Consider the following 72,089-nt stretch of genomic DNA (forward strand, 5'->3'; position numbering starts at 1 on the left):
GGAGAGAGCATTGCCAAACCTCCACCTAGGGGATCTCCTCCATTCTTGCCTTCCTCCAATACAGTCTCCACATTGCCAGGGCCAATCCAAAGTTCAAAATAGGAATCTTCTCCCTGGCTTGAAACTCCACCCATGCCACGGGCCCACAGTCCTCAGTGCCCACAGTGTGCAAGGCCATCCCCACCTGTCCTCTCCTTCCCAGGTTCCAGCTGCATTTCTTTCTGCTCCCTTCTCACTTTCTGCTCTCAAGATGCCACTTACCATTTCCTGAAGTGGTTTTCTTCCCATGTTTTCTCACACACCGTTTCCACAGAAATTCCTGTATTCCTCTCACGTAATTCCTTGTAATTTCTCCTGTGTGAGAGAACCCACCCCACTCCATATACAAACAAGCTGGGAAAGACCGAGAAGTGCTGGGATCTCAAGTCACCTTGCCAGCTGGGGGACAGGTTCTCCAGTTGTGCGTGCGCCACTGGGGAGGCTCGAGAGGGTGGTGTTCTGGCCCCTGGTGGGGCTCATGATGGGCATTTGGGAAGGCAGTGGAAATGGTGGCGTGATGGGAATGAGTGGGTGAAGAAAAAGAGAGTTCTTGTGGACAGCCTGAGTCTCCTGTGTTCATGCTAAGAATCCTGAATGTTTCGTGAGTCTGGAGTAAGTCGCCGAAATCTGCCAGGAGCCTGTAGCAGCCCCTGACATCAAGGGGGGCCCCGAGCCCCCCTTGATGAGGATATAACAAGGAGGAAGCACTAGAGCAGGGCTCCTCAACCACAGCCCTGTTGATGTTCTGGATGGATAGGTTTTTGTTGCAGGGAATTGTCCCGAGTGTTCCAGGATGTTGAGGTGCATTCCTGACCTTCACCCACTAGATGCCAGCAGCACTGTGCCCTCAGCGGGGACAACTAAAATGTCTCCAGATAACACTAGATGTCTCCTGGTGGAACTGTCGTCCTCTGCTGAAACTGAAACACTGGAATTGGTAACTGTGGGGTGGGGGAAGGGAAAAAGATTGGCTGGGGAGCACTGAACAGAAAAGGAATCCTATGCATCTTGAATTTGACTGAAAAATCACAGGGCTGGAATGAACAGTTAGGAAGGGTTAAATGGGTTCTAGGACAAATGCAGCTCAGGAGGGAAAAGGTTGTTTGGTTATAAAATGGTTTCATTGGTGCTGATTTAACCATGAGATATCAGAAGGCTCATTCTTTGTTCTCAGGTTTTTGCTGAGCCACACCACTTCCAACATTCTTTTATGCACTCTTTTTAAAACCTAAACATCTTATTTTCTTCTGTAATATCACTTGGCCCCACTACAAACTCGACAGTAGTTCCAAGTGGCCAGAGAATGACACTTTCGATTTATCCATTCTATAAGATCTAGATAATTTTTGTCTTAAAATGGGCAAATGGTCTGAGGTGCCTGACATCCAGGCATTCTTTACACATCTGTCCTTCCCTAATCTGTGCTCCCAGGGCAACTTGTCCCAAATCCTTCTCCTTTCTCTCCTGTCTGTCCCTTCAGTCTCCACCCCAAGCTCTCAGTCCTTTGAATCCTCCTTTGCTACGGACCCATCTGACCTCTCCCCTCCTCCCCAGGCTGCTCCTCGCCAGGCCGAGCCAGGTCCCAGTTCTTCCTCAGCCTCTGCTCCCCCACCCTATAATCCTTCTATCACCTCCCCTCCTCACACCCGGTCTGGCTTACAGTTTCATTCCGCGACTAGCCCTCCCCTACCTGCCCAACACTTTCCTCTTAGAGAGGTGGCTGGAGCTGAAGGCACAGTTAAGGTTAATGCTCCTTTTTCTTTAGCCGACCTCTCCCAAATCAGTTAGCGTTTAGGCTCTTTTTCATCAAATATGAAAACCCAGCTGGGTCCATGGCCTGTTTGACAACAACCCTTAGATGCTTTACCACCCTAGACCCGGAGGGGCCAGAAGGCCGTCTTATTCTCAATATGCATTTTATTACCCAATCCACTCCTGACATTAGAAAAAGCTTTAAAAATTAGATTCCAGCCCTCAAGCCCCACAACAGGATTTAATTAACCTCGCCTTCAAGGTGTACAATAATAGAAAAGGGGCAGCCAAGTGGCAACGTATTTCTGAGTTGCAATTACTTGCCTACGCTGTAAGAGAAACTCCAGCCACATCTCCAGCATATGAGAACTTCAAAATACCTAAACCGCAGCGGCGGGGTGTTCCTCCAGGACCACTTCCCCCAGGATCTTCCTTCAATTGCCGGAAATCTGGCCCTTGGGCCAAGGAATGCCCCCAGCCCAGGATTCCTCCTAAGCCATGTTCCATCTGTGAGAGACCCCACTCAAAACGGACTATTTAACTTGCCCAGCAGCCACTCCCAGAGCCCCTGGAACTCTGGCCCAAGGCTCTCTGACTGACTCCTTGCCAGATCTTCTTAGCTTAGCAGTTAAAGACTGATACTGCTCAATCTACTGGGAAGCTTCCTGGACCATCACAGAAACTTCAGGTAACTCTTACAGTGGAGGGTAAGTCTGTCTTCTTCTTAATGGATGCAGAGGCTACCCACTCCACATTACCTTCTTTTCAAGGGCCTGTTTCTCTTGCCTCCATAACTGTTGTGGGTATTGACGGCCAGGCTTCTAAACCCCTTAAAACTTCCTCACTCTGGTGCCATCTTGGACCACATTCTTTTAAGCACTCTTTTTTAGTTATCCCCACTTCCCCAGTTCCCTTATTAGGCTGAGACATTTTAACAAATTATCTGCTTCCCTGACCATTCCTGGGCTGCAGCCACATCTCATTGCTGCACTTTTACCCAACTCAAGACCTCTTTCACATCCTCCCCTTGTATCTCCCCACCTTAATCCACAAGTATAAGATACCTTTACTCCTACCTTGGTGACCGATCATGCACTCTTTATCATCCCGTTAAAATGTAATCACCCTTACCCCACTCAATGCCAATATCCCATCCCACAGCAGGCTTTAAAAGGGTTAAAGCCTTTATCACCTGCTTGTTACAACATGGCCTCTTAAAGCCTACAAATTCTCCTTACAAATCCCCTCTCCTACGCGTCCAGAAAATGGACAAGTCTTACAAGTTGGTTCAGGATCTTCACCTTGTTGATCAAATCATCCTTCCCACCCATCCTATAGTGCCAAACCCGTACACCCTCCTATCTTCAATACCCCCTTCCACAACTCTATTCTGTTATTGACCTCAAAGACGCCTTCTTTACTGTCCCCTTGCATCCCTCCTCCCAGCCTATTTTCACCTTTACTTGGACTGACTCTGACACCCACCAGTCCCAACAACTCGCCTGGGTTGTTGTGCCCCAAGGCTTCAGGGACAGCCACACTACCTTGGCCAGGCCCTTTCTCATGATCTGCTTTCTTTTTGCCCATCTGCCTCCCACCTTATTCAATATTTTGGCGATCTTCTTCTTTGCAGCCCCTCTTACCAATCTTCCCAGCAGGACACTATCCTGCTTCTTCAACATCTCTACTCAAAGGAGTACCAAGTATCCCCCTCCAAGGCACACATTTCTTACCCTAGCTTTACCTATCTTGGTGTAATGCTGCATCAACATACACACAGCCTTCCTGCAGACTGTATTCAGTTAATCTCCCAGATCCCAACCCCCATCACCAAGCAACAACTCCTTTCCTTCTTAGGCATTGTTGGATACATCCAACTCTGGATACCAGGCTTTGCTATCCTAACCAAACCACTTTACAAGCTCACAAAGGGTGACTTAACTAATCCCATAGACTGTAATTCTTTTCCCCATTCTTCCTTTCACTCTCTCAAAAAGGCCCTGGAGACAACTCCCACACTAGCACTCCCTGACTCATCCCATCCTTTTTCCTTACACACAGCTGAAATATAAGGCTGTGCTGCTGGCGTCCTCGCACAGGAGCCAGGCCCACGACCTGTTGCCTTTATCTTCCAGTCCTCCAGCAGGCTAGACGGGAAATTCTCCAGGCTGCTAATCTTCTCTTGCCTCCTCCAAACTCCCAGCCATATGAAGATACCTTGGTTGGACAATCAGTCCTTCTCAAGTCTGACCCCTCAGACTCTACAGCTTTGATGGACTGGACCCTACCTGGTCATTTATAGCACCCCAACTGCCATCCATCTGCAGGACCCTCCCCATTGGGTTCACCATTCCAGAATAAAGCTGTAACCATCAGACAGCCAGACTGATCTCTCCTCTTCCTCCTGGAAGTCACAAGTACTCTCCCCTACTTCCCTTAAACTCGCTTGCATTTCTGAAGAACAGTAATAACCCTTATGAGCCTAATACATCCCTTCATTCTATTAAGTCTATTCATCCTTACCTTACTTTTTGCAACAGAGCTCTACACAGTCACCCCCACTACTTGGACTGTGCCCCCAAAATTTGTCATCTCTACTATCTTCTGTCTAGTCATACTCCTATTCACCATTCTCAACTACTCATAAATGCCCTGCCCCTGTTTGCACTGCCGGTTTACACTTTTTCTCCAAACCATCATAGTGGATATCTCCTGGTACTATCCCCAGTCCGCCACTCTTGACTCCCTCTTGGAGTGGATAGATGATCTTTGCTGACAGGGCACCCTCTAATGCTTTCACCCTGATGAAGTCCTATTCTTTACTTTTATACTTTTTAACAAACAATTGCTGGCTTTGCATTTCTCTCTCCTCCGAAACCACTGAGGCCTCGACTAACTCAGTGCTGAGAAAGGAGAACTCTGTATATTTTTAAATGAAGAGTGTTGTTTTTACCTAAATCAATCTGGCCTGGTATATGACAGTGTAAAAAAACTCAAGGATAGCGACAAAAAACTCACCAATCAAGCAAATAATTTTGCTGAACCCCCTTGGGCACTCTCTAATTGGATGTCCTGTGTCCTCCCAATTCTTAGTCCTTTAATGCCTGTTTTTGTCCTTCTCTTACTCAGACCTTGTGCCTTCCGTTTAGTTTCTCAATTCAAACAAAACCACATCCAGGCCATCACCAATCATTCCATACAACAAATGCTCCTTCTAACAACCCCACAATATCACCCCTTACCACAAAATCTTTCTTCAGGTTAATCTCTCCCACTCTAGGTTCCCACGCTGCCCCAATCCTGCTTGAAGCAGCCCTGAGAACATCGCCCATTATCTCTCCATACCACCCCCAAAATTTTTCGCTGCCCCAACATTTCACCACTATTTTGTTTTGTTTTTCTTATTAATATAAGAAGACAGGAATGTCAGGCCTCTGAGCCCGAGCTAAGCCATCATATCCCCTGTGACCTGCACGTATGCATCCAGATGGCCTGAAGCAACTGAAGAACCACAAAAGAAGTGAAAATACCCAGTTTCTGCCTTAACAGATGACATTCCACCATTGTAATTTGTTACTGCCCTACCCTAACTGAGCGATTAACGTTGTGACATTCCTTCTCCTGGACATGAATCTCAGGAGCTTCCCACCGAGCACCTTGTGACCTCTGCCCCTCCCTGCAAGAGGACAACACCCTTTAACTATAATTTTCCACTACCTACCCAAATCCTATAAAACTGCCCCACTCCTATCTCCCTTTGTTGACTCCTTTTCCGGACTCAGTCTGCCTGCACCCAAGTGATTAAAATGCTTTGTTGCTCACACAAAGCCTGTTTGGTGGTCTCTTCACATGAATGCATGTAACACAACCACCTTCAGGGCTCAATAAATCCTCCTGCTCTGCCTCCTGAGTAGCTGGGACTACAGGTGCACACCACCATCCCTGGTTACTTTTTGTATTTTTTGTAGAGATGGGGTTTTGCCATGTTGCTCAGGCTGGTCTTGAACTCGAGCTCAAGCAATCCACTTGCCTCTAGCACCTAAAGTGTGGAGGGAGAACTATTTCATTCTGAGAATGTGGAAGAAGTGGGCACTTTGTGTCCATGTTAGTTCAGGCACAAGTTGCAAGAAGCAGAGGATGGCTCAAGTTTGCCTAGCAATACAGGCCAGTGCTGGAAGATTGGTGGCATTGGTCACAGGAAAGAAGGAACTACTGGACATGTGGACTTGGAAAACACATGACCCAGGGCAGTTCTGTGATGGGACATCTTCCTAGGATGGTCATGGGTCTATTCTCCAGGGCACTGCCTCTGTGGGGTTGCATCATGCTCACCATTTCTGGAAGCAAGAATCCGACGGACTCATCTTGGGTAGTACACACCTAGAATTCATGGTAGGAAGGTGGTCTTTTTCATTTGTGTCCACCGCAATGGTCCTTGACGGAAAGCTCTTTTTCCTCCACTTCCCTCATCTCTTCTCTCTTCTCTTCTTTTCTCTTTTCTCTCTTTATCTCTCTCTCAATTTTGTTATGAAAATATTCCAATATTACATGGGCAGAAAATAGTATTAATATGTTAAATCTCCATATTCCCACCACTCAGTTTCAACAATTACAAACATATGGCCAAAATTGTTTCATCTATGCTCCTCTCCCCTCTCTCTCTCACCCCACTGGATTATTTTCCACTAGTATTTTAGAGTGTGTCCTTAAGAGATAGGACTTTTTAGAAATAGCTACAAAAGCATTATTGTACCCCATATTAAAGCATAATTAACATAGTATTATATCTAGTCAGTGTTCAAATTTCTCCAGTAGTCTCATAGATGTGCTTTCTCATTGGTTTGTTCTAACCTGGATACAGACAAGGCCAGTGCATTGCATTGCACTGTTAATGTGCAACAATTCCTTTCCCCCTGTTCCACCTTGGCCCCACCTTTTCCCGTAGAACTTTCTATATTCTGGATTTGGCTGGCTGCATACTCTAGCTTTCTCACCATCTCACTGCCTCTGCTATAGTCCAGGCCTTGTCAGGCAGGGAGCTTGTGACTCCTCCTGCTCCTTCTCTGAGTCACTTCCCTTTGTCCTATGGACAGAAAGCTTTTTCTGAAAAAGCAAATCTGATCATGCTGATACCGGTGGATTAGGGGAGGTCCCTAAACACTGGTGAGACGTTGACTCCAGCTGGTGTCCAGGCTCTTGACATTGTCACAAGAAGGAATTTAAGGACAAGTCAGAAAAGTGAAAGTAGAGAGACTTATTGCAAAGCAAAATGCACGCACTCAAGAAAGCGGAGTGTGACCAGGCGGGGTGGCTCATTCCTGTAATCCCAGCACTTTGGAAGGTGGAGGCAGGCTGATCACCTGAGTCCAGGAGTTCGAGACCAGCCTGGGGAACATGGCAAGAGCCCGTCTCTACAAAAAAATACAAAAAATTAGCCAGGCATGGTGGTGCACGCCTGTTCTCCCATTCAGGGGGCTGTTTGGGGGGCTGAGGTTGGAGGATTGCTTGAGCCCGGGAGGCAGAGGTTGCAGTGAGCCAACAAAGCGAGACCCTGTCTCAAAAATAAAATAAAATACAGTGAAACCCCGTCTCTACTGAAAATACAAAAAATTAGCCAGGCGTGGTGGTGGGTGGCTGTAGTCTCCACTGCTCCAGAGGCTGAGGCAGGAAAATGGCCTGAACCCTGGAGGCAGAGCTTGCAGTGAGCCGAGATCGCACCACTGCACTCCAGCCTGGGCGACAGAGCGAGACTCCGTCTCAAAAATAAATAAATAAATAAAATAAGAAAGGGAAGTACAGGCATACTCAAGAGAAAGTTGTGCCCAGTAGGGTTTGGGGTTTCTACATTATGAGTTTCTTTAGCCAAGGGGTGGAATATTCATGAAGTTTCCTGAAAAAGGTAAAGATTTTCTCAGAGCTGTGGTGCCAGCCACTTTTACACCAAACATGGGTGTTCCAGGAAATGAAATGGCCCTGGTGGGTGTGTGATTTGGTATTGAGCATATAATGAGGTTCTAGGCAAAACCTAGGACAAACCCAGAACCATGTTGGATCCAGTGAGTTTTAACCAGCCTTGACTCACACCCTGGTTTTCAGGTTCTTATTGACTCCCTGATTATGCAGCTATTTCAACAGTTTCCTTTTTACTAGTCGAACTGCTGCCTAGAATTTTCCATTCTCCTGTGACTGCACTTATTATTCCTGTCTCAATGCTACTCTCTTTTTTAACACTGTCAGGGGGTGCCTGTGGCCTGTAGAATAAAAACTACACTTGACAGCTTGGCATAGACATTGCAAACAGTAAGCATTTAATAAATGCGGAATTAACACGTCAATGGGGACTGTGGAGTGATAAATAACTAATGCATTCAGGTACTGGGCTGGCAAGAATCCTTGTTCTCCTTCACCATATGCTTTGCTTCTGCTCCAGTGGAGGGCAGTGCAGAGGGGAGGGCTGGAGGGAGTACCTCCCCATCTTCTTGTCACTCCATACTGCCCACTGTTCCTGAGCTCCCGCAGGAGGAATGCATGTACACAGTCAGACACACACACCAACACTCACACCAGTGTCTGTCTGTCTATCTATCTATCTATCTATCTATCTATCTATCTATCTATCTATCTATCTATCTATCCTATCTGTCTATCTACCTATCTATCATCTATCTCAAGTCTGCTGTGCTACTTTAGGCACCTGGACTATACCTTGCTTTATTTCACCTCTGCATATTTGTGTAAGAGTTCCTACTCCTATGCTCCACTCAGTAGCTTCTAACTAATCCTTATTCAACTGCAGCAATGCTCTCTGGGATTTCTTCCTCCAGACCCCCATCCTTGGATTGGATAACTCATCCTCCTCTGTCTCTCAGAGCCTTATCTTGACACTGTTCACAGTAACATAGGTGTTAAAAAGAAATGGTTTAGGGAGATAGTGAGGGTAGGAAGTCCTTGGTAAGGTTTTCCTTTTAATGAAAAGCAGCCCCCAAATCATTTCTTTTCTAACAAAGAGCAACCTGTAAAATCGGGCTGCAGACGTAGATAAGCAATCTGGAAGCTTGCACAGGTGAATGCAGGCAGCTGTGCCAATAGGAAAAGGCTATCTGGGGGCCAGTCATGTTCAACATGGATTCTTCATCTTCCCTTTTCTTTGTCAACCATGTGTACAGTAAGGAACAGACAACATGGCACTGGCCAGGTATAGACCTCATCTGTATAATGAAAGATTAGAGTGGGACGGCCAGCTTCTTTGCGTGCTGTGTAAACATCACACCTGGTCTGACCAATCTCTCGGGTCCTAAGTAAATCAGACACCACTTCCTCAAGCTTGTTTATAAAATGCCTTGTGTTTCACCGTGAAACAGGAAAACCCACTCAGGTGTCCCTCTCTCTGTGCAGGCAAGAGAGCTATTCTCTCTTCCCTTTCTTTTGCCTGTTAAACCTCTGCTCTTAAACTCACTTCTTGTGTGTCTGCATCCTCGATTCCCTTAGCGTGAGACCACAAACCTCAGGCATTCACCCCAGGCAATGAGGCCACTTCAATGGTACGTTTCAAACTTTGCCTTTTTGCTTGCTTTTCTCTCTAAATAGTGAATTTCATAAGGACAGTGAATGAATGCTGAATGTTGAGCTGCAGATGGTGAGTGCACAACTGAAGAGTGCTGGGAAGAACCCCCTTACTTCCCCTCTCCTCAGGTTTCTGTTTCTGCTTGAAGGAGGACAGAAGCTCTGCCCAGTTTCCTCTCCCTCTCAGAGGAGGGCTGGAGGAAACACTTCCCATCCCTTTCTTACCTCTGGCCATCCCTGGCCTCCACGGGAGGAGAGTGGAGGTGGGGTTATTTGTTGCTCCCCTTTGCATAGGCACAGCTGAGGATGAGGGCCACAGATGTAGACTGAGGCGGGTGGTATGAAATCCTACTTCTTTCCTGTGTCTAAGCCACATCTGCCCATGGGGCTTTGCCAGAACTTCTCATTGGGTTTTGCTTATCTAGCTCTTAATGAATTAATTCCTACTTGCTCTTCCTTGAGTGTAAGCTTCTGTCAGAGTCCAGAAGGAAGGGGTGGGGAATTGGCCTGCTGCCCTCACTCTCTCAGTTTGCTTTGAGCTATGGAGTCTACATCTGACCAGAATTATTGATAGCTGGTTGACTCCGGTCAGCCAGTGCTTCTGTTTCACCACAGAGAGTTAGCTAAACTGCCGCTATGTCTAAGAGCACTGTTTGGGAGAGCACATCCTAATCTGAAGAAGAAATAGCCATTATTAGCAAATTATTAAAGTAGCTAACAGTTACCAGAGCTTTTATGTGCCAGGCACTGTGTTAAGCCCTTAACATGCAATTTCTCATTTATCCTCTGAACGAACCTGTAAGGCAGGTATTATTATTAGCCCCAATTACAGATTAGAAAACCGAGGCTTAGAAACAGTAAGCAACTTGCGTAGTAACTCAAATCTAGGAAACACTGATGCCAAAGTTCAAATTATATTAATATTTATTGAGTATTTTTAATATGCCAGACTCACACTGTCTCCTATAGTAGCCATTGGCCACATTTAAATTAAATCGTGGAAAACATCCAGTTCCTCAGTCACACTGGCCACATTTCGCTCTGGTCTGGTGGCTACCATTTTGGATGATGCAGATACAAAGCGTTCCTGTCATTACAAAAAAATTCTATTGCATCTCTCTGGTCTAATTTATACCCCAACACAACCCTGTCAGATTGCTGTTAATAACGAAGCAGCATCATTTGTGTGGGGGTAATAAACAAGGTTTGTTGCCTTGTGCCAAGGAAATCAAGGATGCTAACACAGGAGGAGTGAGTTTAAGAGAGGAAGTGTAATAGGCAAAAGAGAAAAGCTCTCTCGTGCAGAAAGAAGGGGTTCCAAGTGGATCTCCCAGATCCATGGTAAAATGCATGGGGTTTTATAGACTAACTTGAGGAGACAGTGTCTGATTTACATAGGGCCCAAAAGATTGGTTGGACCAGGTATGCCATTTACATAGCATGGGAAGAAGCTGGCCATCTCACCCTAATCTTTTATTATGCAGAGGGGTTCTCTACCTGGCCGGTGCCATGTTGCCTGTTGCTTTACTCTACACGTGGTTGACAAAGAAGAGGGAAGATGGAGAATCCATGTTGAACATGCCTGGCCCCCAAATAGCCTTTTCCTATTGGCACAGCTGCTGGCATTCACCCGTTCAAGCTTCCAGCTTGCTTATCTATGTCTGCAGCCCGATTTTACAGGCTTTTCTTTGTTAGCAAACAAATAATTTTGGGGCTGCTTTTTCTTAAAAGCAAATCTTACTGAGGACTCTCTGACCCTCACTAACCACCTAAATAATTCCTTTTTAGCTCCCGTATCGGTAACACCCCAAATTACTACTGCAAATCCTTGTAGATCCTGAGAGCCAGAGATGTTAAGTCACTTGCCCAAGCTCCCACAGCCTCAAGGCTGGAACTCAAGTCAGTCTGACTTTCAAGTCCCTGCCCTCTTCTCTGCCAGGGTCTGCTTTTTGCCACAGGAAGACTGAGTTAGCCAATCAACAGAGTCCTTATTTGACTGTATGTCAGAAAACCATTAGGATTCTCCTAAAAAGGATTTTGGAATAGTCTTTGGTAATGGCAATAAACCTAAGTAGAGGAATTTTAAAGTGAACATAGACAATATTGAAATTCTCCCATTAGTTTTTTTTTATTTTTAATCTTAATTACATTTTATTATATTCAGTGGTATGCAGTTTCAAAAGGAGAAGTTGTCTTGACTCAAAACCAAAAGATTAAGTTATCAGATATCTGCCCTTCAGTAAATAGTAGGAGGTGTTTGTATGTGTGTACATGTGTTTAAACCGTTTGCCAGGATATTCAAGAGTTGACATTTTAATGTTAAATTTTAATTCTCTGCAGAATTATCATTGCCTGATCAGGGCTGGTACGAGTTCCCAGGTCTTCAGGAATAATGCTTTCATGGAAAGAGTTAAGAAGGATGGCTCGCTGCAGGGATAAGGAAATGGGGGGAGAAGAGCCCTTTAGCCACATAAGCAAAATCTATATTCATTTGAGAAACATCTCAGACAGGCCCTTTTCTACACAAGAGACCTATTCTCTATTGAATTTGAAGTCGCCAAGCTCAGCATGGGCGCCAGACATCCCATTTCTGTTTACTTTTCACTTGGAAAGGAAGGGTGAAAACATAACCCAAAACCAAAAATGAAAGTGAAATACTTGGAGCCTCAAATACAGATCTCTGGTATTGCCAATGAAGTCTAGATTCACATGCTTTAAAAAAACCAGCTTGGGGAATGTTCTGTTATGAAAGTTGAGACTCTTCCTGGCGCACATGCCACCCCAGGCCAGGCAAAGTCTTGCTCAGACAACAGCCCTTGCTGTCAGTCCGGCAGGCTTTAGGCAGTCCTTCTCAGACTTGGCTATGCTTACAGTCACCTGGGGAGCTTCTACAGTGGGCAACCACAGGGCAGCAATGCAGACAGCTGGAATCAGAACTTTTGAGGTTGGATTTAACGTCACTGTTTGTAAAACTACCCAAGTGACTCCAATATGTTGGCTTTTGTGAATTTATTAGCACACAGGTGCTGATCGCGAAGGGAGTCAGAAGTGCTCCTACTTTCCCTATTCAAAGGCTCGCTGATGGTTTGCCATTGGGAAGCACCATCAAAACATGCCGCTGTTGGAGCCCACTCCAGACCCATGACATCAGAGTCTCTGGGGCTTGGGACAGGCAATGCTCTCATTTATAAAGCGAAGTGGTTGGGCTGACTGGTCCTCAACAACCTTTTTGTTTTCAAACCATAGGATTCCATAAGAGGGTTTGATGTAAACTAGGTGATAATATAACCGAGTACTCCATTTTTTTCTAAGTAAAAGGGAATGTTGCAATTATTTTTAAAATTATTTTGTCTTTTCTCCTTTCCTCTTGTGCCCTACTTTCTACTTAGTCCTTTAGAAATGCAAATCTCACCTTTTACCTCCCCTTCACCAGACATTCTTTACAGGGTAAGTTCGTCTAACTATATGCTCCAAGACAGAACTCTCTAGAGAGTTAACAGCCGATTTACAGCCCAAAGCATGACCTCCATGGAACTCTCACCCTCCAGGGGGTTGCCATGGAACTCACCCTCCAGGAAGGCAGGTTGAAGGCCTGCCCACTACCCTCTCCCACCTAGAGAGTTTTAGGTCACTTTTTCAACCTATTTCTGCCTATGAAAGTGCCAACTCAACTGCCCGATAGATTAGGCACCAACCATGCCAGCATGCAGAACCCCCTGCCCTTGCTCATTTCCTCCCCTGCCTTTTAAAAGTGCCTGCTTTCTGCTCCAAAAGCAAAGCAGTGCATTTACTATTTATTTATTTACTTAGAGAGAGTCTCACTCTGTCACCCAGGCTGGAGTACAGTGGCAAGATGTTGGCTCACTGCAACCTCCACCTCCCAGGTTCAAGCGATTCTCCTGCCTCAGCCTCCCGAGTAGCTGGGATTACAGGCGTCTGCCACCATGCCTGGCTAATTTTTCGTATTTTTAGTAGAGTCGGGGGTTTCACTATATTGGCCAGGCCGGTCTCGAACTCCTGACCTCAAGTGATCCACCCTCCTTGGCCTCTCAAAGTGCTGGGATTACAGGCATGAGCCACCATGCCCAGCAAAGCAGTGCATTTAGAGGCAGGAGCCTGCATGTTTTCCCTGAAGGAGGTTTAGAATAAATCATTTGCTTTATACCTGACCTCACTCTTGTTAAATTGGATTCTGCAAGCAACGAGTTACTAATCTGCAGTTCAGTTACATAAACAATAATAGAGAAAGGAGAGTGCGAATGATAAAGAAATTTACCAACATCAAATCACATTTGATTATTTCAAACACTTGGTACCCACAACCATCAGATATACAGGATCATAGAGAGAAACAAGGGAGGAGCTTGGAGCATTTTATGCGTTATGAAAAATGCTTAGTCACAAAACACTTTCTGATCTTGTTGCAGGGTCATGAGATCAGCACACTGCAGAGATTGGTCTGGGTGTTGGAACCTTCATTCCACAACAGGCATCAACCTGTATCCCCAATGGAGACTCCTCTCGGTCTTCAAAAATGATGAATGTGAGCTGTGCACTACCTACCCTGAGCTGCTGTGGAAATACCTCTTTTTCACAACTGGAATGGTGCCGGCAGAGACAAACATTAAACAGCTGAATGTGAAAAGCCTCCTCGCGTGTCTTCTCCATGGCCAAGGCTGGAGGTTGAACACCCTTGCTCGTTTGCCAGTGTGGCCTCGCGGGGGCAGTATGACCCAAGGCTTGCCATGGCTTCCTAGCTTGAAAGATTCACACTTTTCCATGAATGCTTTAAAAAAAACTAGTGACCACCCAGAGAAACAAAAATAAGTCCCCAAAACACGACAGAATCACGACAACACAAAACGGATTATCAAACTATGTAGTAACAATAAGGAGGCAAATAGAAGTCAGACTTGTAAAATTGCTTATAGAAAATTAGGAAGGAAATAGATATTATATGCATGCATATTAATATAAAGATATAGTGTATGTCATATGACATTATATATTAATTATATAAAATATGTATTTGTATATAGAATCTTAAATATTAAAAGTTGACTCTGTTTTGGAAAAATACAAGCAACTTTTGCAGTGAATTTTATTTCAAAGTAAAGGAGCTATCGAAATGTTTTCAGGTTTTTTCCTCTTCTGTTCAGCCTCATCCCTGAGGGTTGTGGAAAATCTCTACATACTCTGACGATAAGTAAGTGGATGTGTTAACAAGCTATAAGGAATGGCAGTTACAAAGTTCATGATTTGTTGGCGGGGCGTGGTGGCTCAAGCCTGTAATTCCAGCACTTTGGGAGGCCAAGGCGGGCGGATCATGAGGTCAGGAGATCAAGACCATCCTGGCTAACATGGTGAAACCCCATCTCTACTAAAAATACAAAAAATTCCCCGGGCATGGTGGTGCACACCTGTAGTCCCAGCTACTCGGGAGGCTGAGGCAGGAGAATCACTTGAATCTGGAAGGCGCTGGTTACAGTGAGCCGAGATCGCACCACTGCACTCCAGCCTGGGCAACAGAGCAAGACTCCATCTCAAAAAAAAAAAAAAAAAAGGAAAGTTCGTGATTTGTTTTCCAGTTCACATTTCTGCTTCCAGCCCCCAAGGTAGTTGGTGGTAATTCTTATGCTTTCATTAGAAGTGTTAACACTTGAACAGTTAATGTTTGCATTTGGAACTCTATCTCTCCCCCGATAGAAAATAAATGATTTGTAAATTTAATCGTTACAGTGGAAATGCCAGTGCATCTTAATTTATTCAGAGCGATTTAAACTAAGAACCCCTGGAGTACAAAAACGTAAACAGAATCCTAGTTTCTGAATTTGCACACTATTCTTTCTTGTTAAGGACAGTCACCTCTACTTTGACTTTATCCATGGCATGCAATCTCTTCTTTGATAGGGACCTCTGGGTGAGACAAAAGGTACATTCACTCCAGAGATGGTGAATAAAGTCAGATTCTGAAGGTCGCGAGTTGAAACTCCAAGGAGTAAAGACATGGGCCTGGGGAGATAATGGGAATGGGCTCTGGAAAGGCTGGCAACACTGAAAATAGCTTTTCTTTGTGCTAACATTGGAAGGCGTTTAATAAGATGGAAAAGGAAAAGCAGCAATTGACATGGCTGCATTTATATCAGCCATAAAAGCTGACACCTTCCAATCTGCCTGCCACACTGCCTTCTTCCTATGGGATGGATCTCCCTTCTCCATGGTCCCTTCCTTCTACCCTAACCCCAGCCTCCTCCTGCCCTTCCTTGCTTCATTCTACCTTTTAGCCTAAGAGATGAAAGGCAATCCTTCAAGTCTGGGTAGGGAGGAGCTGCCCTTCTAGTCAGATCCAGCTATTCTGTCTTCTGCTCATTTCATGCACCTCCAAATAGGACCACGGGCAGCTCTTGCATCTGCTGCCCATGACCTGCGCTGGGAGATGAGTGTGCAGTGACTGAAAACCAGCATGTTCAAGATGTGAACGTGACCCAGACGGGTCCCCTCCACCTGGAGCACCTGTCCTCTCTCAGGGTAAGAGACTCCTGCACATAAATCCAAATGTACATGATTGTCATCATTGCAATTAGAGTTAAGTTTTGGGGAGGGATTTTAAATGAAAGAAAAGCATATCCTCATTCTCACGTGTGATGTGCCTACAACACAGGGCTGCGGGTAAGTGACCAGGCCATGACGTTGCATGTCTTCTTCATTTTCAAACATAGACAACTGATTTATGGCACCGATTCTCTTTTTTAAAACATGGCAATTCTTTTGAGTAGTGGAATTAAAATTTGAATTTTAAAAGTTTTCAAGTCAATTGCTCAACAACCCTACTCTTAGAGGTATCATCTGTAAATACAAACTATTCTGGCAATTTGTCTCAGGAAAACAGTGAATTTTAAGAATTATTTAAAAGAAAATACAAAAATACAATTATCTCTCTCTTTGCCTACACCACACACACACTAAGGAAGAAGACAGCTACTTATAAAATACTTTGGCAGTTTTATGTGCTATTATCTAAATGTACACTGAAAGAGCGAGAATATAATGAATTATGTTAGAAGGTTTTTTTATTAGATGCATATTTTCTTTCAAGCAACTTGTAACTTTCATATACACAAGAATATGCAAATACTAAGATGTCAGAATGTCTTTGACTTGGCCCAGAGGGTAGGGTCCTCTACTACTCTTACACTTTCCACAACTTAAGAGCAAAAGGAAAGACATTTCCCTTCATTGCTTCCTGCTGACAGCCACAATGCTGACTGTTCATATTCAGAGGCTGAGAAAGTCAGTAGCGCCTCTTATTATTCTGACACCTTCATTCCCTGAGTGGTTCTCACCACTTCCTATTCCCTCACCTTATCTATATACTATGATGGTTTTAACCATCCCCGAAATTCAAAACAATCTCAAGTATGTGCACAATCATAAAAGAAGCAACAGAAAACAACCTCTTTCCCTTTGAAATGAATATATCAAAACACTAAGGGGTGTATTCATTTCCAAGGGAGAGAGAGAGGTTCTTCTGTTGCTTCTGGTTTGTCTGGAGAAGGCATCTGGAATGAGTACCTAAGGGTTTGAAATGAATATACCAAAACACTAAGGGGTGTATTCATTTCCAAGGGAGAGAGAGAGGTTTCTTCTGTTGCTTCTGGTTTGTCTGGAGAAGGCATCTGGAATGAGTACCTAAGGGCCCCGCCCCCAACCCCTTCAGCCTGCAATACAGAGGCTGGTAAATTGTACTTTTTGTGAGTTTTAAGGCTCAAGGCAGCTTGTTTCCAAATGAATATGTCCCTTCCCCCCTTTGCCTATTGATGGTTAAATGCAGAAAATGATACCTACACTGGTGTGCACTGGGCAGGCAGCATCTTAGTTTTTCAGGCTTCCCTCACCTCTATGGGACCTCTTTGCTCAATGCTTTGCTCAATGCTATCCCTGAATGAGTAACTAAGAGTTTGATGCTTGTTGAATGTGTAGTATGTGCTAAACACTGCCTGTGGTTGCCTCATAGAATCCTCCCAACAACCCATGAAATGACTACTAGGTAATCAATCCTCACCTAGATCTCATGTGTGAGCTGAAGTATGTTCCTAGTCCTCACACCTCATGTATTCATAAATCTAGTCTCCTCCTGGAGACCCCTCGGTATTTGAGCTGGGATGGGAAGGAACTCTCTGAAGTCAGAAGCATTCAGTGAAAGACAGCCTGGAGTCTGGGTGAGACTATGTTCAAACTCTGCAAACCAGAACCATCCTTTTACACCAATCCCTCTTCTTCTTGACCTAAACCTCCTCCTCCTCCTTCTGTGCTTGATGTCTTTTCAAGGGCTTCTCCAATCTGCTTGAAGGCTAGGGCTTCTCAGCTAGGGCTTCTCCCTGAATCTTCTCTGCCCCTCAGCTTCAACCCAAATCCACCCCAGTTCTGCTGACTCCATATCCTCATATGCTGCATGAATACCTCCCTCCTTCCCATCCTCAAGCCTTGAGCTTAGCGGAGGCCATCCTCACCCTGACCTGAAGGCTGTTGCTGGTCTCCTTGCCCTAAATGCTCATCCTTCCTCACCCTCCTTTGGCCACAGAATAAATCTTCTGCAACACCAACCAGGATCTCCCTGCTCAGCTCATGACTTAGATGGAGCAACGCCATCAAGGTTCTTCACGATCTAGCCTTGTCCTTCTTCCCCAGGTCTTCCCAACCAGCTCTGTCTCCTTCTACATCCAAGCTTGCCCATGCAGTGCTTGCAGTGAAGCTTCTGTCTCTGCCAGCAATAGATGATCCAACTCAAATTCCTTCTTATTTAAGAGGCTTTCCCAGCTCTCCCAGGCCACAAGACTCTCACCTGGTTCTAAAAGTCAGTGAAACTTATTAAGCATACCTTGGAGGGGAAATCACACATGAAAGGTGTCATTCCTTAACTAATCATATCCATGTCTTTTCTCCCCACAGCAAGACAAAGACCTGTTTTAAACACATTTACAACCTATATGTTGCCTTGTACAAGGTAAAAAGTTGTACATTTCTGAAATAATTTTGGTATTTCTGTCCAGGTCACTAAACTCAAGAATCCGCAATTCTCTGAGGCTTTCTTTTTAATATATATAAGGAACTTTTGGAGAGAAGGGAGAGTTTGTCAATAACTTGATGCATGTGAAGGAGAGATAAAAAGGTTGCTATTTTTCATCAACATATTTTGATTTGGCTTTCTATAATTGATGGGCTTAAAAGATCAAATCTGCTTTAAACAGATGCCAAATAAATGGATGAATCTTAGACCTTCTGTAACAGTAACTTCCTTTTGAAAAAGACCTCTCCCACCCCACCCCCAGCCCAGGCTGTGTATCAACACCAAGTCATGTGCACAACTCTGACTGGGTCACCGGCACACTTGAGTCCGGGTCACAAGCCCACAGATGTTTCCTGCTCCCCAGTGGATCGGGTGTAAACTGAACTTGCTCGCTCGGGAGCCTCTTGCTGGAAAATGGAACAGCATTTGCAGAAGCGTTTGGCAATGTGCTTTTGGAAGAAGACTAAGAGGTAGTTTCTGAACTTCTCCCCGACGAAGGCATAGATGATGGGGTTGATGCAGCAGTGTGTCATCCCAAGAGTCTCTGTCACCTGCATGGCTTGGTCCAACCTGTTAGAGCTACTGCAATTATTCAGGCCAAAGAATTCCTGGAAGGTGTTCAGGAGAAGGACAATGTTGTAGGGAGCCCAGAAGAGAAAATAAACAATCATGATGGTGAAGATGAGCCTCACAGCCCTGTGCCTCTTCTTCTCGTTTCGACACCGAAGCAGAGTTTTCAGGATTCCCGAGTAGCAGATGACCATGACAAGCAGTGGCAGGACCAGCCCCAAGATGACTATCTTTAATGTCTGGAAATTCTTCCAGAATTGATACTGACTGTATGGAAAATGAGAGCTGCAGGTGTAATGAAGACCTTCTCTCTGAGATCTGGTAAAGATGATTCTTGGGAGAGAGGCAAACACAGCCACCACCCAAGTGATCACACTTGTCACCACCCCAAAGGTGACTGTCCTGGCTTTTAAAGCAAACACAGCATGGACGATAGCCAGGTACCTATCGATTGTCAGGAGGATGATGAAGAAGATTCCAGAGAAGAAGCCTATAAAATAGAGCCCTGTCAAGAGTTGACACATTGTATTTCCAAAGTCCCACCGGGCAGCAGCATAGTGAGCCCAGAAGGGGACAGTAAGAAGGAAAAGCAGGTCAGAGATGGCCAGGTTGAGCAGGTAGATGTCAGTCATGCTTTTCAGCCTTTTGCAGTTTATCAGGATGAGGACGACCAGTATGTTGCCCACAAAACCAAAGATGAACACCAGTGAGTAGAGCGGAGGCAGGAGGCGGGCTGCAATTTGCTTCACGTTGATTTTTTGGCAGGGCTCCGATGTATAATAATCGATGTCATAGGTTGGACTTGACACTTGATAATCCATCTTGTTCCACCCTGTGAATAAGTAGAAAGTGATCTTTTATAAAGCCCTAGAAAGTATTTAGTGGCCCACCATGAATGCAAACAGTTTTATACATCAATAGGTTTTTAATTCCATACATAGATGTCTACATTGGATGAACTCCCTTTTTGGCCAAACAATGAAGTTTGGTAGTGAAGGGGAGGTTTGCTGCCAGTTTCCCGCTCACTAGATGGAGAACTTGGCTCTGTTGGGGGAATTCATGAAAGCACCATCTCACCAAATAAAATCTTGTGCTCTATAGCGCCACAGAGTGAATGAAGCTCTGATAACAATTTTAAGAAACTGGGTCAAGCATGGTGCAGCTCAGCATTTTTGTTGTTGCTGTTGTCGTCGTTGTTTTGAGACAGGGTCTCACTCTGTCGCTCAGGCTGGAGTGCAGTGGCTCAATCATGGCTCACTACAGCCTGGACCTCCCGGGCTCAAGCAATCCTCTCACCTCACCTTTCCAAGTGGCTGGGGACTACAGGTGCCACCACACCTGTAACAGCTAATTTTGTTTATTTTTATTTTTATTTATTTATTTATTTATTTTTTTGAGACGGAGTCTTGCTCTTTTGCCCAGGCTGGAGTGCAGTGGTGTGATCTCAACTCACTGCAAGCTCCCCCTCCCGGGTTCACGCCATTCTCCTGCCTCAGCCTCCTGAGTAGCTGGGACTACAGGCACCCATCACCACACCGGGCTAATTTTGTTTTTGTATTTTTAGTAGAGATGGGGTTTCACCGTGTTAGCCAGGATGGTCTCCATCTCCTGACCCTGTGATCCGCCTGCCTTGGCCTCCCAAAGTGCTGGGATTACAGGCTTAAGCCACCACGCCTGGCCTAATTTTGTTTATTTTTATAGAGACAAGATCACAATTATGTTGCCCAGGCTGGTCTCGAACTCCTGGGCTTAAGAAATTCTCCTGCCTCAGCCTCCTAGAATGCTGGGATTGCAAGCATGAGCCACCATGCCCGGCTGCAACTGAGTCTTAAGATTTTTATTGACGCTGCCATTCTCTGGAGTTAGTCCACAAAGAGCATGCACTATGAGCAAGCCAGTAATAATTAAGAGACCTCGAGGGCACATACTGGATGCCAATCACTGTCTAAGAGTCATACCCATTCATTCATTTAATCCTCAGGGCAACCTTATGAGGCAGGAAATATTTTTCACATTTTGCAGACAAGGACCTTGAAGCATACAGAGGGCGAGTAACTTGCTCAAAGCCACCCAGCTGGGAAGCAACTGATTTTGAATGCGGGAAGCCTGCACTCTTAACTACCATGCTACCCTCCCTCTCACTCCTGGAAAAGAGAATTAAAAGGCAAGACCATCAGATGTTCGGTGCTGTGATACAGTCAGAGTGAAATGGCCAGACGCTCAAGTCCCCCGAGAAGGTCATAGACGCCAACAGAGAATTGTAAAATCCTCACACTTTCTGTGAAGTTTGTGTTTGTAGTTTCTGAGTTACCACAATTAAGAGTTTTCATACACACCCAAGAAATAATAAAATAAAAAAAAGTTTCGTCTGCCACCACAGATGAATGTCATGCATTCTGGGTAGTTTAGTCTTATAACCAGCTGGCTTGCCTAGTCTATTTAAGTTCAGCTGCTCTAGCTGAGAATTTTCTCTTATTAAATCCTGTGAGTCTCAAACTCCCTGCATCTTAGATTAGGCAGCTGGGAGAAGCCCCTAGAAAAGCTCACTTTTAATTTTGAGCCATAAAGAATTATATACTAACTGTGCCATGAAACTGATATATTAGAGGAAAATTTTATCTGATGTTTGTAATTTGATATTAATTTGGACCATTTTTAGGCTTCCCTCTTGTCTGGAGGAAAAAGGAAAAAGAGAACCAGACTTAGACACAACTTCTTGTGGGCACATATTCAGAAGGCATTTCACTGGACAGGGTTTAGTTCTCCTTAGCAGAAGATAAGATTTCAAGATTTCAACTAAGACTCATCTCTCTGCAAATCTTTCTTTTGAGAGGTAAGGACTGTTAGTTACTAAAATACTATTGCTCCCTTTAAAGTCTTTCACTCACAATCATGTTTTGTATCTTTGATGTTATAACAATCTGATACTCATTCTAAACTCTGACCCTTTCCTCATCTTAAAGATTATATTTTAAGATAATTGTATGAGCGCTTTGTGTTTGCCAAATGTCCTCTATGGGTTTCCTGTTAAGGCTTTTACTCATCTCAGAAGCTAACTAATAGGCCAAGCAGCTGAGGTTACTTACCGGGGAGAGTTTCTTGTAGGGGAACGGATGTCGCAGCTCTTCTGGCAGATGAGTTGTGCAAATCAATCATATAGACAGTATAAAAGTAGGAAATACTGTTTCTTTTGAAGGAGGGCGGAGTTAAATAATTGAGTATTGAAGGCGAAAAGAATCAGAGAACAGTTCTTCTTTTCAAGTTGAGCTTAAAATAGGCTAGAGAGTAGATCTCGGGTCTGAAAGTTTATTCATGGGCTTTCCTCACTGGATTATTTTGTTTTTGTTCTTTGCTCATCCAACTACACAGAATCTGTTAGAAAATATAAAGGATAAAGGATATTAGAGCTAGAAGAACATTTACATGCATCTAGTCAAAAGCCTACATTTGAGTAAAAGAAATTACTATCCAAGAAGCAAATGATTTGTACAAGATCACAGGGCTTTTCAACAGTAAAACTAAAAAGGTAAGAAAATTCTGATTATCTTAAGAGTTGCCATCAATTGAAGCCAACTTAAACCAACTTTAAATGTAGAGGGGGATCCTGGACTTCATATTAACCCTGTGCCCCCTTTTTCTCCACTCTCCCCATATCCCCTATCCCACTCCCCATACACATGAACTCATCACCCAATATTACTCCGTAAACGAAAACAACCTGTTGTCTAAAGAGTTTTAACTATACGCTTGTGGGTGAGCTAACCAGGTTTCCCATCTTTTTCTGGACTCAGGATCTTAGTGGGAATTTTCACTGTTCACTATTTTGTGGCCCTTCAGACCAGTACGCATTTATGAGGACTCACACTATGCCAGGTACATAGCTGGCAGGATTCTTCACCCCAGATACAATCTACCTGGAGCTATGAGAAATTTTCCACATGGCAGAAGTATATGGTCAAGTTCAGGTTCTTTATGGCAATAATATATACAGTCATATCAAGCTCTCTTGGTGGTTGGTGACATCTGAAAATCTCAAGTATTGTCAGCAGATCTCGGAAGACAGCAGAGAGCTACTCCTGAGCCACAAGATGCCCTTCTGGGCTTCCGTGACCAAATAAAAAGCTTTGGCTTGTGATCTCTAAGAAGGTAAAGGAGACCCCAAACAGCAAAATTATATGCCCCCAAACCTACAGAGGCAGCCTAACCCAGGGGTTAAGCCAGAGGCCTCTGTAGTCAGACTGCCAAGCTTGAAACCTGTCTTACCCTCAGCTTTCTCATCTGGGTGTTGGGCTGAATGACAGTAGTCATTTCATGGGTTGTTGGGAGGATTCTATGAGGCATCCACAGCCAGCATCTAGCACATACTATACACTCAGTAAACATTAAACTCTTAGTTACTCTTTCAGTAATCCTGCGTCAGAGAGAGTTTATTTGATTAAACCCTAGTAAAATTGTTTCACTGGAGTCTCTGTCTATAGCAGATTAGTTTCAGCAAACTAGAAGCTGAAAAGGTGAAGCTCATTGCTGGTGCTTGGAGAATAGAAAGAAATGACTGCTTGGGAAAAGCCAGAAAAGTACAGAAATAGCCCAGCGAGCAAGACACCCCACCCCCACCCCACGTAGGGACATATGTCTCTGTTACAACAGAGCTCAGTAACTGGTAATCATAATAAGGACAGTGAATCATCAAGAAAATGTTCAAGTTCATCCCATATGTGCAATTCAAAAGGCATTGATTAAGAACTGTAGTCATGCTGCTGGGTTTAACCTCCAGCGTCATTACTACTACTTGGCTTTGACCAAATTATTGAAGCTCTCTGCCTTAGTTTTCTTAACTGTAGAGTGGAGGTTTTAAAAAACCCAAATACAAACTTACTCAATACGCCTGCGGGATGGAATGACACGGGTGTAGAGGCTTTCAGGCACCCGCCCTCAGGCGGCTGTTTAAGCAGGGAAATATAGTGTGCTTTTGAAAGAGTTCAAAAATAGGTAACAAATACATTAATACAAAATTTTATAGAAAATAGATAACATAAATACGACTTTGGTTTTTAGAAAGATAGCCTTGTATTCACTGGTAATCCACTTGTGCAGAACTGCTGGAGGCTGCCGGACCAACACTGTATTTCTGTTTGTGACATTGCTGGTTCTTACTTTCACCACGCAGAGCTGAGGCTTTGCCATGTTCTGCGTGTTTGTCATTAGGGTAGTGGAGGATGTGAAGACGTGCTCACCCCCAGAGGGCAATGTGGGCTAGCAGAGCAGGCTCGGAGTCACACAGGCTGTGCTGCTGACTTACTGTGTGACCTTGGCAAGATACTTCCACTGCCCAAGCTTCCATTTCCTCATCTGTTAAATGACGTGCTAGACCTGGGGCAGCTTCCACCCTAAATACTACATGACTCCATGGACAAGTTGGTTTGAAAAATATATACTAGATGGGAAACAAGGTGAGGATTCATAGCCCGAAACAAGGAAGCACAGCTTTGCAGTATGTGTTACTCCACTTTTGGGTTTCTGGTCCAGAGATGTATTCTAGTAATCACTTAGGACAGGGGGGTTCAGCCCAAGGATTCACAAGAAAGTGGGGACCCATGGGAAATTCTTCAGCATTTAAATAAAATGTTGTTCTGGATACAATAATGACAACAAGCCAGCAGCTTATCACGCTGTGATTTAGTTGCTTGGTGTCTGCTACTTTTTCTACTTTGTCCTTCTCAGTTTGCATGGCTCTTGTTCTCTTTTTATTATTAAATACGTTCAGACTCCCCATGGGAAATGAACTTTTGATCAGTTTGTCACTCTAGACTCCATGCCCATATTGGAGGGTGTTTTGTGCCATCCCTCCTTTTTGGGACCTTTTTGTCTTTAAGCAGGTGCTCCATGTCTAGTCGCTGTACCTATGTTCTAAGCGTTGCTTTGCTTTCTCCTTGCCCACACCATTTCTGGACCATATTTTCAGACCATCAGACCAACAGGATGGGGAGAATGTTAATTATTCACTTCAGGTGCAAGGGCCAACTACATGAGCCCAGTGAGCAGGAGCCCTGCCATACAGCAGCTGTTGTGAAAATCCCTGGGGCCTGAGTTGACTCCTGGTCAGTATCAGTCAACAGTGAGATGGGCTGTAAAAAGAGCAAATGAATCTTTTATTTTTAAAAACAAATATCTAGGCCAGGTGCGGTGGCTCATGCCTGTAATTCCAGCACTTTGGGAAGCCAAGGTGGGTGGATAACTTGAGGTCAGGAGTTTGAGACCAACATGGCCAACATGGTGAAACCCCATCTCTACTAAAAATACACAAAATTAGCTGGGCGTGGTGGTGCACCCCTATAGCCCCTATAGTCAGGAGGCTGAAGTGGGAGAATCTCTTGAACTCAGGAGATAGAGGTTGCAGTGAACCAAGATCGGGCCATTGCACTCCAGCCTGGGCGACAGCAAGGCTCTGTCTCAAAACAAAACCAAACAAACAAACAAAATGTCTAATTATAAAACCAACACAAGCTCATTGTATTAAATTGGGAAAAGCAGAAAAAAGGAAAAAATTAGGTACATTCTCACAATATCAAAACAATGTCTTTTAAGACATGATGTTTCAATTCCGACTTTTCCCATGAACTTTTTTATTAATTGTTCCCATGCATATAGCATTCTGTAGGTGGCTCTTTTTTTTTTGGCTAAAGATTATGGTGTAGACATTTTCCTGTATTATTAAACAATTCTTTATAAGTATAATTCTTTATTATTTTTACTGAGTAAGGACACACTGATCTTAGTGCAGCTTGGCGAGTTTTGATATGCATACATGCATGTAACTCCCACTCCCGATGAAGATGATAAAAGATATCCCTATCACTTCAGAGGGTGCCTTTTGCTCCGCCCAGAGGTAAGGGCCACTCTGTCTTCATAGAGATTAAATGAGCCTATCTTTAACTTCTATAAATAGAATTACAGATACTGTCTTCTTTCCCATCTGGCTTCATTCATTCAACAAAATACCCTTAATTATATTTAACAGAGTTCTGTCATTAGACAGTCGGGCTCTTCCCATTGTTCAGTCATGTGAGCAGTGACACACTGATTGTCACCATCAGTGCTCTGACATCCCTGTCAAGAAGGACACTCTTCCTGTTCCTAGAGCCACCTTTACCAGGAGAGCCAGAGAGTCCCCATGATCCTCACAGAAATAGGAAGAATCCAGTGCCACACTTTGTTATCCACGTGCCTCAGCAATGACGCTTGGGTCCTGTGACACACACCAGGGGACAGCCTATTTACCTTCTGCCTCAGACACCTGTCATCATGGATGGGTTGGGAACTCACCATGCTGTTGTCTCCATCCCTGCCTCAGTCCTCTAGACCTTTCCCAGGGTAACCCACTTCCCAGGCCATGGACCACATCCCCCATGGGGATTTATGCAGTTCATCAAACCAGGTGGACACGTGCAGGCTGTCTACCTCACGGATTCATTAGATAGGCTCAAACCTGGTGGGAGCCCCTTAGCTCAGCTGAGAAGTCTTCTGTATGCATTTAGGGGATTTCTTTCAGATCAGTGTCTAGGCATGAGGCTAGTGCAATGTAGGTGCAGTAACAGATGTCTAAGCTAACAGTTCAACAATACAATAGACTCACTGTGATCTTACGTGAATCAGATCACACCTGGAGCTCTATACTCAGCTCTGCACATAACACGAGATTATGTAGGACTTTTCTGGTTGTCCCAGAACTAGCAACTATGGCCTAAGGCTGAAGGCAAAGAAGTGTTATGTACTCACAGTTCCAAAGAAAACCACTGACACTTGGGCTCAGACACCTCTCCCAGGGCTTACTAGAAGAAGACAGCACCAGCCCTGTATCCACACCCATCACATCAACTCCTCTCACCCCAGTCTGTATACAGAGGCAATTAGGATAACGACTGGACTGTAGAAGTGGGTAGGATTGGTGGGGAAGAGAGTGAGGACCCCTCTCCTCAAAACTGAGGAAAGGGGCTCTGAAGAAACCATATGAAAAATGGGGACTTGCAAAAGGAGAGGCCAGCATGAGTGGGGCCCCCACTGGGCAGCAGACAAGATGAGCATGGGGAGTGGGGATTGGAGAGAGGTGATAGGGGTAGAGATAGGATGTGGAAGTGAGGCTGCAAGGATCAAGAGTGCCCCTGGGTCAAGTGGCTGCCACAGGAGGGAACTGGGTAGGAACTGTCACATTGGGTCCTACTTTCTGGGTGAGACGAGCCCGGCACCCAGAAAATGGTGAGTTGGAAGAAGTCAAATCAAAGAGAGATTTTGCATGTCTAGATCCATATGGAGCCCCCACCATCTCTAGGCCCTTGGATGTGACCACACAGTGTGCCTGCCACTCTGGGGCATCTTGGCCAAAACAGAGTGGACTGTGGCAGTGACCAGTTAGATAAAGAGGTTCAGGCACACCTTGGTGAGATTGTGAGTTCAGTTTCAGACCACCACAATAAAGCAAATATCACAAAAATAACTTTTTTGGTTTCTCAGTGCGTTTAAAAGTTGTGTTTACCCTATACTGTAGTCTATTAAGTATGCAATAGTATTATGTCAAAAAAAGCAATGTGCGTACCTTAATTAAAAATATTTTAGTGCTAAAAATGCTAACCTTCATCTGAGCCTTCAGCAAGTCATAGTGTTTTTGCTGAAGAGGATGGAGCTCTTGTTTTGATGTTGATGACTGCTTACTGATCAGAGTGGTGGTTGCTAAAGCTGGGGGTGGCTGTGGCAATTTCTTAAAATAAGATGACGATGCAGTTTGCCACATTGGTCGACTCTTCCCTTCACAAAAGATTTCTCCATACCATGTGACGCTATTTGATAGCATTTTACCCAGTTCTTTCAAAATTGGAGTCAATGCTCTCAAACCCTGCCACTGCTTTATTAACTAAATTTATGTAATATTCTAAATCAATTGTCATTTTAACCATGTTCACAGCATCTTCACCAGGAGGAGATTCCATCTCAAGGGACCACTTTCACTGCTCATCTGTGAGAAGCAACTCTTCATCTGTTCAAGTTTGATCATGAGAGTGCGGCAATTCAGTCACAACTTCAGGCTCCACTTCTAGTTCTAGTTCTCTTGCTGTTTCCACCACATCTACAGCGACTTCCTCCACTGAAGATGTGAACCCCTGAAAGTCACCTATGGGGGCTGGAATCAATGCCTTTCACACTCCTGCTAATGTCGGTATTTTGACCTCCTCCCATGAATTACAAATGTTCCTAATGGCATCTAGAATAATGACTACTTTCCAGAAGGTTTTCAATTTGCTTTGCTCAGATCCATCAATGGAATCACTATCAATGGCAGCTATATAAACTCTAAAAGGCTATATATAGATATATATATATATAGCTATTTCTTAATAGCCTTATGAAATATATTTATTAATAAGACTTGAAATCTTGGTCCATGGACTGCAGAATGGATGTTTGTGTTAGCAGGCATGAAAGCAACATGAATATTCTCGTACATCTCCAACACAGTTCTTGAGTGACATGGTGCAGAGCAGTAATATTTTGAAAGGAATATTTTTTTCTGAGCAATAGTTCTCAATAGGGGGCTTAAAATATTCAGTAAACTATGCTGTAAACAGATGTGTGATCATCCAGTCTTTATTGTTCCATTTATGGAGCACAGGTAGAGTAGATTTAGCATAATTCTTAATGAACCTAGGATTTTCAAAATAGTAAAGGAACATTTACTTCAACTTAAAGTCATCAGCTGCATTCACCTCTAAAAAAAAAGTCAGCCTGTCCTGTAGAGGACTACGTGCTCACAAACAGGGTGTTCCCGATAAGTCCTGCTCTCGCAAACGAAGCAGGGCGTTCCCCATAAGTCCTGCTCTCGTAAACGAAGCAGGGCATTCCCCATAAGTCCTGCTCTTGCAAACGAAGCAGGGCGTTGGGGGCTTGTTTATGTGTAAACATCTTGAAAATCCAGAAAGTCAGGGAAAGGTCAGAAAAACAACAATGTGTCTTGTGACTTGGCAACATTCCACAAATGACTGTATAAAATAAAGCAGAGCGCGCCATTCGAGGCGGCCGCCATGTTTGTCTTGTCTTGTGTTGTCTTGTGTGTTCATTCCTTTGTTTAGGAAACATGCGGACCCCAACACTGTCCCTTGAAGCTTTGCAGCTTGCATTGACATCTCCTCTCTAGCTCTGAAAGTCCTGGATGGCATCCTCTTCCAACATAAGGCTGTTTTGTTTACACTGAAAATCTGTTGTTTGGTGTAGAAACTTTCATCAATTGTCTTATCTAGATTTTCTGGATAACTTGCCACAGCCTCTCCCTTTGCACTTGCTGCTTCATCTTGCATTTTTATGTTATGGAGAGGTTGTCTTTCATTAAACCTCACAAACCAACCTCTGCTAGCTTCAAACTTTTCTTCTACAGCTTCCTCACTTCTCTCAGCCTTCATAGCATTGAAGAGAGTTAGAGTCTTGCTCTGGATTAGGCTTTGGCTTAAGGAAATGTAGCTGGTTGGATCTTTTCTCCAGACCACTTATACTTTCTCCATATCAGCAATATGGCTGCTTTGTTTTCTCTTCATTTGCGTGTTCCCTGGAGTAGAGCTCAAATATCCTTCAAGAACTTTTCTTGTGAAGTCGCAATTTGGCTAACTGGTGCAAGAGGCGAGCTTTTGGCCTTGACTTTCAACATGTCCTCCTTACTAAGTGTAATCATTTCTAGCTTTGATTTAAAGTGAGAGACTTGGGACTTTTCCTTTCACTTGAACACTTAGAGGCCATTGTAGGGTTATTAATTGGCTTGATTTCAATATTATTGTGTTGGGCTGGGCACAGTGACTCATGCCTGTTATATATTATTGTGTCTCAGGAACAGGCAGTCGTTGGAGCAGTCAGAACACATACAACATTTATTGATTAAGTTTGCCATCTTATATGGGTACACTTTGTGGTGCCCCAAAACAACTACAATAGTGACGTCAAAGATCACTGATCATGGATCACCATGACAGATATAGAAATAATGACAAAGTTTGAAATATTGGGAGAATTACCAAAATGTGACACAGAGATGCAAAACAAGCACCTGCTGTTGGAAAAACAGCACCAATAGACTTGCTTGAGGCAGGGTTGCCACAAACCTTCAACTTGTAAACAGCAACAACAAAAAACAATATCTGTAAAGCACAATAAGACAAAGTGTGTCTATATTTGCCCTTTTTCCTAACCGTCCTCTCCCACTTCTCAATGCTAGTCCATGCCTAGAAGAGGGAGGTATAAGAGTTCCCCACAAGGTAGACCACTAGGCACATGCTGTGGAGGATGGAGCAGGAGGGGACATAGGGACAGAACGCATCCCCTCCTCTAGGCAGGGCCCTCCAGAATCCAGTTGACCCTAAGGCCCCACTGAAACAATGATTGGAGAGAAATGAATAATTTCATATTGTGAGCTGATTACATTAGGATGTGTTATAAGGGATAGTATGAAGTAAGATGTTAGTCCATGCCCTTACCCTTGCTTGCTGAGCTGCTGGGCCCGCAGAGCCTCTCAGGTGGTGGGACCGAGAAGTTTTTCCCAGCATAACCCTCAGCTCGCCTCTCACTGTGGCCCCAGGCTGGGGCTGCCAAGGCCAGACCTTGCATTACAGGACTCTGTTTACACACACACACACACACACACACACACACACACACACACACACAGAGTGCCGAAGTGGCAATGTCTGAAGAAATTTCCAGCCTCATTGCTCCCATGAGTGGAACAAATCTCTTCCCCTCAATTCATGCACTGTCTTCCAGAGGTCAGCTCACCAGCCCACATTCCTCTTCTGTCACAGTGTGGCTCCTCTGGGTGGCCCTTGGTGGTTTTTCCTGCAGGCTAATCTCACCTGAGGCCTTTTCAATTTGTCAGGGAAGTTTTCATAATGAGCAAAACCAAAAGAGGAAGGAAGGGTGGGCTCTTGAAGGTTTACTTTCTGGAGGCTTTGGGGCCTCTTTGCAAAATGCTCCAACCTCCCCAGCTGCTGGGGATATCACAGATCAAGGCGGGTGGCATGGGGTGGGCTATGTCAAGACCCTTCCTTACCAAAAACGTCTTCAGACACTCATCCTTCAGAATCATGACCCTCCACCTTCCACCTGCTTAACTCGAACAGCCCACTCAAAAGTCCCCAGAATAAAGGAGACTTGAGGATTCCACTTCAGAAAGATGAGATGGCTGGCAATTTTTAAATGGCAGTTTATTTGGCAGCAATGAAGTCCCGCTGTGGTTGTTATTCTTATGATGCAAGACTGTCATTGCATTAGTCACTCTGTCCTCCAGGCTCGCAGACTTTTCATAGATGCCTCTGTTCCTGCTCTGCACAGCGCACTGTGACTGTGCATGGGACCTTCTCTACCCCTCCCACTCCTCAGCTGGCCCTGGACTTGGAGGTCTAAAGGACACTGGCATTAACATCTGTTTTTCTGTTTCCAACCCTCCGGGGTGCTTGTCATATTGAATTCTATGATGGAAAATAAATGGATAGTTTTCCAGATTCTATATATGAAATCACTATATACCACATGTCTTAATCAGATTTTGTGCTTCTTAACAAACAATCCCTAAAACTCAGTGGCTTAATCACAGCAAACACAGACTTCTTCTTGCTCATGTTATATGTGGCTGCAGCTCCCTGTGTCTTCTCATTCACCAGGGCGCACAGGCTGAGGGGTGTGATCTGGAATGGGCATTCCCATGGCTGAGCAAGAGGCTCTGCTTGGATGAGGCATTTGTCACTTCTGCTCACATGCCAGCAGCAGAGCCAGTGCTGGAGGGGGTGGGGTGTGTGGCCTGTAGGGCGCACTGCAAGTCACACCACAAGGGCAGGTGTGTAATCACACAGGGGAAGAAGTGGAAAGCTGTGAACAAAACACAATCATCCACACCACAGTGTAAAAAAACAGCCAGTTGTTTTTAAATCTTTTATCAACATAGTTAGAGCATTGATTTATTTTCCAAATCATAGTTTTTAAAAACAGCATTTACATTTCATCACCATCAAATTAAAATTTTATGCATTTATTCTGGCCCGCGGATCGTCGAAGCAGGCCCTGGAGGAGGGAGTGGGAATTTGGGGAACAAGAGACACGAGAAATGGAGACAAGATAGTGCTCTGATCAAGTCTCGTTTAATGGCGGTAATGCAGTGCCTTATATACACTTGGAGAGGAAGGGGTTGGGCCAAGGTGGAAATGATCTCATTTCAGAGGGCGCGGCCAGGCAGGTTTTGGCTTCAACGGTCGGTCGTCATGTTGCGCCTGCGCTAGGAAGTAACAATTTTGCTACGAAGTAACAATTTTCGCGCGCGCCGGAAAGATGGGTGAAGAAGAAGCAGGAAGAGCGCCATCTTGTGGGAGGTATTTAATACAGGGAAAAAGACAAATCTGGGAAGGAGGTGAGAGGTGGAAATGAATAGAGCTCAGGCGTCTAATCGTCAATAATTACTTGCTATGGCCGGGGCGCGCAGCTCCGGACATGCATTCATTAGGATAATACAAATATATGAAGGTGAAAGTTCTGCTCTGTTCCCACTTCTTTCTGAAACCTTCTTTAGCCATGTAGCCTGAAAGTAGAGCCACAGTCCAGCTTGGGCGTCTAGTTCCAAGTTGCCTGGTTCTAGAAGCCCAGTGTTCCTTGCTTGCATCAGATCAAAAACACACTGGGCAACATAAGAACATTCTTAACTTGGCTCGACTAAGAGGAAAGTCTTTGCTTACTTCAGGGAGCTTCTCCAACTTCTGTTCTTTACAAATAGGGTTTAAAAGCTTTGATTAGAAGCCAACTTGATTTAGGAGTTCCCGCTGGCTAAACAGGGAGCAATGTGAGCATGAACAAGGACATCTGTGAAGCACTGAAACACTCGAATGTGATTAAATGCATGACTTCATAATGATACAAAACAAAACACAAAAGGCTTTTGGCAACAAGCCTTAGAGAATGGAGACCCAGCTGAGATGACAGCAATGGAGCGTGTACTGTGATTCGAATGACATCATTACTTAGATGCTGCATCCACATAGGTTAATGTGCCCACAGATCACACACTTCCAACTCCTGCCAATCGACAACTATTGGGTTGACCCAGCTGTCTCCCAAACATACCACCTGCTCCAAATTCTTAAGCTCAAAGCTAGAATTATCTCTGTGACTAATACAGCATTTTCACGCTTGACATGACAGTAACTCAAACTAACACTTTAACACATTTACAAGTTGCAGTTTTCAGCTTTAATTTTATTTTTACTGTTTAAAAAAGTCTGAACTGTATGCCTGTATCCAAAAATGAGAAACTGGAAGGTAGTTTGGAAAATACTGTTTTCCAACCCAGCTGGAGTCTCTCTCCTCTCAGCCTTCCTGCCTGGTAACATAGACACCAAGTTTCACATTGTGAATCACACATCTGTGAGGCCAGATGTGTGATTTCCAAAGCAGAGTTCTGTTACTTCTGTCTCTAGGCTCCTTCTCTGCCCTGAAGACTGACTTCAGGGGCTCTGCCATTTGACTTTCCTTTTCCACGACCATCAAGGAGTCCTTGTGTAGTTTCTTTCACATTCTTTCCTGGTCTCGCTCCTGGACCTCCACACACTGGTTTTTGGAGTGGGGCAATCCTACAGCCAAGAACTATGTGATAAAGGCTGTGAGGAAACAGACAGGGGCAAGAGGAGCAGCAAGGCAGGGAACAGCAACCAAAAAACAAACCAGCACAGATCCAGACAGGAAGCTTTACTGGGTTCTGATGTAGCCTTCCTGGCTCTCCACTTAATTAATTCTGGAAATAGTTCTGCAGTGGTTCCACACGATCCCTGTGCTTTGCTCCTGGTGAAGGAACTCATCATTCTTCATCCTCTTTTCATAATCACTACCTCCTGGAGAAATCAATCAAGAGTGTGTGTGTGTGTGTGTGTGTGTATATATATTCACACACACATATACATCTATTAGCATATCATAGATGATGCATCTTATATAAACAAAAATTTTCTGAATTTTTAGACAGGGAGATGTGGCCTAAGAAGCATCTGAACAATGGAGCATGATATTTCATAGATTTCAAATGTAGGGTGCATGGTTGCCATAGAGAAACTGTAATAAAGCAAAAATGTGTCGTGCACTTATGCAAAAGAGAATCATGGGACTCCACCAAAACTCCCAGGTTATCGCAGTTCCCAAACTCTCCATGACCTGGTGAAACCTTCAAGGTTAAATATAGGTGGCAGATGGGGCTAAGGACCAGTATCATCTCCTGGCTGAGTGAGTGAGCCTTTTGCTCACCTTTGTCTTTGTCCAGGCTCAGTGATGCTTATGTCTCCCTCCTTCTCCTACCAGCCCTGACCCCACTATCCCTCACTCCCATTCATCTGTGCCTGTCACATTCTCCTCCTCACCTCCAGTTGGCCCTTGATTTCAAGACATTGATAGAATCAGAGATTGAGTGAAGAAATGATGAAGCCTAGAAAAAGAGGATTAGCACAAGGTAATGAGGCATTTTCCAGGAGCTGAGATGAGCTTTCTGGAGACTCAAAGTCTCTACCTACAGTTTTCTGGATTATTCCCTGAGCACATGTTGGATATGCATTGAGTGACATAGTCTGTCTTAGTACACACAGCCCTGAGGTTCCTGGGCACCTGCTTTACAGGTTTCTACTGTTCAAAAACCCTTGAAGTTTGTTGTTATATACAGATTGTTATCTCTCTTCATAAACAACAATCAAACTGCTCCTCATTTTATAAACCAACCGAGACTTCCTGCTCCGCAGTGGAAGGCGTGTTTGTTGAAGTCACTCCATCCACTGTCTCTCTGTAGAAAACTGGACATTGTTTGCAGAAGCGCTTGGTGATGTACTTTCGGAAGAACATCGAGAGATACCTTCTGAACTTCTCACCGACGAACGCGTAGATGATGGGGTTGATGCAGCAGTGTGTCATCCCAAGGGTCTCCGTCACCTGTGTGGCTTGGTCCAGTTGCCTGGTGCTTTCACAGTTACTCAGGCCGAAGAATTCCTGGAAGGTGTTCAGGAGAAGGACAATATTATAGGGAGTCCAGAAGAGAAAGTAAACAATCATGATGGTGAAGATGAGCCTCACAGCCCTGTGCCTCTTCTTCTCGTTTCGACACCGAAGCAGGGTTTTCAGGATTCCTGAGTAGCAGATGACCATGATGAGCAGCGGCAGGACCAGCCCCAAAATGTTCCTCATTATTGTGTGGAAATTATTCCATCCTCGTGGAAAATAAGGGCCGCAGATATAAACAGAATCTTCTTCCTGGCATTTAGTAAAGATGATTCCTGGGACAGAAGCAAACACAGCCACCAACCAGGTGATCACACTTGTCACCACCCCAAAGGTGACCGTCCTGGCTTTTAAAGCAAACACAGCATGGACGATTGCCAGGTATCTATCGATTGTCAGGAGGATGATGAAGAAGATTCCGCCAAAATAACCAATGTGATACAGCCCTGTGAATAATTTGCACATTGCATTCCCAAAGACCCACTCATTTGCAGCAGAGTGAGCCCACAGTGGGAGAGTAATAAGAAAAAGCAGATCAGAGATGGCCAGGTTGAGCAGGTAGATGTCAGTCAAGCTCTTCAGCTTTTTGCAGTTTATTAAGATAAGGACGACCAGCATGTTGCCCACAAAACCAAAGATGAACACCAGCGAGTAGAGCGGAGGCAGCAGTTGGGCCCCGATTTGCTTCACGTCAAATTTATGACAGGGAGCACCATAATCATAATCAAAAAGGGTGGTGACTTCTTCACCGCTCCCATTGGTATTTCTGATAAATCGAGAACGAGATGTGGACAGCATGCTGTGGATGTACTGGGGAAATGTGTCCTTGTTCACTCCACTTTCTCTGTTATGTAAACAAAGAATGAAATGATGACCACACAACACAAATACCACAATCCATGATCTTCCAAATAGTCTGACACCATGTAAGCAACTTCCCAGTCTCTGGCCTCTCCCTCGCAGCCATCTCCCTAAAAGCATGTGTACTAGTTCCTTATTTGCCTTTCATTCCTAGTAGCAGACACCAGTGATTTACCCAACAGCCATTTCCCAACACCCTTTGTCTTCCCCAGCAAGCCTGATTCTCATTTTCAGGCTAAAAGTGCTGGGCGTTTGTTTTCTCTGGCTCCTTTGCAGGTGGTGCATAGGTCTGTGACTCATTTCTGGAACACAATATGAAAAGGGAGTCTGCTGGGGGCTTCTGGGAAAGCTCTTTTTCCCTGATAAGACAGACACAAGAGAACCCTCCACCTGCCCCTCCTGCTCTGGCAGCATGTCTAGTGAAGGTGTGGTGCCATGAATGGAAGACCTAGAGAACCATGAGAAGCCAGGCAGAATCCTAAAATCACTGAGTCCCAAACCCACCCTTGAATTACTAATCTTCTTCCTTTTCTTTTTTTTTTTTTTTTTTTTTTGTTTTTTGAGATGGAGTCTTGCTGTGTCACCAGGCTGTAGGGCAGTGGCCATGATCTCAGCTCACTGCAACCTCCGCCTCCTGGGTTCAAGCGATTCTCCTGCCTCAGCTTCTGAGTAGCTGGGACTATAAGCGCACGCCACCACGCCCGGCTAATTTTTGTATTTTTAGTAGAGATGGCGTTTCGCCATGTTGGCCAGGATGGGCTCGATCTCTTGACCTCCTGATCCACCCGCCTTGGCCTCCCAAAGAGCTGGGAGAAAAACAAGCCCCTGTTTTAAAGCCATTATGAACTGCATTTTCTGTTCTCTGAAGTCGAAAAAGTTCTAACTGAGATTCAACTTTCTGCTTCCGTCATCTTGCCAGAATTTCTCTTGTTAAGATTGCAGTGACAACCCAGTTTTCAAATGCCCTGGTTTTATTCCAGTTCCATCCTGATGGAGCATTTGATCCTTCTGCTAACTTCCTCCATTTACAGTTGTTTTTGGTTTCCAGATGGGAGGGGCTGTGCGACCACTTTTTATTCATGTTCTTCATTGGCATCTCCTCCCTGTGCCCACACCTTAAGATTCCCCAGGCACCACACTTAGGTCTCACCTGTTTAATTTTTTGCCTCTTTATCCTTGCCACAAGGTTCTTCCTGAATCATGTTGTCTAACCTCATGGTTCCTACTCCCCTCTGTGCTACTGTTTTCTAAAGCTCTGTCTTCAGGCTCCACCTTTCTCCTAAGCCTCAGAGTTGAATTTCTCATTGCCTGCTGCATATCTCCTCATGCAGGTATTCACTGCACCAACACTTATTAAACACCTACTATGAAGCATGCTCAGTTTTAGGCACTAAAGATAAAGCATGAGCAAAGTGGGTATCATTCAGGGACTGCAAATTCAACCCACCCCAAATGGGGCACCCCTGAAAACTCCTCCAGCTTGTGGATTCCTCCATTGCCTAAGAAGCAATACTGGGCATTGCTCTGGGTCCCATCCCCTTCTGAAAATTAGGGGCCAGCTTTTGGAGCCAAACAAACCTGGATTCGAATCCTTATAGGCAGTGTAATTTGGTGCCAATTACTCCTTCAAGTGTTAATTTCTTTATGTATAAAATATTAACTATGCTGAGTTGCTGTGAAGATCAATGGAATAAGGACTTAGGACAGCATCCGGTACAGAGAAATGCCCTGTATTATCATGTCATTTGAGTTCCACCTCATAGATGCCTCTCAGATTCATCCCCTCTGCACTGCTTTCAACTGTCACTTTCTTGCTTCATATACTCTTCACTCCTGCCTTTGTTGTAGTCTTTCCTTTGCTCATGGCTCATCTCAAGCCATGTTCCCTCTCAACCTGTCTTCTCTCAAGTTGAAGTTGAATAGACACCCTTAGCTTAAAACTCCAGTAGCCCCGTGACTTATATGTGGTAGGCTTCAAAGATAATGTCCACACTGCCCAGCACAACGTCTTTTCTGAGTTTGCCTCTTCTCAGCCTCACCTCCAGCCCTTTCTCCAATCCCAAATCCTGGGCTTCAGTCACAGCCATCTTCTTTTCATTTCCCCTAAACTCACTACTTCCTTCATGCTTCATTGGTTTTTCAGGTCCTTGCCCCTCTACCTAAAATGGTTGGTGAGCCCCTGTTCACCCTTCAATACCTCCTGCTCACATTCCCCTTCTCTGTGAAGCCTAATCTGTATCCTCTATCAAATTACTCTTATCACATAACACTGCATGCATCTAGATAAGCACTTATCATGTTATCTGCTACACACAGCATGTTCCTTAAGATCGAGGACTGGATTATGCCTCTATTTCCAGCTCTTATAATAGTACCTGGCTAAAGGAGGCACCAATAAATGTTCACTGAATGAGTACATAAAACTCTTTATAATAAGAACTATAAGCCCTAACATCATCAGGACTTGATTCTCAACATATTTTTTTTTTCTGGTAGTGACTCTGAATTTTTTTCCCATCCACCTGTATACCTTATCCTTCCATTTCTCTTGCAGTTGACACTTTTCACAAGTCTTGTATTTCATATCACTGAGTCAGATTCTTGAAATCTGGAGAAGCTAAATAAGACCTCTGATCAAGGTTGGAAAAAAATACATCTGCCTAAAGAATCACAACTGTGGTCATTAATTAAATGCTCCTGAAGCTCAGGTGCTACATTAAATGCTATGCACGCATTACTTAATTTCATTTTTACAACTGGCTAGCATGTAGCTTCTACTACAATGAACAACAAGCAAGATGCCTGAAATGTGCTGTCTTAGGTGTCATTTCAAGTGTCAGGACATGTCGCCCGGAACTGATAGAAATCTATCTTTCAGAAAAATAAATTCCTTACTTCTGCCTCTCTGGATCTCCTGAGTTGAGGCAAGGGACACATTTTGGTTCAGAGCTTGGATGCTCCTATATTTAGACTAACAGTTCCAGCTCTTTAACATCCTTGGGTGCTCAGAGGGGCAGAGTGAGGCCCTGGGTGTGTGGAGAGGTGACTGAGCAGAGTGGCTGTCCTGGCCTTGCTTGCTGCCCACTCTCCCCCATCACCTGCTGCACCCTGCTCCTCCTCAGGGTTTCTCTGACATCTCCTGGTGCACATGCCACCTCCACCCCTGCCTCTCACCTTGATCATTCCCCACAAGTGCACAGGTTTTGCAGTCTCCCAGGGCGTACCCAGTTCCAGCATTTCCAGGTATGAGATGCATTGAGCCTATGAATCAGAAAGTAATGGAAAAAATGCCCACAACTCACCAGCTTATGGCTTGTCTCAGGCAGTCCTGGTATGTCAGGCTTCTCAGCAACTGAACCAAACAGATCTAGAGGTAGAAACTTGGTATGCAGAAGCAGGAAATAAAATTTCCTGCAGAAAGAGAAGGCGGAGATACAGGGCAAGTAATGGTAAAGATTTGAAAAAAAAATCAGAAAAATATAGTTCTTCTTTTCCAGCCAGGAACGTTGTACATTGGGTTGAGGTCTCCAGAATAGGATTAATTTTGAAATCTTGCTTATGCAACCTTGAGTGTGAGTCAGGCAAACCCTGTACATCTGCTCCTGTTTCTAACGACTCTGAGAGTCTTTATCTTGTGGGTCTTTATATCTGGAACACTTCCACTCTCTGCTCTCCTACTAGTGATAATTTGCATGATATGAGCACAACAGAACTTTTCATTTTCCAGAGAATAAAGGGTGTTAGTGATAGTGGAGGAAATATAATGAGGTTTTACCATGATCATGTGTGCTGGTTTCAGGGGTATTGTGGATTTAGAATCTGGTTAGAAATTTCATTTAGATAACACTTTAAAATTTTTTAAAAATTTAATTCATATAATTATATATATTTATGGGACACAATGCGATGTTTTGCTACATGTATACATTGTGTAATGATCAAATCAGGGTAATTACATATCCATCCTCTGAAACATTTATCATTTCTTTTGAAATAATAATCTTGAAAATCCTCTCTTCTAGCTATTTAGATATATAGAATTCATCATTATTAACTACCATCATCCTACCATGGAGAAGAGCACCAGAACTTGTTTCTCCTATCTCATGGTCACTTTGTACCCGTTGATCAACTGCTGCCCATCCTCACCTCCCCTCTTTCCTTCCGTCTCTGGTAACCACTGCTCTATTGTCTGTTTCTAAGATAGCAACTTTTTTTGTTGTTGTTTTTTGAGATAGGGTTTCATTCTGTCACCCAGACTGGAGTGCAGTGGCACAGTCTCAGCTCACTGCAACCTCCACCTTCCGAGTTCAAGCCATCCTCCCACCTCAGCCTCCTGAGTAGCTGGGATTACAGGTGTGGTGCCATCATGCCCGACTAAGCAACTTATTTAAAAAAAATAAATTCCACATAAGAGTGAGATCATGTGGTATTTGTCTATCTGTGTGTGGCTTGTTTCACTCAACATAATATCCTCCAGGTTCATCCACATTGTCACAAATGACAGGATTTGAAAAGGAAATGCTAAATTATCTCTTGTGTCAGGAATGTCCTCAGCAAGAAGAACCTCAGTTATTTTAAGTCCCCCTCCTTGGAAAGATGTTTTGTTAAAAGAAAATGTAAATTCTGCAATGGGGACATCATACTAGGAACATTCCTAAGATTGTACAGAGAACATGGTGTCATCTAAGTTGGCCCCTGACACTTTCTGGAATCCAGCAGACACTGGAGGTAGGAGCTCATGCTGTGGACTTGGCAAGTTTCTAAGTTTCCATTTCCCAACTATGAAATATGAATAACAAGACTGGGGGTCTGTGAGGGTAAATGGATCTAAAGCAGCTAGTGCAGGGTCTGGCAGGCACTCCACAGGTAACAAACAGAACAGAACAGTCTGAGCCCTGCAGAGTGCCAGAGGTTGAAGGATGCATCCACTGCTAGAGCCAACAATCAAATGCTCAGTGCAGTCCAGGGGTTCTTTACAGATGTCAAGAAGTTGGCTTTTTTGTTGTCATTGTTGTGTTGTGTTGTGTTTTTGCTTTCTTTTGCAACAAGGTCTTGCTCTGTTGCCTAGGTGGAGTGAGGCATCATGATCATGGTTCACCGCAGTGTCAACCTCCCGGGCTCAAGCAATCTTCTAGTCTGAGCCCCCCAAGTAGCTGAGACTACAGGTGCATGCCACCATGCCCGACTAATTTTTGTATTTTTTGTAGATATGGGGTTTTGCCATGTTGTCCAGGCTGGTCTTGAACTCCTGGGCTCAGGCAATCTGCCCACCTCAGCCTTCTGAAGGACTGGGATTACAGGTGTGAGCTCCCACACCCAGCCCAGATTTCAGTCAGTTGTAACCATGTGTCCTGCGTAAGACCTGGTATTTCTGCTAAGTAAGACCTGAGACCTGAAGGGCCTCAGGTTTTTTCTTGGAAGACAGCTCATTGCCTGTTCAGGAACACAGTAAGTTCCCCAGTTGTCTCTCAATGTGTCTCTGGGCAGGAATTGGAGCATATCTCTGAGATTTCAATAATAAGACAGGTCATCTCTGCCCTGGTAACACTGAGCCTACTGCCACTTCCGGAATCTCCTGACCCTGGCATCTTGCCACCAGTTCCTATGATTCAACCCAGGATGGGGAAGGGCAAGAGCCAGAAATTTTGCTCTGGCTGATTTAGTACCGCTCTACATTTTTGTCTTCACATTGTGATCTTTATCTCCAGCCCTGTAATTTCGTAAACAAGGAAAGGCACAGAGGTAGATAGTTGCAGAGCTGGGATTCAAATCTTTGGCTTATCCTGACACAGGGAAGAGAGGGCACCCTCGGCAGAGATTTTGAAGAGACTGTATAGAATGAAATAATTTTTGGAGGGGTGAGCAGGCTTAAGAGAAGCAATAGGGATGGTGAGGTGGTCTGTCATCCCTATGCTTTGTGGGACATCAGAATTTGCTACCCTAAAATGTACCTCTTTTGCCTAAGGACTGTTGAGCTGAAGTCAATTAAGTAGAAGCGGATGAAGGAAAGCTCTTTTCCCTCCCTTTGTTTGTCTGAAAGCAGAATATAGACTTATAAAGACAAAAGGGATCTGCACCCACCTCACACCTTCTGCCAGGGCAAACAAAGGTTCACCACTGAAGACAACTTTAAATCCTTATGAACCTGGAGATGGCACCAGAGGAATCTTCATTAACAAGCATTACTAACCAGCCTTTATCTCCATTTATTCCTTTTGCCTTCCTACAAGTCGCTGTCCCTAAAGGCTCAAAGTTCATTTTCTTTGTCTTGTCATATCTCTAAAATGTCACTAAACTTTGTCGAAGATGCTATATGAGCTGGAATTCAAAGTCACCTCTTTGAGAATTATTCATTCCCTGGATATCTCCTATGTATATATAAAATATGCGTGTTAATAAACTTTTCTTTTCTCTTGGTAATCTGTCTTTTGTTACAGGGGTCCATTCCAAGAACTTATGAGCATTAAGGAAACATTTATTTTTTCTTCCTTAACAGCTAGAAGGATCAAAAGAATAAACAATACCGCTTGAGTGCTGGAGTTGAGTACTGCAGGTTGATGGCTCAGCCACTACTAGAAGTTCAGCAAAGCAGTAGGACAGCAGGGGCAGAAAGTATCCTAGCCTCCTTCTCCCACTCTGATCTCCTACCAGTGCTTCCCAGTGGCTGAACCAGATGGGAAGAGGGAACAATGGACAGTCTAGGCAATGTAGCCCCTAAAATCAGCTTCCTGGGACTCAGAGTGGATCTGGGGGGGCATGGCAAATAACCACATAAGCGTCAAGTCAAACAGATTTTTTTCTTGCAACTTTCTTCTTACCTTGTCCATATATTAATAGATAGTTAGAAAATTGGGAGTCTTGATAAGTACATCTTAGAATTCTTTATGCACGTGGAGAGAGTTAAAAAGATGCTTTTTCATGAGTTTGAGAATTCTGTATCTACCCATTGGCACTGGGTTCATGGTTTCTAAGGTTCCCAATCTCAATGATGAGTATAGTCCTTCGAGCAGGCTTGAAGGGAAGTACATCACAAGCCACTGAGCTCTGATGTGCCTGCTGACCAAGCAGGATTACACAGAAGGCAGGGCTGTGGTCACCTCAAGGTGACATAGGGCAAGGATGAGGAGAAACTCAATTCTTCTGCAAGCCAATGAAATGAAAAGAGTTTATGCTCCCCAAATGACAAAAGAAGACCCAGAATGCTGGCCTTAAGATGTTTAAGATCTTGCTTATTTTTACACTCAAGCTCAGCAGCTAGTTGGGGATTAGGCCATTGAAACTGAAAGTTAGAGTTGTACTCAGAACCTCTCTGCCACTCCATGGATGGCAAGAACATGTGAGAGAAAACAGCTAGAGATCATTGGTGGTGGGGCAAGGAGACAGAAAAGGTTTTTCAGTAGTCCGAAGTACTTTAATGATGCCCTTAGCAATTTCCTAAGTAATGGGCAATGGATTTGTTCAGTTAGTGCCTTTAGAAGATAGAGAAATTCTTGCCTCTTATCAACACAGCTGCTTTTGGCTCATTGTGGTTTTTATGGTTTGCATGCTTCCTATGACCTACTAAAATAGATTAGTGTGTTCTAGGATTTTACATTTTCAATTTTGGTTGAACATAATCTGGACCAATATGATGTCCACAGAAAAAGCAGTAATCATGTCCCTACGTATCCTGGTCAAGTCTTCATAATAAAAATGAAGCAAATTATTTCCACTGTTTTTGTCATAAATGATAAAGTAACACAACAGGGCATAGAGTCACAGCAAGAAAGCCCAGCAACTGCAAATGATTCTTGGAAAGGAAGTGTCAACTAGCAGAGGGAAGACAAGAATTTCTCCTCCATCTTCTAAGTTCACCATTGTCTCCAGATGAACCAGGAATAGACAAGAATGTATCATTAGAAATAGAAATTAAAAAAACAAAATGGTAATTTTGACTTAGAGTGTAAATGTAGCAGATTAGATGTCATACCTTTAGGCCAAACAAACTGTAGGAGAAAAAAGGGGAAATCAGAATCTTTAATACATTTACTTGCTAAAAAACTCTCTCAAATGTCTGAAGGTAATTCATTTGAACCCTATAATAGGAATTCTTTTGTAGGCTAGATGTTTTAAACGCCTCTGTGATTAAGATCTCAGTATAGATGCCTCAGATGTTGCCTACTCTAGGGAGGAATTCTTGGCTGCGGATAGGCCAAGATAGGTATTTAGAAGGCATTTATAGATGTCCCCAAGACTTGGCAACAGCAGGTTGGGAGCTGAGTCTGGGAGCGAGAAGCTAAGATTCATACTCCCCACTAGCATCTTCCCTGACACTAAGCTTGGTGAGTAGAAGGAGCAATAGAGGGATTACTTGCAGGAAGAAATTTAATGAATATCACTGTGGCTTCTGAGGTGGGGCTCTTTCCTGATGTTTCCCTTCCAGGGAGGGGCACCATGCTATAGAAAACATCAGGAAGCCCAGACTGTGCTCATTGTTGGTACAGATTGCATGAGAGGAAACCCACAGAGCTGATGTGGCAGAGGTTCTGATTGGTGAACATGATTAGACTCACCATGGGTGGGCATGAGTGATGGAGACAGTAAGATGGACCCTGACCTACCATGGCTGATTGGAGATGAGCCCAACTGATGGTGACTTTTGCAGGGACCATAAACATCTGATGGTGGGGAAACAACAAGTGTGTGGAGGACAACTTCTTTGTAATGCAACTTAGGTGTATATATTTCTATTTAAAAAGTAATGCATGCTGAAAGCAAAAGTTGACTCTTTAAAAGATCAACAAAGTTGACAAACCTTTAGCTATGCTAAGACAGAAAAAGAAGACACAAAGAATACAGAGAAGACACAAATAACTAAAATCAGGTAAGGTGGGGACATTGTCAACTTTACAAAAATTAAAAGATTATAGGATAATACTATGAACAATTGTACACCAATAAATTAAATAACCTAGATTAAATGAACAAATTTCTAAAATACATAAATTGCTAAAAACTGACTCAAGAAGCAATAGAAAATCTGAAAAGATCTGTAAAAAATAAAGAGATTGAATTGGTAATCAGAAACTTCCCAACACAGAAAAATGTTAAGAACCAGATGGCTTCACTGGTAAGTTCTACCAAACATTTAAAGAAAAATTAATATCAATCCTTCTCAAACGTTTAAAAAATGAAACAGGAGAAAACACTCCCCCATTCATTCTATAAAGACTGCATTACCATTATAGCAAAGCCAGACAAATAAACCACAAAAAACCTGTGGACTGACACTGCTTATGAAGATAGATGCAAAAACTCTCAACAAAATACTAGTAAACTAAATTCAGTAGCATATTTAAAGGGTTATATACCACGACCAAGTGAAATTTATCTAAAGAATGCAAATTTAGTACAACATAAAAAATCAACCAATGTAACATCAACATTAATAGAATGAAGGGAAAAAAAATCCCACATGATCATCTTAACTGACACAGAAAAAGCATTTGACAAATTAATTACCCTTTATGACAAAAACACTCCAAGACGTATGAATAGGAAGGAACTGCCTCAACATGATAAAGGATATTTGTAAAAAACCCACAGCTAACATTATGCTTCATGGAAAAAGACTGAAAAATTTCTCTCTAACATCAGGAAAAAGGCAAGAATGCCCATTTTCACCACTGTTATTCAACATCATACTGGAAGTTCTAGCCAGGGAAATTAGGCAAGAAAAGGAAATAAAAGGCATCCAAATGAGGAAGAAAGAAGTAAAACTATCTTTATTCACAGATGACATGATATGTAGAAAGTCCCAAATAATCCACAAAAAAACTACCAAAGTTAATAAGCAAATTCAGCAAAATTGCAAGGTATGATTATTGGGAATAGGCCCCCCAAAATCTGGCCATAAACTGGCCCCAAAACTGGCCATAAACGAAATCTCTGCAGCACTGTGACATGCTCATGATGGCCTTAACACCCACACTGGAAGGTTGTTGGTTTACCGGAATGAGGGCAAGGAACACCTGGCCCACACAGGGCAGAAAACCGCTTAAAGGAGTTCTTAAACCGCAAACAATAGCATGAGTGATCTGTGACTTAAGGACATGCTCCTGCTGCAGATAACTAACCCAACTCATCCCTTTATTTAGGCCCATCTGTTTGTTTCCCACAAGGGATACTTTTAGTTAATCTAATATCTATAGAAACAATGCTAATGACTGACGTGCTGTTAATAAATACGTAGGTAAATCTCTGTTTGAGGCTCTCAGCTCTGAAGGCTGTGAGACACCTGATTTCCCACTTTACACCTTTATATTTCTGTGTGTGTGTCTTTAATTCCTCTAGGGCCGCTGGGTTAGGGTCTCCCCAACTGAGCTGGTCTCAGCAAGTGGTGTCCATTGTGGGGGCTCAAATCCAGGTCAAAGGGTTGCTGGAGTGACAGTCGGAGAACATGGAACTAGCTGGAGGACACCCGAGTACTCTTAAAGCAATCCCCATGGTGAGTAAGAAGGGAGCTTGGAAGTGTCAAAGTAACAGAGACAAGTATGGGTTCTGGTGTGTTCCACCTTGGAACTTTTTCACACTGATGATAAGGAGGAAGGAGAGTATAACAAAGTAACAGAAGAGGTTACAGAGCAGGTTTATTTGCCCGCTAAAGCTAAAGCAGCAAAGGAGGGAGAGGTTCATCCCTACCCTTCTGCACCCCTTCATTATTATTTGGAAGAAAAAGAGTGGCCTGACCCTCCAGATCTTTCTTTTCTGGAGGACACTGGGCAAAAAGTAATTGCCCCAGTGACTGTTGAGCAGCGCCTTGAGCGACCACTCTTAGTTCTATTCAGGCGGGAATTCAGCAAGCTAGACGAGAGGGTGATTTAGAGGCTTGGCAGTTCCCTGTTAGAATACACCCCCCAGATCAACAGGGAAATATTACAACTATATTTGAGCCTTTTCCTTTTAAATTACTCAAAGAATTTAAACAAGCTGTTAATCAGTATGAACCAGGTTCTCCTTTTGTAATGGGACTGTTAATGAATGTTACTGTTTCCAATCTGATGATTCCTACTGACTGGGATGCTCTTACTTGAGCTTGTCTAACTCCTGCTCAGTTTTTACAATTTAAAGCTTGGTGGGCAGATGAAGCTTCCATTCAGGCTGCTTGCAATGCCCAGGCCCAACCTCAAATTAATATAACTGCAGACCAACTTTTGGGGTTTGGTAGCTGGGCTGGTTTAGATGCACAAGTGGTCACAAGGATGATGCCACAGAACAGCTTAGAGGAGTGCGCATTAGAGCTTGGGAAAAAATCACTTCAAGTGGAGAACAATACCCTTCTTTTAGTGCTATAAAACAGGGACCAAAAGAACCACACATGGATTTTATAGCTCAGTTACAGGAGTCTCTTAAAAAGGTGATTGCAGATTCAGCTGCTCAGAATCTAGTGTTGCAGTTATTAGCTTTTGATAAAGCTAATCCTGATTGTCAGGCTGCTCTGTGACCTATCAGAGGGAAAGCACATTTAGTTGATTATATCAAGGCCTGTGATGGTATCAGAGGTAATCTGCATAAGGCTACTCTGCTAACACAGGCAGTGGCAGGACTGAGAGTGGATAAAGGAAATACTCCATTTCCTGGAGCTTGTTTTAACTGTGGGAAGCATGGTGATACTAAAAAAGAATGTAGAAAAAATCAGTGTGTCAGGCCGCCAGATAGGGGAAAAAAGAAAACTGCTGAGTCTGAAATATGTCCAAAATATAAAAAAGGAAAACATTGGGCTAATCAGTGTCACTCTGAGTTTGATAAAGATGGGAACCCAATTTCGGGAAACGCTATGATGGGCCCGTCCCGGGCCCCATTCCACACGGGAGCATTTCCAGCTCAGGCCATTCCCTCACCCCTGTACAATGTCTGCCCCTGCCACAGCCAGTAGTGCTGCAGTAGATTTATGCTGCATGAGAGCCATGAGCCTTCTGCCTGGGGAACCCCCACAAAATGTCCCAACAGGAGTCTGTGAACCCTTGCCAGCAGGGATGATAGGATTACTTCTAGGAAGGTCTAGTTTAAATTTAAAAGAGGTACAAATACATACAAGAGTCATTGATTCAGATTACAATGGGGAAATTGAAATTGTTATATCTACTTCTGTTCCCTGGAAAGCAGAGCCAGGAGAATGCATAGCACAGCTCCTGATTGTGCTGTATATGGGAATGGGAAAAAGTGAAGTTAAACGAACAGGAGGATTTGGAAGCACAAATAAACAAGGCAAAGCAACTTATTGGGTAAATCAAATTACTGATAAACATCCTACCTGTTTAATAACTATTCAACGAAAGAAATTTAAAAGTTTAGTAGATACAGGAGTGGACATTTCAATCATTTCTCTACAGCACTGGCTGTCTGTGTGGCCAATTCAACCCACTCAATTTAACATAGTTGGAGTTGGTAAAGTCCCTGGAGTGTATCAAAGTAGCTGTATTTTGCATTGTGAAGGGCCCGATGGACAACTTGGGACTATTCAACCAATTCTAACTTCTGTACCTATAAATTTATGGGGGAGAGATTTATTACAACAATGGGGAGCACAAGTTCTAATTTCAGAACAATTATATAGCCCTTAAAGTCAACATATAATGTGTGAAATAGGGTATGTCCCTGGTATGGGACTAGAAAAAAATTTGCAAGTTTTGAAAGAACCGCTTCAAGCAGAAAGACAAAGTTCCCGTCAAAGATTAGGATATCATTTTTGATGGCAGCCATTGATAAACCTCCAGAACCTATACCTTTAAAATGGTTAACAGATAAGCCAATTTGGATAGAACAATGACCGCTACGTAAAGAGAAACTGAAGGCTTTAGAGAAATTAGTTACTGAGCAATTAGAAAATGGGCACACAGCTCCAACATTTTCCCTTTTGAATTCTCCAGTTTTCATAATTAAGAAAAAATCAGGCAAATGGAGAATGTTAACTGACTTAAGAGCCATCAATTCAGTTATACAACCTACAGGAGCATTACTGCCAGGACTGCCTTCTCCTGCTGTAATTCCAAAAAATTGGCCTTTAATAGTCATAGATTTAAAAGACTGTTTCTTTACTATCCCTTTAGCTGAGCAAGACTGTGAATGGTTTGCATTTACAATTCCTGCAGTAAACAACCTGCAGCCTGCTAAGCATTTTCATTGTTTTACAGATGGGTCTAGTAATGGTAAAGCTTCTTATTCTGACTCAAAAAGTAAAGTTTTCCAGATGCCCTATACTTCAGCTCAAAAGTGGAGCTTGTAGCTGTAATTGAGGTATTGACTGCTTTTGATATACCTGTTAATGTGACTTCTGATTCTTCATATGTGGTTCATTCCACACAGTTAGTTGAAAATGCTCAGTTACGATTTCATACAGATAAACAACTGATGACTTTATTTACCCAGTTGCAAACAGCAGTTAGGAGTAGAATGCACCCTTTTTACATCACTCACATTAGGGCTCATACACCTCTTCCAGGACCTTTGACTGAAGGGAACAAATTGCTGATCACCTAGTTGCTAATGCAATATCTAATGTTAGACACTTTCACAATTTAACCCATGTTAATGCCTCTGGTCTCAAACACAGATACAGCATTACCTGGAAAGAAGCTAAAGCTATTATCCAGCAATGCCCAACTCGCCAAACGGTACATTCCTCATCTTTTACAGGATGAGTTAATCCTCGAGGATTGGAACCTAATTCTCTTTGGCAAATGGATGTCACATATATTCCCTCATTTGGGAGACTAGCTTAGGTACATGTATGTGTGGACACCTTTTCTCACTGTGTCTGAGTTACATACCAATCAGAAGAGTCTTCTGCCTGTGTTAAACATCACTTTTCCAATGTTTTGTGGTGATGGGCATTCCAGCTTCTATTAAAACAGATAGTGTCCCACGCTATACTAGCCAAGCTCTAGCTACATTTTTCTTTATATGAAATGTTAAACACATTGCTGGTATCCCACACAATTATAAGGACAAGCCACAGTGGAAAGAACGAATCTCTCCCTAAAACAGCAGTTGCAAAAGCAGAGGGGGGCAAATAGAGAATATGGAACACCACAAATGCAACTGAATCTAGCATTATTAACTTTAAATTTTTTGAGCCTGCCCAAAGGCCCGATGTTATCAGCAGCTGAACAGCATCTACAGAAACCAGCTACAAAGACAGAAGCAGAACACCTGGTATGGTGGAGCGATCCAATAACAAAAAGTTGGGAAATAGGTAAAATAATTACTTGGGGTAGAGGTTATGCTTGCGTTTAACCTCTTGGTGCTTGGTTCTCCAGGCCAAAATCAATAGCTGATTTGGATACCATCAAGACACCTCAAACCTTATCATGAGCCAGATGCTGAAGAAAAGATTCCAGGAGAATTCCAAGGACCCTGGTTGCAGCCATGTCGAGGTTCACACTGAGGAGGACCCCACTGCCACAAGCAACACCTGTTGAACACAGCCACCCACCTGGGGACAGATCAGGAAGCTGTCACAGATGGTGGAAGAAAACCTGAGGAAAGTGGGATGACCAGTCACAATGAGTAATTTAATGGTAGCTATGATAGTGATGATCACCCCTACTGTAAGTATTCCTTCAACAAGGGCTAACACAGAGAGCAATTATACCTATTGGGCATATTTATCAATCCTGGCTGGTAATAATGCCTGGATGTAATCACTCTGTGGTGCCATTACACATGCTTTCTGATCTCACTATTTACCATAATAAATCTGCACCTATAATTGAGGCATACCACCCTCAAAAACCTATTTGTAAGCAAAATTGAACCTGGCTAGAAAAAAAATGAATGTACTTGTTTAGAAAGATTGCATTGCAGAACAGGCAGAGGTGCTGCACAACGATTCCTATGGAATCATTATTAATTGGTCCCCTAAGGGTATGTTAACTTGAATTGCACCTCTCAGTCTGTGTGCCATGGCTATACTATGTTCAGCTGGTCTGAACAAAATGGTCAGATAGTAGAAATGATAAGAAGTATGGCAAAAGTTCCTATTGTCTGGAACCATGGTGGTATAGTGGCACCTCAACCTCAAATGATATGGCTTGTTGTAGGAGCTAAACATAAGGATTTGTGGAAACTATTAATGGCTCTTAATAAGATCAAAATTTAGGAAAGAATAAAAAAGCATCTAGAAGGACACTCTACAAACTTGTTTCTGGATACAGCAAAATTAAAAGAACAAATATTTAAAGCATCCCAGACACACATGACCTTAATGACAGGAACTGGAGTGCTTAAAGGAGCTGCAGACAGATTAGCAGCTAGTAACCCATTAAAATGGATAAAAACACTTGGAAGTTCTGTGATTTCAATGATGATTGTGCTTTTAATCTGTGTTGTTTGTCTTTGTATAGTCTGCAGATGCAGATCCTGACTCCTGTGGAAAGTAGCTCACTGTGACAAAGCTGCTTTTGCTTTTATCACTTTGCAAATCAAAGAAGGGGGACATGTTGGGAACAGGCCTTCCAAAATTTGGCCATAAACTGGCCCCAAAACTGGCCATAAAAAAAATCTCTGCAGCACTGTGACATGTTCATGATGGCCATAACGCCCACCCTGGAAGGTTGTGGGTTTACCAGAATGAGGGCTAGGAACACCTGACCCACACAGGGTGGAAAACCGCTTAAAGGTGTTCTTAAACCACAAACAATAGCATAAGCAAACTGTGCTTTAAGGACATGCTACTGCTGCAGATACCTAGCCCAACCCACCCCTTTATTTCAGCCCATCCTTTTGTTTCCCATAAGGGATACTTTTAGTTAATCTATTATCTATAGAAACAATGCTAATGACTGGCTTGCTGTTAATAAATACATGGGTAAATCTCTGTTTGAGGCTCTCAGCTCTGAAGGCTGTGAGACTCCTGATTTCTCAGTTCACACCTCTATATTTCTGTGTGTGTGTCTTTCATTCCTCTAGCGCTGCTGGGTTAGGGTCCTCCTGACCGAGCTGGTCTCAGCATAAATCAACACAAAGAATCAATTGAGTTTCTATACACCTGCAATGAACATCCAACAAGCAAATTGAGAAAATAATTTTATTTACAATAGTATAAAAATAATATAATACCTAGAAATAAATTTAACCAAAATTTAAAGGTGAAAGACTTGTACCCTAAAACTGGAAAACACTGCTGAAAGAAATTAAAGAAGACCTAAATAAAGAGAAAGAAAGCTCATATTCATGAATTAGAAGACTTAAAATTGTTGAGATGGCAATATTACTGAAAGCTACCTACAGTTTCAATGCAATCTCTATCAAAATTTCAGTGGCCTTTTTGTAGAATAGAAAAGTCAATCTTCATATTTCTATGAAATTGCAAGAGGCCTGGTAATCTTTAAAAAAGAAAAAGAAGAATATTGGAGTACTCACACTTTCTAATTTCAAAACTTACTACAAATCTACAAATCTACAGTAATCAAGATAGTGTGATGTTGATACAAGGATAGACATGTAGATCAATGGAATATAATTTAGAGTTCAGAAATAAACTCATACATTTATTATCAATTGATCTTCAACAAAGGTGTCAAGACCATTATTAAATGAGGAGAAGATAGTCTGTTCACAAATGGTGCTGGCACAGCTGGATATCCACATGCAGATGAGTAAAGTTGGACCTCTTCCTCACACCATATGCAAAAATTAACTAAAAATGAATCAGTTACCTAAATAAATGAGTCAAAACTATAAAACTCTTACAAGAAAATAGAGGGGTAAATCTTCATTACCTCTGATTTGGTTACAAATTCTTAAAGGTGACATCAAAAGCATGAGCAACAAAAGAAATAAATTGATAAATATGCTTCATCAAAATAAAAAACTTTTGGACATCAAAGGACATTATCAAGAAAGTGAAAAGACAGCCAATAAAATGAGAAAAAAATTATAAATCATATATCTGATAAGGGCCTAGTATCCAGAATATTTAAGGAATGCATACATGTCAACAACAAAGACAGACAATCTAGTTTAAAAATGGTCAGAACATACACGAAGAGACATTTCTCCAAAGATGATATATAAACGACCAAAAAGCACATGAAAAGGTACTCAACATATATGGTCATTAGGAAAGTGCAAAGAAAACCACAGTGAGATATCACTTTACACTCATTAGAATGGCTATAATGAAAATAGAAAATAACAAGTGGTGTTGAGGATGTGGAGAAATCAGAACTTGCTTACACTGCTAGTAGGAATATAAAATGGGGCAGCAGATTTGGAAAACAGTTTAAGGGTTCCTAAAAAAATGCTAAACATAGGATTAGCATATAACCCTGAAATTTGATCTTAGATATATACACAAAATAATTGAAAACAGGTAATCAAATTCTTGTACAAATATACACATAGCAGCACTATTCACAATAGTTGAGAGATGGAAACAACCCAAATGTCCATAAACCAAAAAATGGATAACAAATTGTGGTCTGTATACAGTCATTCATAAAAAGAAATGAAGTACTGCTACATGCTGCAATGTGGATGAACCTCAAAAACACGCTTAGAGAAAGAAGACGGACATAAAAGGCTACATATTGTGCCTCCATTTTTATGGAATATCCAGAATAGGTAAATCTCTACAGACAGAAAGCAGGTTGGTGGTTGCTAGGAGCTAAGAGAGGAAAGAATGGGGAGTAACTGCTTAATGGGTACAAGGTTTTATTTTAGAGTGATGAAAATGTTTTGGAAGTAGAGCTAGTGGTTGTACAATATTGTGAATATAATAAATGCCACTAAATTGTTCATTTCATATTATGTGAATTCTACCTCAATAAAAATGCATTTACTGTAGAAAAATAAAACATAGAAAGTAAAAATTAAGGGGTACATAATCACCCATAATTTCATGACCCCAAAACAACATGTTAGTATTTTAGGTTACTTCTATCTGCCCCATCTTCCCCCAATTTACAGGTTTGTTTTGCTGTTAGTATTATTTGTATGGCATTATAGGCTTTTTATATATATCTTTTAGTACCTTTTTGTTTTTCTACTAGCAACCCCAAGTTTTCCATGCTGTAAATTATTCATAAACATTTTAATAATTTTTTATTAAAAAATTTTTAAATAAAATTAAAAATAAAAATTTTAAATAAAATTTAAAAATAAAAAATTAATAACATTTTATTAATAAAAATTTTAATGGCTGTTGCATACTGGTCAAATGGTTCATAAACGGATTTATCATTCAACAAGTGAGTACTCAACAGTCTATACCATTTTACATCCATTGTTTTTCAGAAGACATGACAATGGGTATAAAAAGATGAGTAAAACATAACCAGCCGATATGGTTTGACTGTGTCCCCACCCAAATCTCATCTTGAATTGTAGTTCCCATAATTACCGTATATCATGGGAGAAATCTGGTGGGAGGTAATAGAATCATGGGGGCAGATTTTTCCCGTGCTCTTCTTTTGATAGTGAATAAGTCTCATAAGATCTGATGGTTTTATAAAGGGCAGTTCTGCTGCACACTTTCTCTTACCTACCACCATGTAAGATGTGCTTTTGCTCCTCCTTCACCTTCTGCCATGATTGTGAAGCCTCCAGCCATGTGGAACCATGAGTCCATTAAACCTCTTTTCTCTTTATAAATTACCCAGTCTTAGGTATGTCTTTACTATCAACATGAAAACAGACTAATACACTGGCCTTGGCCCCAAGAAACTTTTGTGTTCCAATGTGTTAGTCCAAACTGCACCATTTTGTAAGCCCCCTGCCATTTCGCAGACCCTGGTCAAAGTGAAACATTCCATGGGGGTTCAGGCTGTGAGAAACATCCTGTCTAACTACCTGATTCCAAGGCACAGGAACATCCTTATCGTACCCTGCCAGGCAAAGGTCCAACTGAAGGAACATCCCCATCATATTCTTCTGGGAAAAAGTGCAAGGAGCATCACACTCTATGGGAGCAAGGACCAAACTGCCTCATCAAGGGAACGTCTTATCAACATCTTCCTGGGCAGCAAGCCATACTGCCCAGACCCCACCCACCCAGGACTATAAGTACCCCCAGTCCTATAAGTACCCCAGCCTGTAAGCAGTGGTGGGCTCTGGCATTAAGCTGGTCCCCACCTCTGCAGGTTTTTCTAATATACCTGTGTGACTGTAAAGCCTCTCTCTCTCTCTCTCTCTCTCTCTCTGTCGATCTCTCTCTATGTCTCTCTTTAACCCTCACCTTCCCTTTAAAAAACTTAACACAATGTAGGAGAGAGATGTAAAGCAAACAAAAACACATTAAATATAGAACTACAAATTTTTATAAGTATATGGACAAAAAGATAGGATCTTACGAAATCAAATTTGTACTGAAGAATCAGAGTAGACATCTTTGAAAAAATATTTTAACAGGTATCTAAAATATGAAGAACAAAAGGGAATTGAGTAGACAAAGGGAGTTAATGATGATGGTGGTGGTGATGATGATGATGGTGACAGTGATGGTAATGCAGTGGATGGTGACATGACATGCCATGATAATGGTGAAGCTGGTAATGGCAGATGCTTATAAATGCAATAGGCACTGTTATATTGCTTTACATATATAGGTCACATTTAATGCTTACAACAACTTTATGAACTCAAAACTATTATATCATATTTTCTCTTGGGATTAAGAGGTTAAGTCACTCTCCCTAAATCAACCTAGTGCTGGGATCCAAGCTCAAGCAGTCTGGCTCTACACTTTTGTTCTTAATTACCACATAAAGAATTCCAGGTAAAGTTAACAGTGCATATGAAGGCCAGAAAGTAGAATAAAGCTAATCTTAAAAATGATATGTGTATTCTATTTTTTAATGGACTATTTTAATCTACAGAAATATTCAAATAATAATGATAGAATATCTGTGTACCTGCTGCCCAACTTTAACAAATCCTATTTTGCCATATTTGCTTCATTGTTTAAAAAGTAAAAATTTGGAGCTGCAATTAAAATTTCCTTGTGTACCCTCCCCCAGTCCCCATTTCTCTTTCTCTCTCTCTTTCCCTCTCCACTGTCAACACTTGTTCTGAATTGGGTGTTTATTATTCGCATGTTTTATTTATTTATTTTTTACTATATGTGTAATATTGTTAATGTGCTTTAAATAGAAATAAGACCTACTGCTTGTACCATTTACAACTTGCTTTATGATTCAAAGATTTATCCCAATAGAATAATTGTCTCTTTTGGGCAAATTACTATAAGTAGAAGTGTTAGGTCAAAGAACATGTTCACTTAAAATTTTTATGCATAATAGAGAAGCCCAGTGATCAAATTACTTTTGAAATAGTCCTAGTGCAAAATGTTTTCATCTGGTGAGATGCAGCATACTTTATGCAATATTCCATTTCATGAATAAACCACAATTTTTAAAAAGCCATCTTCCACTGCTGGTAGACATAGTAATTGATTCCAATTTTCCACTATTTAACAATGCAACAATGACTCCTCTTTAGATATTTATGCAGAATTTATCTAGGGTATACTCCTAGGAGTAGAAATGTTGGGCTATATGGTAGGCGCTATAGTTTGAAAATGTCTCCCAAAAAGTAACTATTAGAAACTTAATTACCATTCCAGTAGTATTAAGAGGTGTGACCTTTTAGAGGTGATTAGGCCATGAGGGTCTTACCCTCATTAATAGGTTAATGCTGATTATAAAAGGGATTGATGCTATGAATTTGCTTTTGCTCTTTCTTGCCCTCTCTTTGCCCTTCTGCCATGGCATGACACAGCAAGAAGGCTCTCTGCAGAGGCTGGCCCTTCAGTCTTGGACTTCCTAGCCTCCAGAACCATTAGAAATACATTTATATTATTTATAAATTACCCAGTCTCAGTTATTCTGTCGTAGCAGTGCAGAACAGATGAAAATAGAAGGTGTATGTATCACTAACTTCTACTAGTTACTGACAAATTTCTCTCCAAAGTGGTGACCAACTAATAGTCCCATTAGCAGTTTCTATTACTCCAACTCAGTACTAGGTATTACCAGACTTGAATGGATTTACCAATCTAATGAATGGAAAGTAGTATGTTACTTTGACTTTAATTTGCAGCTCCCTGACTACTAATGAAATTTGTTGGAGAAGATTATTAATTCTGGATGCCACCTTTAAAAAAAATTCATGGCAGACCAGGCACGGTGCTGTAATCTCAGCACTTTGGGAGGCCAAGGTAGGTGGATCATGAGGTCGGGAGTTCGAGACCAGCCTGATCAACATGGTGAAACCCTGTCTCTACTAAAAATACAAAAATTAGCCGGGCATGGTGGCACACACCTGTAATCCCAGCTACTCAGGAGGTTGAGGCAGGAGAATTGCTTGAACCTGGGAGGCGAAGGTTGCAGTGAGCAGAGATTGCACCACTGCACTCCAGCCTGGGTGACAGAGCAAGACTCCATCTCAAAAAAAAAAAAAAAGAAAAAATTTGTGGCAAATATATTCTCATTGTGTCCTATTTTAACTTTAGTCATGGTGTCTTTGATGGATAGTTTTTTATTTTAATGCAACTTATTAAAATATCTCTTTATTTTTATTTATTTTTTTTTTTGAGATAGAGTCTCTCTCTGTCACCCAGGCTGGAGTGCAGTGGCACAATCTCAGCTCACTGCAACCTCCACCTCCTGGGTTCAAGCGATTTCCAGCTAATTTTTGTATTTTTAGTAGAGATGGGGTTTCACCCTATTGGCCAGACTTGTCTTGAACTCCTGACCTCAAGTGATCCACCCACCTCAGCTTCCCAAAGTGCTAGGATTACAGGTGTGAGCCACCTTGCATGGCCTAAAATATCTCTTTATGATTAGTGTTTTTGCCTCCTGTTTTAAAAAATCATTTTCTAACTTAAGATTAGAAAAATTGTCTTCTAAAATTGTCTTCTAAAATATTAAAATTTTGCTTTGCATATTTGGTCTATAATTCATCTAGAATTTATTGTTATGTTATACTGTGAGGTAAGGATCTAATTTTTAAAATATGATATTCAATTAACTATGTCATTGTTGAATAGTCCATCTTTTCACTATTGATTAGCAGTTTTAAAAAATTAATTAATTAATTTCAATAGGTTTTTGGGGAACAGGTGGTGTTTGGTTACATAAATAAGTTCTTTGGCGGTGATTTCTGAGATTTTTGTGCTGCCATCACTTGAACAGTGTGCACTGTACCCAATGTGTAGTCTTTTATTCCTCAACCCCTCTCACCCTTTCCCTGAGTTCCCAAAGTCCATTATATCATTCTTATGCCTTTGCATCCTCATATCTTAGCTCCTGCTTATGAGTGAGAACATACGATATTTGGTTTTCCATTACTGAGTTACTTCACTTAGAATAATGGTCTCCAATTCCATCCAAGTTGCTGAGAATGCCATTGTTTTATTCCTTTTTCTGGCTGAGTAGTATTCCATGGTGTGTGTGTGTATATATGTATATACACACCACAATTCCTTTATCCATTCATTGATGGGCATTTGGACTGATTCCATATTTTTGCAACTGCAAATTGTCCGATTTTTGCAGTTTTATTGAGATATAATTCACATACCATAAGATTCACCCATTTAAAATGGAAAATTCAATATGTTTTAGTATATTCAAGAGTTATACAACTATAATCACAATCTAATTTTATAATATTTTTATCACCCCAAAAAGAAACTCTGTAGCCATCACTCCATGGCCTTTTTCACTCGCACCCTCCTGTCATGTCCAGCATTAGGCAACCACCAATCTATTTTCTGTCTCTATAGATTTATCTATTCTGGACATTTCATATAAATGGGATTGATATGGTTTGGAGTTGTGTCCCTACCCAAATCTCATGTCAAATCATAATCCCCAATGTTGGAGGAGGAGCCTGGTAGGAGGTGATTGGATCATGGAGGCAGACCTCTCCCTTGGTGTTCTCATGATAGTGAGTGAGTTCTCACAAGATCTGGTTGTTTAAAAGTGTGTAGCACCTCCCCCTTCACTCCATTCCTCCTGCTCCTGCCATATAAGACGTGCCTTCTTCCTCTTCGCCTTCCTCCATGATTGTAAGTTTCCTGTGGCCTTCTGAACCATGCTTCCTATACAGCTTGTGGAACTGTGAGTCAATTAAACCTCTTTTATTTATGAAGTACCCAGTCTCAGGTAGTTCTTTACAGCAGTGCAAGAACAGACTAATACAGAAAACTGGTATCAGGAATGGAGCATTGCTATAAAGATATCTGAAAATGTAGAAGCAGCTTTGGAACTGGGTAATGGGCAGATGTTGGAGCAGTTTGGAGTGCTCAGAAGAAGATAGGAAGATAAGGGAAAGTTTGGAACTTCCTAGAGACTTGTTAAATTATTGTGACCAAAATGCTGATACTGATATGGACAATGAAGTCCAGGTTAAGGTGACCTCAGGTGAAGATGAGGAATTTATTGGGAACTGGAGCAAAGGGTACTTTTCTTATGCATTAGCAAAGGTCTTGGTGGCATTGTGCCCTTGCCCTAGAGATCTGTAGAACTTTGAACTTGATAGCAATGACTTAGGGTATCTGGTAGAAGCAATTTCTAAGCAGCAAAACATTCAAGATGTGGCCTGGCTGATACTACAAATGCATGTTTATTTGTGATCAAAGAAATGACCTGGAACTGGAAGGTTTCAAAGGGAAGTATAGTGTAAAAGTTTGGAAAATTTGTGACCTGACCATGTAGTAGAAAAGAAAATCCCATTTTCTGGAAAGGAATTAATCAGGCTGTAGAAATTTACATAAGTAAAGAGGAACCAAATATTAATAGCCAAGACAATGGGGAATATGCCTCAAACACATTCTAGAGACTGTCAAGGCAGCCCCTCCCATCACAGGTCTGGAGGCCTAGGAGGAAAGGTTTCATGGGCCAGGCCCATGGCCCCGTTACCCTGTGCCACCTCAGGACACTGCTCCCTGCAACCCAGACATGGCCAAAAGGGCCCAGATATGTCTCAGATTGCTGCTTCATAGGGTGCAAGCCATAAGTGTTGGTGGCTTCCATGCGGTATTAAGCTTGCAGTGTGCAGAGGGCAAGAGTTGAGGCTTGAGAGCCTCTACCTAGATTTTAGAGAATGTATGAAAACACCTGGATGTCCAGGCAGAAGTATGCTACTGGAGTGGAGCCCTCATGGAGAACCTCTACTAGGACAGTGCAGAGGAGAAATGTGGGGTTGGAGCCCCCACACAGATTTCCCACTGTGGCACTGTCTACTGGATCTGTTAGAAGAGTGCCACCATCTTCCAGACCCCAGAATGGGAGATCCACTGACAGCTTGCACTGTGTACCTGGAAAAGGTGGAGGCACTCAGTACCTGCCTGTGAAAGCAGCCATGCGGGCTATATCCTGCAAAGCAACAGGGTAGAGCTGCCCAAGGCCTTGGGAACACAATCCTTGCATCAGTGTGGCCTGGATGTGAGACATGGAGTCAAAGGAGATCATTTTGGGGCTTTAAGATTTAATGACTTCCCTGCTGGATTTTGGACTTCTGTGGGGCCTGTGGCCCCTTTGTTTTGGCAAATTTTTCCCTTTTGTAAGGGATATATTTACCCAATGCCTGCATCTCCATTGTATCTTGGAAGCAACTAACTTATTTTTGATCTTATAGGCTCATAGGTGGAAGGGACTTGTCTCAGATGAGATTTGGATTTTTGAGTTAATGCTGAAATGAAACTCTTGAGAAGGGATGATTGTATCTTGCCACGTGAGAAGGACACAAGATTTGGGAGGGGCTGGGGCAGACTGATATTGTTTGGATTTCTGTCCCCACCCAAATCTCATGCAGAATTGTAATCCCCAATGTTGGAGTTGGGGCCTAGTGGGAGGTGACTGGATCATGGCAGTGGACTTCTCCCTTGCTGTGCTCATGATAGTGAGTGAGTTCTCACAAGATCTGGTGGTTTAAAAGCATGTAGCACCTCCTCCTTCACTCTCTTCCTCCTGTTCTTGCCATGTAGGATATATCTCCTTCATCTTTGTGTTCCACCATATATAAGTTTCCTGAGGTCTCATGGGCCATGATCCCTGTACAGCCTGTGGAATTGTGACTCAATTAAGTCTTTTTCTTTATAAGTTACCCAGTTTCAAGTAGTTCTTTATAGTAATACAAGAGATACAGAGATCATAGTGCTTCCAAGGTTAGTTTGTGTTATGGCATGTATCAGTACTTCATTCCTTTTATGGCCAAATAATACATATAGATATACCATATTTTAATTAGTTGATGGGTATTTGGGTTGTTTCTACATTTTGGCTATTACTATAAAGCTAATATGAACATTCATATGTAAGTTTTTTTGTCAGTATATGTTTTCATCTTTCTTGGGTACATATCTAGGAGATTAATTGCTGGCTTATCTGGTACCCTAAGTTTAACTTTCTTCTTTTTAGTAGAAACGAGGTCTCACTGTGTTACTCAGGCTGGTCTCCAACTCCTGGGCTCAAGCAATCCTCTCACCTCAGCTTCCTAAAGCATTGGGATTATAGGCATGAGCCACCTTGCCCAGGCTGTTTGACTTTTTGAGAAACTGCTAAACTGTTTTCCAAACCTGCTGCAAATTTTATATTCTTACCAGCAATGTATGAAGGTTACAATTTCCCCAAGCCCTTGCCTACTTGTTATCTGTCTTTTTGATAACAGCGAGTGTAAATTTGTATCTTGTGTTTTAATTTGTATTTTCCTAATAGAATTGATATTGGGCATCTTTTCATGTGCATATTGACCATTTTTGTATCTTCTTTAGAGAAATGTTTATTCATATCCTTGGCCCATTTTTAAATTGGGCTGTCTTTTTGGTATTGAGTTGTAGGTGTTCTTAACGTATTCTGGATGTCAGCCTATTATTAAATATATTATGTGCAAAAATTTTCTCCCATCTTGTGACTTGTCCTTTCACTTTCTTAATAGTATTGCTTGCAGGACAAAAGTTCTCTTAATTTTGAGGAAGTCCAATTTATCTGTTTTTTTCTTTTGTCCTTGATGCTTTTGGTGTCATATCTAAGAAACAATTGCCAACTCTCATGTCATGAAGATTGACTCCTATGCTTTCTTCTAAGAGTTTTGTAGTTTTAGCTCTTACATTTAGTTCTATTAGGGTGGTGTAAAAGTAACTGCATTTTTTCCATTAAAAGTAATGGTAGGCCGGGCCCGGTGGCTCATGCCTGTAATTCCAGCACTTTGGGAGGCTGAGGCGGGCAGATCACGAGGTCAAGAGATTGGGACCATCCTGGCTAACATGGTGAAACTCGTCTCTACTAAAAATACAAAAAAATTATCCAGGCACAGTGGCAGGCACCTGTAGTACTACCTACTCGGGAGGCTGAGGAAGGAGAATGGCGTGAACTCAGGAGGTGGAGCTTGCAGTGAGCTGAGATCGTGCCACTGCACCCTGGCCTGGGTGACAGAGCAAGACTCTGTCTCAAAAAACAAACAAACAAACAAACAAACAAAAAACAAGTAATGGTAGTAAACTACAATTACTTTTGCATCGACCTAATATAATCCATTTGAGTTAATTTTTGTATATGGTAGGCATTCATACTCATTCTTTTTCATATGAATATCTAGTTGTCTAAGCAAAATTTCTTGAAAAGACTATTATTTCCTCCATTGATTAGTCTTGGCACCCTTGTTGGTATTGTTGGTATTGAGTTGTAGGTGTTCTTCATGTATTCTGGATGTCAGAATACATTAAGAAATAAATTGACCATATATATATAAGTTTTTATTTCTAGACTGTCAATCCTATTCCATTGATCCATTGTCTATATTGATCAATATGTCTATCATTATGTCAGTAACACATTGTCTTGAATATTGTAGCTTTGTAAAAAGCTTTAAAATCAACAAGTACTCCAACCTTCTTCTTTTCAAAGTTTTGGCTATTCTGTGTCTCTTGCATTTTCATATAAATTTTATGATCAGCATATCAAATTCTGCAAAAACATAAGCTGAAATTTAATGGAGATTAAGTTCAACCTATAGACCAATTGGGGGAATGTTTCCATCTTAATACTGAGGTTTATTATTTTTTTCTTTACAAGTCCTTCTGTTTCTTCTTTCTCACCACCTCTAGTACAAGGCTTCTATCCTCAAGGTCACTAGATGGTCTAAAATGACCCTCGCCATCATGCCCATATTCAGACAGCAGAAAAGAGCAAGTGAGGAAGAAAAAACGTCAAATTGTCCCTTTATCTTTAATGATAATTTGCAGAAGTTCTACACAACACTTCTGTTTACTTCTCATTTTTCAGAACTTAGTGATATCTGGCAGCAAGGCATGCTGGGAGAAGTTGATTTTTGATTTGCTGTAATTGTCTTTCCTGGGATTTTGCTGCTAAGATGATGAGGCAAGAAGAGCTATTGAAAGGCAACCAAAGTCTCTGTTAGACTCAGACATTTAGCCATATTTTTATCCCCTCAGGTATATAGATAACTGACTTTCTTTAGCCTTCCATCAGGAGTGGTAGACCCTCATCCTCTCCTCTGACATTATGAACCTTGGCTGCCTTTATTACCATGATATAGTTTGGATGCCCCACCCAAAACTTATGTTGAACTGTAATCCTCAGTTTTAGAGGTGGGGCCTGGTGGGAGGAATTTGTGTCATGGGGGCAGATCACTTAATGTAACCCGCATGGACCTAGGGGGACTGAACAAACTGGGCAAACACAAGAATAAAAGACAAGAGACAAAAGAGTATATTTGGAACTCTTGAGTTTGCCTATTTAAATCAAAAAATATTAGTGAATTACAAAACAAAATTCTTGATTTAAATAGGCAAACTCAAGAGTTTCAGCCTTCTTTAGAAGGCTGGACCGAATTCCAGCAAGGCCTGTAGAGCCTCAACCCTTGGACCTATCTAAAACACCACATTAACATCTTATATGTAGTTCTTGGAATAATATTGTTTTGTCTCTGTCTTCTGTTTATATAGTCTGTAAAATTGGATGGACCGCCAATTGGAGAATGAGAGCTCCCCAGCCTGGTCTTACATTCTTTCAATTAATTCATAAACAGAAAGGGGGTATGTAGGGAGCCAAAGGCCCATCGGACGTTACCAACTCAGCATTCCACTGGAGGCTATATGATCAAACAGCAAACTGTTTATCATGAATGCATGACGTGAGCAAACTCAACACTGTTCCTGCCAACAGAAGGTTTGCTGGAGGCAATTACTCCCTGGAGCCTGAGGTTATCTACTGGGACATCTAGAGAATGCAGTCTTTCAACCCTACTCTGGACTGAGCAGTTGACCCCTTCTTTCACCCCACTTCTCACTATCTCTTCTGTCTAATAAATATGGAGGGTTGTGTAAAGCTCAGGGCCCTTTTCCGCTAGGATTATAAGGAATTCCTGTTTTATGGGTTATAGCCCGAAGCTGTAAGAAATTTTTTAAAGCATGACTAGTATACAAAAACTGTACAATTTTGTCTGAGGGATAGTGAAAGCAAAGGTTTTTTCAGCTGCAGCCAGGAGGCAGGCCATTGCTGAACTCAGCTTCTGTTTTACAAATTGCAACTCCGCCCCCGCCTTTTTGGTTAATTGCTGCGGGGAATTTAAAGAAGAATCTCCTTGTAGGGTTTAACCTGTCTTTCCAGTTATTGATAGCAGGCTAGGGTTTCCTTGTCAGAATTTTCCCTAAACCTTTTTCACTCTGATATCCTGTGTTCTTCAACATTTTAAATCCTGGGTTATCAAAGTTTTCATTTGTAAGTCTCATATCCCATGCTGTAAGTAAGTCTCGATCCCGTAAATTGATGGCTATATTTGCAACATAAGGCTGGAAAGTCCAGAGTGAGCTTAAGGTGATAAAAGTTCTTTAATAAATAAACAGAGTAACCTTAGCTCTCTGAGTGCTAGTGAACTCAGATTGAGTGATTGAATTATGTGGTCTCTACTAGACTGCCGCTTTTCCATGTTTACCAGACCTGTCAGTAAACAGTGTTAGAGCATTAGGTATGGGGGAGTGAAATACTGCTTTGAATTGCCTTTTACTTAAAGGAATCCTGATGACATCAGGGTCATAACTTAGCAATTGACTGCATTAATTATTAAGATGGCAAGCTGAAATAAGTAACAAGAAGTTTAAAAAGAAAATCTGAAAGCATGTCTAAAAGCAGAGACTTAAATAATGTACTTTAACCATGTGCTTAGGGCCACAGGCAGAATAGCTTAGATCTTGTAATTAAGTTTTCAGACTGACCAAGTTTACCGACTTCAATCTGGCAAACAGTCTTGAAAACAGTGACTCACTAGCTGGGGATCTCTATTTAGGACTCTTTTAGCAAGCACAAATCAAAGACTATCTGTAATCAGTGGGTTAAGATAGTCATTCATGCTTATGTTTTCACTACACTTACATACAACTTTTCTTCACTTTCTGAGAAGGGCACTGCCAGAGATCAGCTCGGTTGTGGAGACCCTAACCCAGAGGCCCTAGAGGAATTCAAGACACACACACACAGAAATATAGGGTGTTGAGTGGGAAATCAGGGGCTTACAGCTTTCTGAGCTGAGCCCTGAACAGAGTTTTACCCCCATATTTACTGACAACAAGCCAGTGATAAGCATCGTTTCTACAGATTATAGATTAACTAAAAGCATTCCTTATGGGAAACAAAGGGATGGACCGAAACAAAGGGATGGGCTCTAGCTAGTTTTCTACAACAGAAACATGTCTTAAGGTACAGATCACTCATGCTATTATTCGTGGTTTAGAAATGCCTTTAAGCGGTTTTCCACCCTGGGTGGGCCAGTGTTTCTTGCCCTCATTCTGGTAAACCAACAACCCTCAGTGTAGGCATCATCGCCATCACCAACATGTCACAGTACTGCAGAGATTTTGTTTATGGCCAGTTTTGGGGCCAGTTTATGGCCAGATTTGGGGGACTGTTCCTAACAGGGCACAACATTTTTACCTTCTAATTTAACAAATATCATTTAATTAGGTTTAAATTTCTTCTTTAAAGGGTAATGTGTGGTTTTACATGCCTAGCTTTTAATTACTCTTCAACTAATTCATGGGTCATCTGTAATCTCTCTCCCTTCAAAGGTTACTGTTTTACTTAAATTGAATTTGGAAAGCTATGTCAGGGATAGGAGAGAGATGACAATAGTGGTCATTATTAGAAAAGATGTTTTTCAAATTCTTACATTTTACTTACATCTTAGCAGAGAATCATAGCCTGGGACGCAACACATGAAATTCTGCAATGGGCTGCCCGCAGAGCCAGAGGGCAGCGGTGCAGGTCCTGGGCAGTGGCCGCATTGTACTTGCTTAGGCTTTGCCTGTGTCTGTGCCACTTCCTTGCTCCTTTGCCAGAGGGATGCTGCCGGCCTGGGCGGACCTTGTTGGCTTGGTCGCTGCAAGCTTTTCTGCCTCTGAGTATTTTCTCCTGCCCACTGCCTGCTTGGCCATGCGGTTTCAGCGTCTAATGCCTTTTTCTTATCTTTTTATAAGCATACACCTGATTGCCTTACCAATTTTGCTTTACCGAGCAGGTTAAAAGCACTCCTTGTTCTTCTTCTTCTTTTTTTTTAAGATGAAGTCTCGCTGGTGCGATCTCAGGTCACTGCAAGTTCCAAGCTCCACCTCCTGGGTTCATGCCATTCTTCTGCCTCAGCCTCCCAAGTAGCTGGAACTACAGGCACCCACCAACACACCCAGCCAATTTTTTGTACTTTTAGTGGAGACGGGGTTTCACCGTATTAGCCAGGATGGTCTTGATCTCCTGACCTCATGATTTGCTTGCCTCGGCCTCCCAAAGTGCTGGGATTATAGGCGTGAGCCACTGCACCCAGCTAAGAGCTATCTTTCTAATGCTGCCTACTTAAGACAGGGACTGATACCTGTAGTGTATCCTCTGTCCTTCTTCCTATCTATTGGAAGAGGAGGCTTAGGTAAGACCTCCATTTCCTCTTTGTTATTTTGGCCCAGTAACATTGGCACTGAGGGAAGAGGAGGTGATAAGGCAGGTGACATTTTTTCCTCCTTCCCCTTTTTAGGCTCTTTTGTAACTGAGCCAGGGCTGCTCTACTTAAAGCCCAGAACATAAAAGATTTTACAGGGACCTGATGCCTTTGTGCCTGATGTTGTTTAAGATTTCTCCCCACTTGCTCCCAGAGTTCTACATCTAGCATTCCTTCCTCCAGGAACCATGGGCTTTGTACTCCATTATTGACCACACTAGTTTTTAATTCTTTCAACAACTTAAATTCTAGTGGAGTGTGTTCATGAATAAACTGCTGTAGTTTATTTGGATCAGGCCTTACAGAAATAGGAAAAGTACAAGGTCCCAAGAGCTCTCCAGCTATGACAGCAGAGCATAGAATTCTTTGTACTGGGATCTCTATTTCTGCCACTGAAGGAGATAGTACAGATGTTTCTGCAATTGGAGGAGGTGGTATAGACCAATTTTTACCCTCCCTCTCCTGCTTTTTATTTTTGATTAGAGCTGTGAGTAGGACAACAAATTCTTTCCAACTTTTAGATTCAGCCTGCTATCCCACAGAATAATAGGGAGATAATGGCAGAAGTACAGTACAAACTAAACTCCAAGTGGAGAAAACTGAAGAATCAACTTTAAGACCTTTTTGATGAGTCTGTTTTAATCCTTCTCCTGTTGTATCCCAATTTTCCACATCAAGAGTGCCTGCCTGTGGAAACCATAGGTTATGTGTAATAAGTTTTTGTGGCTTCTGCAGGAGGTTAGTGTCAGGCCTCTGAGTCCAAGCTAAGCCATCATATCACCTGTGACCTGCACGTGTACATCAAGATGGCCTGATGCAACTGAAGAACCACAAAAGAAGTGAAATAGTCAGTTGTTGCCTTAACTGATGACATTCCACCATTGTGATTTGTTCCTCCCCCACCCCAACTAATCAATCGACCTTGTGATACTCCTGCCTTGGACGATGAGTCTCAGTTATGATTTCCCCACCCAGCACCTTGTGACCCCTCCCTCTGCCCACAAGATAGAACCACCTCTAACTCTAACTTTCCACTACCTACCCAAATCTTACAAAATGACCCACCCCTCCTATCTCCCTTTGCTGACTCCTTTTTCAGACTAAGCCTGCCTGCACCAAGGTGATTATAAAGCTTTATTGATAACACAAAGCCTGTTGGTGGACTCTCTTCACATGGATGCATGTGACATTTGGTGCTGAAGACCGGGGACTGGGGGACTCCTTCGGGAGACCAGTCCCCTGTTCTCACCTTCACTCCATGAGGAGATCCACCTGTGACCTTGGGTCCTCAGACCAGCCCAAGGAACATCTCACCAATTTTAAATTGAGTAACTGGCCTCTTTTTATTCTCTTTTCCAACCTCTATTGCTATCCCTCCACCCTTCAATCCCTCCCTTCCTTAATTTCAGTTCCTTTCCCTTTCTGGTAGAGACAGAGGAGACATGTTTTATCTGTGAACTCAAAACTCCAGGGCTGGTCACGGACTTGGGAAGACAGTCTTCCCTTGGTGTCTAATCACTGCGGGGATGCCTGCCTGATTATTCACCCACATTTCAGAGGTGTCTGATCACTGAGGGGATGCCTGCCTTGATCCTTAACCTTGGTGGCAAGTATCACCTCCCTGGTTGACAAGTACCACCACCCCCTCTCTCTGTGTCTCTAACCTCTCTTTTCTCTAAACTTACCTTTTTATTATGGGCAGCTTTCCACCCTCCATTCCTCCTTCTTCTGCCTTAGCCTGTGTTCTAAAAAATTTAAAACCTCTTCACCTCTCACCTGACCTAAAACCTAAGCAGCTTATTTTCTTCTGCAACACCACTTGGCCCCAATACAAACTCGATAATGGTTCTAAATTCCCAGAAAACGGCACTTTCAGTTTCTCCATCCTACAAGATCTAGATAATTTTTGTCATAAAATGGGCAAATGGTCTCAGGTGCCTGATGTCCAGGCTTTCTTTCACATCAGTCCCTCCCTAGTCTCTGCTCCCAATGCGACTCATCCCAAATCTTTCTTCTTTCTCTCCTGTCTGTTCCTTCAGTCTCCACCCCAAGCTCTGAGTCCTTTGAATCCTCCTTTTCTATGAACTATTTAACCTCTCCCCTCTTCCCCAGGCTGCTCCTCGCCAGGTTCCAATTCTTCCTTAGTCTCTGCTTCCCCATGCTATAATCCTTCTATCACCTCCCCTCCTCACACCCAATCCAGCTTACAGTTTCATTCTGGGACTAGCCCTCCTCCACCTGCCCAACAATTTCCTCTTAGAGAGATGGCTAGAGCTGAAGGCACAGTCAGGGTTAATGCTCCTTTTACTTTATCTGACCTCTGCCAAATTAGTTAGCATTTAGGCTCTTTTTTTCAATCAAATATGAAAACTCAGCTCAGTTCATGGCCTATTTGGCAACAGCGCTTAAACACTTTACCACCTTAGGCCCAGAGGGGCCAGAAGGCTCTGTCTTATTCTCAATATGCATTTTATTACCCAATCCACTCCTGACATTTAAAAAAAAGCTTCAAAAATTAGATTCCGGCCCTCAAACTCCACAACAGGACTTAATTAATCTCACTTTCAAGGTGTGCAATAATAGAGAAGAGGCAGCCAAGTGGCAACGTATTTCTGAGTTGCAATTACTTGCCTCTGCTGAGAGAAACCCCAGCCACATTTCTAGCACACAAGAACTTCAAAACACTTAAACTGCAGTGGCCAGACATTCCTCCAGGACCTCTTCCCCCAGGATCTTGCTTCAAGTGCCGGAAATCTGGCCACTGGGCCAAGGAATGCCCACAGCCCAGGATTCCTCCTAAACTGTTTCCCGTCTGTGTGGGACCCCCCTGGAAATTGGACTATCCAACTCACCCGTCAACCACTCCCAGAGCCCCTGGAACTCTGGCCCAAGGGTCTCTGACTGACTCCTTCCTAGATATTCTCAGTTTAGCAGCTGAAGACTGATGCTGCCTAATTGCCTTGAAATCCTCCTGGATCATCATAGACTCTTTGGGTAACTCTTACAGTGGAGGGTCCATCCCCTTCTTAATCAATACAGATGCTACCCACTCCATATTACTCTCCTTTCAAGGGCCTGTTTCCCTTGCCTCCATAACTATTGTGGGTATTGACGGCCAGGCTGCTAAACCTCTTAATACTCCCCAACTCTGGTGCCAACTTGGACAACATTCTTTTATGCACTCCTTTTTAGTTGTCCCCACCTGCCCAGCTCCCTTATTAAATCAAGACATTTTAACTAAATTATCTGCTTCCCTGACTATTTCTGGGCTACAGTCACACCTCATTGTTGCCCTTTTCATCAGTTCAAAGTCTTCAGGACTTCCCCTTGTGTCTCCCTATCTAAATCCACAAGTATGGGATACCTCTACTCCCTCCTTGGTGACCGATCATGCACCCCTACCATCCCATTAAAACCTAATTACCCTTACCTCACTTAACGCCAATATCCCATCCCACAACAGGCTTTGAAGGGATGAAAGCCTGTCCAGGATCTTCAGCTTATCAATCAAATTGTCTTGCCTATCCACCCTGTGGTGCCAAACCCATATACTCTCCTATCCTCAATACCTCCCTCGACAACCCATTATTCTGTTCTGGATCTCAAAGATGCTTTATTTACTATTCCTTTGCACCCTTCACCCCAGCCTCTCTTCACTTACACTTGGACTGACCCCATCAGTCTCAGCAACTTACCTGGGCTATACTGCCGCAAGGCTTCAGGGACAGCCCCCATTACTTCATTCAAGCCCTTTCTCATGATTTACTTTCTTTCCGTCCATCTACTTGTCACTTATTCAATATTTTGTTGATCTTCTACTTTATAGCCCCTCCTATGAATCTTCCCAGCAGGACACCCTCCTGTTTCTCCAACATCTATTCTTCAAGAAATATCACATACTCCCCTCTAAAGCCCACATTTCTTCCTCATCCATTACCTATCTTGGCATAATTCTTCATAAAAATACACGTGCTCTCTCTGCTGATCTGTGTCCGGCTAATCTCCCAAACCCAAATCCCTTCTACAAAGCAACAACCCCTTTCCTTCCTAGGCATGGTTGGGTACTTTCACCTTTGGATACCTGGTTTTGCCATCCTGACTAAACTGTTACATAAACTCACAAAAAGAAACCTAGCTGACCCCATAGATCCTAAATCCTTTCCCCACTCCTCTTTATGTTCCTTAAAAACAGCTCTAGAAGCTACTCCCACACTAGCTCCCCCTAACTCATCCCAACCCTTTTCATTAGACATAGCCAAAGTACAGGGCTGTGTGGTCAGAATTCTGACACAAGAGCTGGAACCATGCCCTATAGCCTTGACCTTACTGTTTGACCTTAAACAGCTTGACCTTACTGTTTTAGGCTGGCCTGCATGTTGTCTGTGTGTGGTGGTTGCCACTGCTTTAACACTTTTAAAGGCCATCAAAATCACAAACTATGCTCAACTCCTCTTTACAGCTCTCATAACTTCCAAAATCTTTTCTTCCTCACACCTGATGCATATATTTTCTGCCACTCCCCCCATCCACCCCAACTCCTTCAGCTGAACTCACTCTTTGTTGAGTCTCCCACAATTACCATTGTTCCTGGCCCGGACTTCAATCTGGCCTCTCATATTATTCCTGATACCATACCTGATCCCCATGACTGTATCTCTCTGATCCACCCAGCATTCACTCCATTTCCTCATATTTCCTTCTTTCCTGTTCCTCACTCTGATCACACTTGGTTTATTGATGGCAGTTCCACTAGGCCTAATCACCACTCACCAGCAAAGGTAGGCTATGCTATAGTATCTTTAACATCTATCACTGAGGCTACCACTCTGCCCCACTCCACTACCTTTCAGCAAGCCGAACTCATTGCCTTAACTCGAGCCTTCACTCTTGCAAAAGGATTGTGTGTCAATATTTATACTGACTCTAAATATGCCTTCCATATTCGCCACGTCCATTCTGTTATATGGCCTGAAAGAAGTTTCCTCACTACACAAGGGTCCTCCATCATTAATGCTTTCTTCATAAAAGCTCTTCTTAAAGTTTCTCTACTTCCAAGGAAGCTAGGGTCATTCACTGCAAGGACCATCAAAAGGCATCAGATCCCATCACTCGGGGCAACGCTCATGCTGATAAGGTAGTTAAAGGAGCAGCTAGCATTCCAACTTCTGTCCCTCATGGCCAGTTTTTCTCCTTCTTATCAGTCACT

General features: G+C 42.6%; 2 protein-coding genes and 1 long non-coding RNA gene across 4 annotated transcripts; 1 reads left to right on the forward strand and 2 right to left on the reverse strand.

Annotated features, from left to right (window-relative positions):
* Nucleotides 1-18,428: 18,428 nt before the first annotated feature.
* On the reverse strand, nucleotides 18,429-22,248 carry CCR5 (C-C motif chemokine receptor 5). The gene is made up of 2 exons (XM_007983951.3): nucleotides 22,078-22,248; nucleotides 18,429-19,823 (listed from the first exon to the last, which is right to left on the reverse strand). The coding sequence occupies exons 1-2, from the start codon at nucleotides 22,145-22,147 to the stop codon at nucleotides 18,754-18,756; spliced, it is 1,140 nt and encodes a 379-aa protein (XP_007982142.3). The 5' UTR covers nucleotides 22,148-22,248; the 3' UTR covers nucleotides 18,429-18,753.
* Nucleotides 19,852-29,074, forward strand: LOC140709863 (uncharacterized). 2 transcript variants are annotated; one of them, XR_012090648.1, is made up of 2 exons: nucleotides 19,852-21,824; nucleotides 27,948-29,074. It is a non-coding gene; the product is annotated as an uncharacterized lncRNA (long non-coding RNA). The 2 variants fall into 2 exon arrangements; XR_012090649.1 differs by lacking the exon at nucleotides 19,852-21,824 and adding an exon at nucleotides 22,424-22,517.
* A 2,863-nt stretch (nucleotides 29,075-31,937) lies between these two features.
* CCR2 (C-C motif chemokine receptor 2) lies at nucleotides 31,938-39,491 on the reverse strand. The gene is made up of 3 exons (XM_073010284.1): nucleotides 39,199-39,491; nucleotides 34,893-35,879; nucleotides 31,938-33,660 (listed from the first exon to the last, which is right to left on the reverse strand). The coding sequence occupies exons 2-3, from the start codon at nucleotides 35,831-35,833 to the stop codon at nucleotides 33,477-33,479; spliced, it is 1,125 nt and encodes a 374-aa protein (XP_072866385.1). The 5' UTR covers nucleotides 35,834-35,879; nucleotides 39,199-39,491; the 3' UTR covers nucleotides 31,938-33,476.
* Between the last annotated feature and the right edge of the window lie 32,598 nt (nucleotides 39,492-72,089).

The sequence above is a fragment of the Chlorocebus sabaeus genome, chromosome 22 (genome assembly GCF_047675955.1).
Source record: "Chlorocebus sabaeus isolate Y175 chromosome 22, mChlSab1.0.hap1, whole genome shotgun sequence".
Taxonomy (NCBI): Eukaryota; Metazoa; Chordata; class Mammalia; order Primates; family Cercopithecidae; genus Chlorocebus; species Chlorocebus sabaeus.

Coding starts and splice junctions, on each gene's coding strand:
- CCR5 (XM_007983951.3), bottom strand. CDS start 22,147: ATGATTGATTTGCACAACTCATCTGCCAGAAGAGCTGCGACATCCGTT. Junction 19,824..22,077: donor CCTACAAGAAACTCTCCCCG/GTAAGTAACCTC, acceptor ACTTATTCACAG/GGTGGAACAAGATGGATTAT.
- CCR2 (XM_073010284.1), bottom strand. CDS start 35,833: ATGCTGTCCACATCTCGTTCTCGATTTATCAGAAATACCAATGGGAGC. Junction 33,661..34,892: donor GTCGGTGAGAAGTTCAGAAG/GTATCTCTCGAT, acceptor GTTTCCTCACAG/CCTTTATCACATAGTTCTTG.